The following is a 72,089-nucleotide window of genomic DNA, read 5'->3' as shown; positions in this document are numbered from 1 at the left end:
GAACTTGTGTTAGTGGTGGCAACTTCCAGCTATTGATGCAGGCAATATTAGAGTAGTGTTATACCTTGGATGGCACAGTGTAATGTAAAGGACATAGAAGATTTCGTGCTAAACTGAGCTGATACTGTTCCCAGCTCTGTTGCCTACTGGCTGTGTAATCTTTGTTACACATTGATATACTTTCCCCTGTCCCCTGATAATTTCCTCATCTGTAAAATGAGACAGTAATATCTAAGTTGTAAAGGCATGTCAAGAATTAAATAAAATGTCATATACCTCACGTAGTTTCTAATACATAATTAGTGTTCAGTAGTGGTAGCTACTAAAATCATTACTATTATGGCTTTATAGAGGACAGAACTTAAAACTGATCCATGCCCCGTAGAGAAAGTGCAGAGAGAAGGGTTAGCAGCAATACATGTTGTAACAAGTCTAGAGTTACCATATGTCAATTTTTACCATGTCCTCCAGGGAATATATTCTGTGTATTCACAACCCATTTTTAAAAATTGTATTTCCTTTTAGCGGTAAACCATTCTATTTTATTACTCATGTTTTTAAAGTTACATGCTAATGCTTGTTTTAAGGAAAGGTTAGTAAGGGCAATATTAATCTCTCTCTTTTTTTCATTCCTAGCCATTTGTGGAATGGCTGTTTATTTTGTGAGAGGATGTGTGTATTCCACTGTTGCTATAGTAAATCCAAAACTACCTTGAGACAGTCGTACTTGTAATATCTCAGTAACATTTAGTTTTATTTTTAAAATGAACAAAGTTTCTTTCTAATAAATGGCAGTTTATTCTCAGGTTCTCTATTGATCGGTCCATTGTGTTAGGGGTGCATTCTTTCTCTTTGCTTAAAAAAATAAACATGGACCATGAAGCAACAACTCTTGGTTTGTATACAAAAATTTACAAATTTACTTTGGATATAAATTTCACTCTTTTTATTGAAGTGTAAATGACATACATTATGTTAGTTTCAGTTATACACCATAATGATTCAATATTTATGTACATTGTGAAATGATCACCATAAGACTCTATTTCTATTTTAGGGAAATATATTACATAATTTTTTTGGCCTGTGCAAATCTCCCAATGAATTCTAGTTGTTATATGAATAGCTTTTCCCATTGCCCATGAGAATTCCTTTCTTTTCTCTCTATAGGAAAAAGTTCAAACACCTTAGCATGTCACATGAAGCTCATCACAATCTGATGCTAACCTATCTCATTCATCTTCAGCTACTCTACAACGTCCCCACCCACCAATCCATGTGTTAGCAACCCTAGAATACTGACTGTCTTATTATTCTTAGCACTAATATTATATCTGTAACAAATGAGAACACCTGTAGTATTTCCTTTCTCCCCACACCCATTCTTCACCACTACAATGATCTTTCCATTTATTGTGTTTTCTCAGTTCTTCTAATGTTATTCTTATACTTCTTAAATATTCTTATACCCTCACTACTTAATTTCAGCCTTAAGTAATTGTGTGTGTGTGTGTGTGTGTGTGTGTGTGTGTGTGTGTGTGTAGTATGCCATGTAAAGCTACAAGCAAACTCAACCCGCCCATGGATAACAACAATAGCTGGAAATTTTTTTTACTGGTGTGAAGCCCTGGAGAGAAAATAAAATGGACAGATTTTAGTAATAAGTTGACCTTTGGAAGATGGAAATGGCATATGGAGATTTTGCCATTTTTATGACTTTTAGCCTGAAAGCAAGCTGAAGTTGATTATTTATGAGGTGGCTACAATTCTACTAAGAACCCTGCCAGCTTTCAGGCCTAGATAACCAGAATACAGAGTTGAAGGCAACCAAAGTCACTAAATAGTGAGGGAGAGAGAATCCTAGAAAGGAGAAAGTCAGACAGGAGGAATCCCAAATGCTGCATAAAACTTTACTCAAGTCTTTGTCTGAACCAGGCACAGGACAAAATCCAGGTAAGGATCAAAGGCCGACATGAGATTTGAGCAGCTCAGAGGACAAAGTTCACTTTTTGAGTCCAACCAAATTAATTATTTCCTAAAAATAATAGATTCTTCAGAAGAATATAACAGAATCTAGACTCTTTACAAGATAACATTGACAAAGCCCAGCATAAAATTCAAAATTACCTGACATACAAAGAACTAGAAAATGTGACCCATTCTCAAGAGAAAAAACAAGATAATGGGGACCAACTCTGAGATAACCCAGATGTTGGAATTTCCAAACGAGAATTTTAAAGCAGCTATTCCTTCGATGTTCAAGGATATAAAGGATAGTATGTTCACAGTGAGTAAAAAGATAGAAAATATTAGCAGAGAAATAGAAAATAGAAAAGAACCAGATGGAAATTCTAGAACTGTGATTTCAGAGAGCTAACAAGGAGCAGGCAAACATTTACTCCATCTTTATTTTTCACTCTTTACTACGAAAAATTTAAAAGCTATACAAAAGTAAAAAGTATATGAGCACCCATGTACCCATCACCCAATTTCAGAAAAAAAGATCAACAATAGCTATTTTTTTTCATCTGTTCTCTGCCTCCTACATCTTTAACTGGAGTATTTTAAAGTAAATTGTAGTCATCATGTCATGTCATCCATTAGTACTTCAGTATGCATCTCTGATAAGCAATTTGAAAATTGTATCTATGTTTATACCTAAGAGAATTCCTAATGGTAATGATATATTCAAATTTCCTTAATTGCCTCAAAGAAAGCTTTTTCCAGTTGATTTGTTTTACTTTAGCTCCACATATTATATTTGGCTGTTGTGCATCTTTATGCATTTTTTTGTAAAATTCTCCCTCCTTCCCTTGTTTGGAGAAATCTGTTTTTGTCCTGTAGAATGTCTACTCCCTGGTTTGGGGTTATTGTATTTTCACGTGCTTTAACTTGCTCTTTAATCCTTCATGTATTTCCTATAACCTGGCAGTTAAATCTAGAGGTTTGATTAAAATACAGTGGTTCCTGTTTTTGTAGGTACTAAAATTTAGATGATAGTATTCACTTCCTGTTGCATATCATCTCATAATGTCTAATTTCCCCAGTTTTATCCTTTACTTTTAAACTGGAAACTCGTCAGCCTTCTCTTACATATGTTTTCTCTTCTTGGCATCTTTAAGGTTTTGTTCAAAGACTACATTTGTGAAGTCTTTTCCTAGTACCACTCACCTATTTTCCGAATTAGCAACTCTTTTCTCATAACACTTCAAACATAACTTCCAACCAAATGTTGTGGGCCGTTTTGAACTACTCAACTAAGCTCAAGCCCAATCTCAAATGTAGATGCATCTGGAGAAGCACACAAGTCCTTCTAAAAAAAGCATTGAAGGGCAACCTTCATTTTTACAGAAGGACTTTCGATATCACAGAGGAGGAATTTCACCACATACAACCCAACCATACTTCCTAACAGTCTGAGTAGATTTCCTCTTTCTTTACCAGTTAATGATCCACTCTTTCTAACAACTTCTTCATCTCCTAGTCTTTGTAATTCTCTATTGTATTGCAATTTGACTATTCTTTTCTAATGTCTCCCTTCCATCATTGTCACCAAGTCTCCAAACTTCTTACCAATTCTTAAATATTTTTCCCAGGTACTTGCATCTTAACTCCAAAGCTAGTGAATGCCTCTTTGGGCTCACCAATTTTTCAGCTCCAGCCATGACTCTTCTTAGAAAAACAGTACCCATGTAATCAGGGTTTGCTTGTAAATATACTCTTCAAAAGGTGGAGAAAAAGACAAATATCTGTGTTTTTTAGTACTATGATTTCTGCCACATTCATTATAGTGTTTATTGTACTTTGTCATTGTTCTTCATGTGACTGTGAACTATTTAAAATCAAATCATGGCTTTTTCCTTTTAACTTCACCTCTAACAGAGCATCCACTTCAGTTAGAGCACATCGTAAATGTATTTGTTGAGTGAATGACCACTTGAAAAATTAGATTTGTCTTCATAAAAACTGTTTCTCACCTTCCCACATTATTTTGCTATTCTTCTAAACATGTAAATGTAGATCCAGAATAGATTAGTTGCATGTTCTATGTTTTGTCGAAATCTTAAAATAGTGTAACGTTTTAATTCATAAAACCACACAGATTAGCTTCCTATAGTTCCTTTTATCTGTATGTAAACATATTTTTCTGTCCATAAATTCTAGGAATTCTGCTAGGCTTTCGGGGTTAAAATGAGGTTTTCAGTTCTTTTGTGAGAATTTGATTCAGACTAAATCTGAGTCTAAACCAGAAACTAAAATGGCAGTTAAGTTGGTAAGTTAAGTTGAGAGAGGAAAGAAAGCATGCATAAACAGTTGGATATAGACACTCTTAACTGACTGCAATTTCAGTGAGAGCCATGTTACTCAGAGTTTAATTATGAAACCAAGCAGAGCTACACATGAATAATGTGCAAATCAGGAAGGTAATCGTGCCAGTCTGAGAAGTACAAAGCATTATTACAAAATCACATTATAAAAATCAAATTATACACTTGTTTTGAAACTAACTAAACAACATTAAAAGGCTTTCTGGAAAATGACTAATTAGTGTGATATTTTTCTGGTATTAATTATATAATACATACTTATTGAGCATCTACAGTGTATTTGGCACTAAGTTAAACAGATTGAACATTCTTAGTGCTGATAGAAAAACAGTTCTTAGTGCTGATAGCTTTTGACTAGTTTTTTAAAAGTTTTTTCAAGGATAGAGATCACATATCTTTTTGTGACAATCTCAGAGCATGAAACCAAAACACATCAACGTTAGGTTTCAGTAATAGCCGGTCATCTTATCTAGTTTTTCTGGAACTATGGTATTTTCAAGGCAGTCTTGCTTTATAGAATATTTCATTTAAAGGACTTTCAAATAAATCGTGAATAAACATCATAATCACTAAACAATAATAAATAATTGATAAGAGCTTCCTTATATAGCTGCCTTTTATGGAATACTACAGAACCATATTATAAGTAAAGCAGGAGGTATGTTCCCTAACATTTGTGGAGGATGCTACAGTTCAATAATACTGTCTAATTTACTTCTCATACAGCCTTCAAAGATAAATTTTGAGTTTAAATAAGATAAAGATAAATTTTGAGTTTTGCATGAGAAAACAGTTTTGCATATAGCTCATAAGTGGAATCTTCAGATTGAAACCCAGTGCTGTTGACTATAAGTCTAAGAACCTCTCACTAGAGCATAGGAACCTCATAATTATAATAAGGTAAATTTGACATTTCCAATAATAAACAACCTAAAACTTAATGCTTAAAATCTAGTCTGTAAAGATAAAATTAAACAATGTATGTGAAAATGCTTTATAAACTATAAAACAATAGAGATATACATTTCTATACATAAACCAATGATCAATGTATCAACATATGACACTAAGAATCTAAGAGTCATCACACTTAAAATAGCCTTTTAAAAAATATAATACATGTTATTTTTGCCTTTAATATAGAAAATCATCTACTTAACTATAAAAAAAATCAATAAAAATGGACAAACAATAAAAAGTCTAGTCGTAGAAGAAAAGTGAATAGTCAATTACGATGAACAGATGTTCAACCTAACTAAATATTAAAGAAATAGAATAAAAAATAACAATAGGGGGCAGACCCTGTGGCATAGTGGTTAAGTTTGGTGTACTCTGCTACAGCGGCCCAGGTTCGTGGGTTCAGATCCCAGGAGTGAACCTACCCCAATCATCAGCCATGCTGTGGTGGTGACCCACATATAAAATGGAGGAAGATTGACACAGATGTTAGCTCAGGATTAATCTTCCTCAATTAAAAAAAAAAAAGAGGAAGATTGGCAACAGATGTTAGCTCAGGGCCAATCTTCCTCAGAAAAAATAAATAAATAAAATAACAACGGGAAATGATTTTTAAACTAAACCAGTATCGTTTAAAAAGTAATGCAATATCTAGAGATGGTAAAGGTGCTGAAGAATGGACTTTTTAATGAATATTGATTAATTGGTACAACCTAGTGAAAGGATAATTTGGTAAGTCTTTTAAAGTTGTGTTTAAAAAATCTAACTGTACTATTTTGTAATACAAATGGAAAAAACACCACAATAGTGAGTATGATAAATTTCACATATTTCTTTATACAGCCATAGTTGTTCTTCATAAAAAGTATGACTGTCATTTTATATTTCATAAAAAATATTTTTATTTTACTGGGTAAACTTCATAATTATCGTTATTAATGGCTGTATTAACAATAGCACTTCCAGTATATATAGTGTTAACGTTTTCCATATTGCTAGATATTCAGGTTATTTCTACCTCACTAGTTTAACTAATGTCAGTAAACATCTTTGTACTTAGGGCTTTCTCTTTCCTTTGGATTATTTCCCCTAGCTTTTGCTTTCAAAAGTTCCAAATTCAGATACTTTCAAATTGTAAAAAATAGTACACATTTACTTGTACATCAGCAATTTATGTGTACCAATATATTTTTGAAAATTTGGGGAATTTAATAAGCAAATTGGAACTTTATTTTTGGTCATTATTTAATTAGTACAAAGGTTACTTTCCTATATTATTTTCTTAATTGAGCTCCTCTTTTTTGCAATTTTCATGTCGTTTATTTATTGGGATGTTGATGTTTTCTTTCTAATTATCTTCTTTTTGTTATTCCATTTTGCTGCAATTATTTTTCCCAACTACTTATCTTTTTCTAAATTTCAGAGTTTTAACTTTTACATATTAAAATTTTCATTGTTTTAATATCAGATTTTTATCCCAATATGTTTAAAATTTAAAACGTTTTGTTCTCTTGCTCCCTTATGGTTATTTTAAAAACGAATACCCTGATACACATGATATTTATTTTGGTTTATAGTGTGAGTTGTAGGTCTAAAACAGATTTTTGTCTTCAAATTCCTAACATGTTATCTCAGTGTCATAGATTAAAAAAACTATTTTTCCTATTGTTTTCAGATCCTTCTCTTATAAATATTAAATCTTTATGTATAATTTTATCTATTCCATTCCAGGAGAGCTCTTTTTTATACCAGCAACATATTGTTTTAATTATTATATCTCTAAAAAGGTTTATTATCTGGTAGGGATTTTTCCATTTATTCTTTATTTACTGAATATAATATTTTATATTTTTGCCCAGTCTTCCCACTAGATGAAATTTAGATCTGATTGTTTTCGTTTGTTTTTTTCTCCTACAGCAATCTATATTACCTTCTTGTTTAGTTCCATAAACATAAATTAATTGGAAAAAATTTATGCATTTACAAGATCTTTCCATTTTTCCAAGTTTTATATTATATATTTGCGAAAAGTTCATAGTTTTGTTTTTTTGCAGATAGCTCAAATCATTTTTCATTAAAATTATTGTTACAGGGGCTAGCCCTGTGGCTGAGTGCTTAAGTTGACGCACTCTGCTTCTGCAGCCCAGGGTTTCGCCAGTTCAGATCCTAGGCACAGACCTAGCACTGCTCATCAAGCCATGCTGAGGCAGCATCCCACACAGAAGAACTAGAAGGACCTACAACTAGAATATACAACTATGTACTGGGGGGCTTTGGGGAAAAGAAGAAAAAAAGATTGGCATCAGATGTTAGCTCAGGGCCAATCTTTACAAAAACCCAAAAATTATTGTTACATACTTTATATAGTTTTTCTTATTGTGAATGGTCTCTCCTGGCACATCTCTCAAAAGATTCTGACATATAACAAAACAATATATTTTTTAAAATAGTGATCAATTCATTCATTTTATTAACTTTATTAATTTAAAATTTTTAATTTGGCGGTTTTGGCTTTTCTAACCACAGTATTATATAACTTCCCATTCTTTCTTTCTTTGATATTTGATACTTTTTATTTCTCTTCTTAAATTTCTTTTTTACCATATATTAAAGATAATTTAAGTAATGGTAATATGTTCATGGTATGAGTACTTTTTTCTGTTGATTTTAATGGCTGTGAAATTACTTTTATTTGATGGGGCTTGAAAATAAATTCAATTAAATTTACTTCTAGAAATATCTGTTGAACATATACTGAGAATGAATATTATGAAATGTATAACATTCTAGGCAATGAGGAGCTAAAAATTTATGGTTCCACCCTCAAATTGCTTATACATACATACACTCATATACACATCTACTCACATTATAGCAAATTCTTAAGTACAAAAGCACGTGGTATGGTCAATGAGGATTACAGGTTTATAGAAAAGCTGGCTGCTACCTGGAGAATACAGACCTTCAAAGATGAACAGATTTGGACAGAGAGAGAGCTAGGGAAAGGCATTCTTGAGCATGGAGAAGGAAAAGCAAAGACATGGATATAGTATTCTCAAGGCATATTCAGAGAATAGACAGATCAGTGTTCAAGGTGAGAACAGGGGACATTTATCTAGCTTGACTCGTTCTTGAGCCATGCTTTTGCTGGTCTTTAGAACTGCCTGATGTTTTGGATAATAGATGAGAGTTTACCCCTTTTCTTCATTTGCACCCAAATCTATTTCGCTGGTTTCCTTTGTTAAGGTTGCACGCTTTTAGCTTTGAATCCTGATTTACTCTCTACTGTGGCCTCTCTCTAATTATCTCCCTGGCCTCTGGACCTTGGCTGTTCAACATGATTTGTGGCTTTGCAATTTTTTGTCATTGGCTTTACTATTGACTTTTATTATTAAGAAAACCTTTAGTAGGGGCTGGCCTAGTGGCGCAGCGATTAAGTGTGCACATTCTGCTTTGGCAGCCCGGGGTTCACGGGTTCAGGTCCCGGGTGCGGACATGGCACCGCTTGGCACACCATGCTGTGGTAGGTGTCCCATATATAAAGTAGAGGAAGATGGGCATGGATGTTAGCTCAGGGCCAGTCTTCCTCAGCAAAAAGAGGAGGATTGGCAGCAGTTAGCTTAGGCCTAATCTTCCTCAAAAAAAAAAAAAGAAAGAAAAGAGAACCTTTAGTAAAGATTTTATTATCTGGTTCATCCATTAGATCTTTATGACATTTCTAGTCTTTTTGCTCCTCCTGTGGTGAAGGGATAGCACTCTTACATTGCGAAGCTAATATTGGGCAGATAAAGCGGCAGGTTTGAATGCTAAGGTAGGGAAATTATTCTGCAATAGAAAGCTCTTAAGGGGAGTATGTTAGAGTATATAACTATAGAAAAACTATGACTGAAGGGTAATTTTATGTAAAAAATATGTTTTATAGTTATTTCTTCAAAATGAATCTATGTGAAATATGAAATAAGGTAGACTTTCATAATTAGGAACACAAGCCTCTGCAAGAATGTGGAAGTATTTGCATCACTAAAAGAAAGAGTGGATCACAGTATTTATTTAAAAGTGAACTGTTTAGCTTAAAACAAAACCAAGCGTTTCCCAGTTACCAAATTGTGATGACCCCAGCAATTAGTAATTCAGATTTTCCTGTAGAACTCTTAAGAGACAATCTCGCGGTGAAAACTACATGCTGTTTTTTTGTTCCCAATTCCTGAGCAAAGCCTTGAAATTGAATTCTTAAGGCCTTCAAAGCCTGTGGGTTCATATATATTCCTCATCAAACATAGGAACCTCAAATAGAAAGAAGAAAGACGTTTTTTTACAGTGATATTTTCATTTTTCTAAAACAGCATTCAATAGACCCAATGTCTTGGGTCTCTTGACCCAAGAACTTTGCAAGTTCTTCAAGAGCCTCAGAGTTTTAACATTTCTTAATTAGTCAGCCATCTTAAAATGCACTGCATGAGATTTCGACTGGAATCTTGCATAGATCTGCCAGTGTTTCATGTGGGGATATTTACATTGTGCCTCTGATTAACTGAAATGAGAGCCTCTAGTCATCAATTTGATGAGGACTTTCACCCTGACTGGTGGCAAATATTTAAGCCTGGAACTATACCAGTGAAAATCCACAACAATTTTAATGTTCCAAAGTTCTATGGATAGTAAAAATTTGAAGAAGATGCAGTCATGATAGATTTGGATCAATCATTTGATAAACTTCTGTTGAATTAAAATGATCTCTATGATAAATGGTATATGTGACTATAAATGGTATCACCAGCCATCATTTGACACCTATTATTTTCTCACTGGTTGATTTGACAAACCTAGTAGGAAAAGTAGGTCAAGTACGGCTACATTTTTAACTCTACTCTTATTTATATTGGCTTTGTTTTTCATTCTGTAATAAATCTACCAAATTACGTCATCATTTATCTGGTATTGTATCTATAAGGGACCTAAAAGAAGAAAGTGACACATTGTATAAATATTTCTTTTCCATTTTTTTAAACACAGCTCCAAGTGAAATTTGAGACAGCAAATTAACAATATTTTAGAGAGTCTTGATGTCCTAAAGAATTCTCTATGCACCTTAGTTGGTTTCCAGAAATTAAGTTTGAGAAAACAAAACCTGAATTTAGCATTTTCTCATCATTCTGAAGACTTGGTTATTACTCTAAAGCATGCACTATAAAAGGCAAAAACTTGTTGTGCTTTTAAAAAAATCCCCAGATTTATTAGCTGTATTATGGTGACCCCAAGGACAGAAGAAAAACAACTGTGTTTAGTTTGTTTAATACACTGCTGGCACTGTGTGTTAACAGTCCTAAAATACAAGTTGCACTTTTAATGCCTTTTCTTACAAAAGTTTTACAACTGGCATAGGAAATAAAGATGCGAGAAGTTCAAAATATTATGAGTTCAGGAATGGTTTATATAAACAGCTCAGAGTAAGCAAAAGTTTTTCCAGAAACCCTTGTCAGATTTCTGCTTACAGCTTATTGGCCAAAATTTCGTCCCATAGCCATGGCTAGTTTCAAGCGTTGCTACAAATGTAACTGTTTAACTTCTGCAGCCTCTATCGAGGAGGTCATCAATACAGAAGTTGGTTAAAAATGATTATTGGATTGGTCATACAACAGTGTATATGCCTAAATTATATGCCCTATGATGGGTCTTCTTAGATATAAACAGATTCCTTTGCTTAATTATTTATTCCAACGATAGTAACATAATTTATTATGCTTTCCCATGTGCTCAATAGTATTCCAAGTATTTTCCAAATATTAATAATCCAGCAATTCTATGAGACAGATTTCTTTATGCCCATTTTACAAGCGAGAAAACCGAGACACTAAAAAGTAAAATTAGGTATTTCAAGTTCATGCATCTAGTAATGAGCAGAACAGAAACACTTGGAAACCAGTGCTTTTACACTTTATACCACTCCTTAACTGTCTGTTAATGACTATGCCAATGTACTCCTTCAAGGACTTTCTTTTTTCTTTTTATATTACATTACTTATATTTTAAATGGAATTCATTATTTTTTTGAATTTTTTTTTTTGCCTCAAAAAGCCTTGAGTCATTCATTCTTTGCAGCAAGTGTGGATCATATCATTTGCTGGAACATAATTTAAAAAGACAACTTGGCCACACTGTCTGTCATATGGTACAAGTTGCCCACGAATGCCTCATTTTTCTTATTTGCAGAATGATGGATTATTCTACACGTCCTCCAGCAGCCCTTCAAGACCTAACACTGCATAATCTCTGAATTTAAGAAAATCAGGTCTTTGAGAGTCCAGCAGAATATAGTCACCTAAGTCCATTTTTTATGATGGACAAAATTTTCAGATTGTTTGAGAGAGTCATGGCTAATAAGTTTGCAAAGAACCTTCAATAAAAAAACCCACAAAGATGATGCTTTGAGGGGAAGGCAAAGTGACAAGAAACTGGAATGCATCAGGATAAAGGAGCAAGAGATCTTCTGACTCCTCACATAGATTCCTTTGCATGAGAGGAAAAAAATGTAGAGTTAGTAGCTAAAACAATGTTTGATTTATAGATGGATTTGGCTGATGTAAAGATAATTGTAGTAAATAACTCTGAGAATAACCTAAAAACATCAAGAATGCAGCATTTTCCTATTGGTACATGATCCCTCATTAGTAAAGAATGAAATAACTCAGGCTCTGACAATTCTTCCTCCCACATTGGACAAACAGGCCCCGTGCACCATGTTAACGACGTGAAAGAATGCCAACTTTGGGCAATGTTTGGAATTTAGCACTCATAAACACAGGTAGATGTGATATGATGCCAGCACAGGCTCTGGTTTGTCTCCACCAGGCCTTAAGTGAAGAGTGCTGCACAATAATCTAGTATGATAGGTGAGAAGACGTGAAAGAGTACATTTAATGGGAATGCTCTCCTAAATAATGAAAACTGCAGTCACATGGAAATAGTGTAAGATTGATGCACCAGTCAATAAAATCCAAATAGAAACTATATCCTGCTGTGCAAGGAATCAAAATTCTGTGCAGATCCAATTCTGTATGTTTCTCTCTCCTTCCATCATACCTCTATCTTATTTCCACACTTACCCTGAGAAATTCTTCTCTGCTTTGCAAAGCTGGATTTAAGTATTCTGGACTAAGTAGATAGTGTGATAGCGGACCATGACAAAAACATGTTGGCTATGAATATAGCTGTATGCAGACAAATCTTATTCTGGTACATCTCAGACTAAGAAAAGACACTTTGAATTCAGTATAATATTTTCATGCTATAATTTGCATGCTGTAAGAAGTTTTGGAGTCTGCAAAGCTTAAGTTAAAACCTTAGATCTGATCATTACTATTTGAATGAACTTGAGTAATTTCTTTAGAGATATACCTAGGATGGAAATAGCATGGATTTGCTGCTGTACCCAAGGTCATCAAACTCCCCCAGGAGAATAGTCTTCTCAATTCCATGTGATGCAGTTTCTCTTATTCAGTATCTGATATTAATCAAGAAAATAGGTATTTTCTTTCCCATTTGTATTTATCCTGATTCTGTTCAATAAATCCATCCCTTGGAACAGGTAACAAGTGTTATGTTAGCAAGGAATCTATTGACAAATTCTAAACCACCAAGTGATTAGCATTGTCTTAAATAGTTCTTTTGGAAAATGGTCCAGAATTAAAACACAATTTAATAGCAGAGAGTAAGATTTATGCAGAGATAATTTAGTTATACTATGTCTCTTACTAGTGAAATAATGAATAAAATAAATCTCCATAAGATAGGCTTTTGATATTTCCCAAGGATATGTTACTGATTTTACATTAATTCAACAATACTTCTTTCCACATTAGACCAAAGTTCTTATTCAGCAACTATCATACTGTATTGTTATTGGCTGTCTTCATTCCTCCTTAGATTATAAGCTCCATATGGACAAGAAATATGTCTTTTCAACATAAATAACTGAAAATATTTTAGAAAATTTTTGATTTTTTGGCTGTTGTTCAGGCAGTATTTAAAAGATGGAGAAAAGGAGGCAGTATTACTGGGTACAAATGCATTTTACTGAAACTAATAATTATAAGGACTTTCATGATATCTATTTTGCCAGTACAGAAAATGTACTTGCAGCTCAATGGCTCTTCAAACAAATGGCCATCAAATGGTAAACTGTCAGGATGAAGGATAACTCTGACTGAGTCATAAGAATCACTGAAGAAATAAGCACATGAAAATTTATTATCTTGTGGAGATTTAAATACCCACTTTTAAAAGATGGCTGACCTCCCTGTAAACCAGTGTGCTGGGGAGGAGATTGCAGAGCACACAACTGATCGGTCCGTGTGATAGGTTCGGCTTAGCTTCCTAAGTGTACTGTGTGCTTTTCAGGAAGATACGACTTTCAGGGCTTCCTCGCAGAGTGGAGGCATGGAGGCTGCTAGTGGTGTCACTTTAGGTATTAGGAGCCCAGGCATATTCATTGTATTCATCATGTTTACTCATAAAGTCAGAAGGAATCGGAGTTTGGTTCTACATGAATTGCCTTAAAACATGATTTGTGAAAATTGTGGGCAGCTGGCCAAATCCTAATGTACCTTCTCTCTTATGATTTAGCCTAGAACTCCTTCTTGTCCAGGTATCTACTTTCTTCTCTGGTAGTGAAAAAAACAGAACTAAAGCAGAGAAAGACTTAGGTAGAGAGAGGCATTGTATTAATAAGGGAACATATTCACAGGTTTTGAAGATGAAGAGGGTCATTACACTGGATACCAAAGTTCAGTCTCTGATCCCCCAAAATGCATGTCCATCTCATAGGAAAATTACATTCACCTCATTCCAACATTCCCAAATGTCTCAACTCAATACAGCATCAACTTTAAGTCCAAAAATCACATTTAAATCTCATCACTTCAGAAGTCCCATATTTCTCTGTCTAAATCAGGTGTGGGTGAGGCTCTGGGTACAATCCATCCTGAAGCACAATTCCTCTCCATGTGCAAACCTGTGAATCTCAAGAGACAAGTTATTCACTCCCAAAATACAATGGTGGGACAGGTAGAGGCTAACAGTTATAGACATTTCAATTCAAAGGGAGAAAAGGGAAATAAACAAAAGGGTTACCAATCCCCCGAAATTTTAAAATGCAGCCAAGACATCAACATTTCAAGGCCTGGAATAAACCTCTGTGGTTTTCAGCTCTGTCCTCTGGGCTTAGCGCTCTTCCCTCTGGGGTCGAGTCTCCAGCTCTAGAGTCATCCTCCCTTTTTCTTCAGGGGTAGCATGTGTTTGCAGCTAAGGAGTTTTATCAGCTTGTTTCCTGCCTATGGAATTTTGAGGGTCCTGTAGCATTTTTTCATTTTGACCTCTCTATCCCTTTCAGTCCAAGCTGGCAAAGTTTCTACTGGTATAAAATTATCAAGAATCTTATGAGTCTCCTGTGTATGTCACAGGATTCACTCCATTAGACAAGAAGCCCCTTCACAGGCCTTTTCTTAGATAATCTCATCTCTATTTTTGGCTTCCACTGATGTGATTGAGGGGCAGCCATGAGTGTATGCCTGATCTCTTCAAAGAGACCTCTCTCTGACTGAATACTCTGATCTTTTGACCTTTCTGAAGAATTATAAAAATGTTGTCCAGCCACACTCTTGGCTTTCTCTCCAGAACCCTCTTTCTTGACAGTGAATCTCCTAATTTTAGTGTCTTTTGCAATCTGGATAGCTAAGAATCACCTATTTCAACAAGTCCTGGTTTCTTTTTGATTAAGTTCTTCCCTCTTCCTTATCTCTTTCCTCTTGCATTTTACTATAAGCAGCAAGAAGAAATCAAGTCACCTCTTCAACACTTTGCCTGAGAATCTCCTCAGACAAATATTCAAGTTCATCACTTACAAGTTCTGCTTTTCATATAACTGTAGGACACAGTTCTGCTAAACTTTTTGCCACTATATAACAAGAATTCTCTTTCTTCCGGTTTCCTATAACATGTTTCTCATTTTCTCCTGAGCCCCTTACCAAGAGTGCTTTTACTATCCTTTCTACCAATAGTCAGCGTATGATGATTTAAGTATTCTCTAAGACAAGATAGGTTTTTTTACCGTGCTTCTCACTTCCTTCTGAGTCTTTACTAACAGAGTCATTAAAATCCACATTTTTACTAACAGTCTGTTCAAAGCAATCTAGGCTTTTTCTATCATCCTCCTCAGTACCTACCCTTTACTCAATTCCAAAGTTACTTCCACATTTTTAGGTATTTGTTACAGTAGCATCCACTTCCATTTACCAAAATCTGTATTAGTTTTCTATTGCTGCTTTAACAAATTGCTATAAACTTAGTAGCTTAAAACAACACTAATTTATTATCTAACAATTCTGGACATCAGAAATCCAAAATGGGTCTGTCTTGGCTAAAATCAAAAGTGTTAATAGGGCTCTAGAAGATATCTATCCTTTTGCCTTTTTCAGCTTCTAAAAGCTTCTTGCATTTCTTTACTGATGGCTCTTTCTTCTGCTCTCAGATCCAGCAGTATCACCTATTCTCACCTCTCTCTCTCTGATGCTACTGCCTCTCTCTTATGAGGACCCTTATAATTACATTGGACCTACCCAGATAATCCAGGGTCATCTTCCAATCTCAAAATCCTTAATCACATCTACAAAGTCCCTTTTGCCAAGTAAGGCATTCCAGGTTCCAGGGATTAGGACATGGACATCTTTAGGAGGGTGGGGCATTATTTTTCCTACCAGAGAAACATGCCATACAAATGAGTCCCTTAGGAGCAGGGTTCATATCTTCTTACTTTTTCCCTCACCAGATCCTAGCATGGTCATTGCCTGGCACCTAGAAAGCACTCAGCAAATGTTTAATAATTCCTTTGGTAAAGAAAAAAAAAAAAATGTGCATGATATCTGCTATGTGACATATACTCTTCTAGGTGCTGGGAGATAGGGGAGTGAAAAAACACAGTTCTTGTTCTCATGGACCTTACATTCCAGTGTGAGGAAGCAGAGAATACAAACAAAAATTATGTAGTAGGTGATGATATGAAGAAAAATAAACCAGGGTAAGGACAGACTTGTGGCAGGTGCTATGTAAGAAGTCCTCTCAGGTAAGGTGCCATTGGATTGGAGACCAAAACGAACTGGGGAATCAAGACTTATTTAGGAGAAGAACATTTCAGAAAAAAGAAATAAGATTCTGAGGTAGAAACATGCATGGATTTTGAGATTTTTAAGGAAGAGTAAGGATGCAAATGAGGCTCACAATGAGAAAGCAGGGGAGAATGGTATAAGATGAGGTCAGATAGGTAGAAAGGTGACAGATTGCATAGGATTTTGGAGTCCATGGTAAAGATTTGGATTATACTCAGAGGGAGATGGAAGTACATTATGGGACTGGAACAGAGCCTGGAAAAATTCTGATCTGCATCTTAAAAAATTACTCTGGTTGCTCTGTTGAATACTAAATGCAGGAAAGGGAAGGTGGAAGCAAGGAGACAAGACAGGGCTATTGCAGTAGTCCTGGGAAAAGTGATGCTGACTTGGATTAGAGTGGTAGCAGTGGTAGTGTGAGAATTTATAGCTCATTCTGGATATATTTTTAGGTAGAGCTCATGATTTGCGTGACAAATTGGATGTGGTGTGAGAGAAAGAGAGCAATTAAGAATGACTTCAAGGATTTAGGCTTAGCATTTGATGAGTGGAGGCACTGTTTACAGAACTGGGGAAGATTACAGAACAAGAGCAAAATTTCAGTTTTGGATATGTTTAGATGGAGATGCTTATCAGGCATCAAGTAGAGATGCGGTGGGGTCAGATGGACATGAGAGACTGGAGTTTAGGCGAGAGATTGGGGCTAGAGATATACTTTCAGGAATCTCAGCACATAGGTAATATTTAAAGCTGTGAAATGGCATGAAATCCTCAGGGGAGCCATTTTAGAAGAGAAGTGGTGCCAGAATTGAGAGGTGCTCTTTTATTTAGGTGTCAGGAATACGAAGAGAAACCAGCAAGAGTAGGCTAACAGCAGGCAGTGGGTAACGTGGGTATCCAAGAGAGAGTGATGTCCTGGAAGTCAAATGAAGACAGTCTTTGAAGAAAGGAATGATCGAATTTGTCAACTGCTGCTGAAATGTCAGTTAGATGAGGACCTCAAAATAACCATTTATTTTGGCATTATCGAGGTGATTGTGTTTTGAGAGAGTTGAGGATACAAATGCCTGATTGAAGTTATTCGTGGAGCTCCAAGTGCCTTTATAATCCACTCAACAGCAAAGAATCCTTACTGCATTTCTAAACAATGATGAATACTTAAAACTTGATGCTATGCAATTTGGGGGGACTGGTAGTATAAATATTGGGGTTTCTTTGAAGTTTAGTTACGACTTCTAGTTTGGTCATCTAGAATTGCTTTATTTGCAAAACCCCCAAAATGTACTAGCTTTAAATTGTCTAAATTCCTTACCTCCAATTCTCTCCTTCCACGTATACGATAGACAAACCCATAAAAATGGAGAGATTAATGTAATTGAGGAAAATTCCGTTTCTCTGGGAGAATACAACTCAGGGCAGTTAGAATAGTTTGAAAGGCACTTTTGCTTTAACTTTTTACCCCGTTTCCTCATGATGCTCACAGAGATCAAATATGAAAAGCTCCAGGTCAGAGATTAGTTATGGGGATTCTTTAGTTGAAAATGCATTCATTCTCTTGAGACCAATGAACATGTTAGTAATTAGTGTTGTTTACATATTCCCATCCTCTTAGTAAAATCGACTATCAAAACATTGTTGGCTTATATGTGACTCCATATATCTAAATCACAGACTCTATATTTGGTATCTTTCACAAAAAAAAAAAATACAAAAGCATAACTGTAAAGCACGTAAAATATTGAAACTTGTAGAGCCAAAAAATGTCTCCTCAAGTATTCTGCCAATGTTCGTTACAGGTCTCTTAAAATGAAATGTATAAATGAATACTATTCCACACACTTCTCTCATGATGCTCTTAGGCTTTTTCATTTTCTTTCTACAGAGGGGAAATTGATAGAGGGCATGGGATAGACAAATTGCAAGGGAAGCTGATTGGAAAAAGGATGTAAAAAAGAAATTTGCCAGGTTGAATCACAGTCTGAAACTGTGACCTGAGGACAGAAATCATCTATCACGTGCTGGCTTGTTCTAGACATATGTTGGGTTTTGAAGGAGTTAGAATTTGCCCTTGATGTCTCTTATACTCCTGCTGTCTGCCCACTTCCCTCTTCTTGGGGTCCTTCTCCTTGCAATGTTACAGACATATGGTTACATATTTCATTACCCTCTGAAATTCATCAATCTTGGTTCTAAGGATGTTTTCCCTGCTAGGTCATAATGCATGCTCTTGGATTTCAATCTGATAAACAATCTATGCTAAAAATTGCTTGGTTTAATTCTAGATTAAAACCAAACAAAATAGCCAACCAAACAGCCTTTACTAAGTTGAAGGTAAAAGTAAGCAGAAAGGCAGAAATATATGAGGAATGGTTAGCATGTGGCCAACTCCCGGATTCCCCTATAAAAGCACAATCCTGACTCCGGACATATGATTTTAGGAAAGGGCTGGGAAAGCTCAGTATTGGAAAATGCAGGTCCCACTTATTGGAAGGAAAATAGTCACATTTTTTTTGTCATGGGCTTATATTTGCTTTCTCATCTACACTTTATTATTTAATTTCATTAGGTAGCAAAGGTACTGAGTGTTGTTGTTAAGAATAAGACAGACCCAAGTTCAGATCCCAGCTTTGCCACTTACTGGGAGATTTGACCCAGTTACCTACCTTCTACGTGCCTCAGTTTCCTGAAACACAGAAGGGAGACAATCCCCACATCATGAAATTCATGTGGTGGTAATGACTATGTCAAGCAATTTATGAAAAAGGACTAGTGTAAAATATAGACCTTGTAGATTTTAATTGGAAATTGAATGATATATGTCTTAGAAACAAACAATACATTTGACAAGTGTGTAATAGGTATATAATAACAATGGAAATTTTGGGGAAACTATTTCTTGAGTATGGATATTTTTGTTATGAATAGGAAAACTTTTTGACTCATATTATAAAATGTTTAGTGCTGAAACATTTCATTACAAAGAATAGTTTGAAATCTCACTGACTTCACTCACTGGGAATCATCAAGGTAAAAGAAATGTGGAGGATTAATGACATCACATCAAAACTAAATGTTCACTACATGAGTTATATTTTCAGATGTCATTTCAGAAAACTAAGAGATTATTTATCTCAGGATGAAAGGATATTATATTAAATTTCATAAATATGTAGTAATTCTGCTTCCCATTATCTGTCTATTCATATGTATGCATCTATGTTTTTATGCATCCTATCAGAATTGCAAAATGCACACAAGTAAATGTCAACAAAATCTCAAAATACAATTTCATTTAGGACGCCTTAACCTCTAATCACCTTGATACCTAATCTCAATGACTCTTTGAAATTTGGGAGACTCATAGATCTTATCACATAACTTAGTCTACAGTTTGAGTTAGAATCACTGATGACAAAATGCTGATCTACAATATGAACACAAAGTTGAAGTGAATAGATTGCAGATAGTTGGGGCTTCCAAATGATTGTCATATGAATTATGTGACTAACAGTATTGTTGATTTTACACTAGGAATCTGTGGGCTAGAAATAATCCCTAACTTTGTCCCAAGCATTTTGTTCAACGTAATATACAACCAGTAATAAACCTCAACATGTTCTGGAAGAAGAAACTTTGAATCATTTAAGAATATAAGCAACAAAATTGTTATCAGACTTTGGTTTATTGTAAAATTTAGCAAAGTTTTTCTTGTAATCCCTGACCCCTTGCTCTGAAAACAAAAGCAAAAACATTATTATTGCTTAGTCTTTTCCCCCTACTTTATTTGTGCCACTGTAAAATAAGGGAGAAAAATCATTGTAATAAATAAAAACAGAGATGTAAGAAAGAAAGATAAATCAGTCCAGATGAGAAATATTAGAAGCAACAGAAATACCATTGAGCAGTTTCAAAATAAGCTTCTTTTAAAAAGGTTGTCATAAAAAAAAAAAAAATCACACCAAAAATATAGCAGCAGAGAAGAAGGATAAATACAAGTTAATTGCACACCAGTCCCATTCAAAAAACTGGGTCATTAGCCAAAGCAGTAGTATTCAGAATCCAATTTGGGACGCTTGTGCAGTGCCTGTGAGTCCTCTATTATGGAGCTGTCACTGAGTCGGTCCAAGTCTGAGGGGGTCTGATGGCCCGGGACATCATCTGCCAGTGTGTCCAGATAGCTCCCCACGGAGATGCCGTCCAGCCCATCACTGCCATCGTGTAGGCTATTGTAGCTGCCACGTAAGGAGGTGCTCTGACTCTCCAATAAACTGCACAGGCTGCCACTGAGACTGCTGCCTCGGCTGGTGATGGTAGCTTTCTCTTCAATCATCCACTTGATGGACTCAATGCTCTCGTTGATAACGAGCAACTGGCGCATGAGCCTCACGTCTGTGGCTCTGAGGGTAACCTATGGAGAAGGGGGAGAAAGGAAAGACAGGCCAGTTATTCTGCATTCTTGAAAGACCCCAAATTCATTTGGACTCTATCTTCTGTAATCCATAATTTTAAATTCACAGAATAAAATATAATTCACTTGATCTCAGGATATTTTTTGATAACTGCTGACCAATGGTAGGAGGAGTCATAATCAAAGAACTCACTTCCTGCCAGATGTATCAGGCTCCAAAACTGGTAATAAAACTCCCACTGCATTCCTGACTCTAACCAAGCTGGCTGGGACTATCATATTGAATGTCAGGTTCCCTGCTAAGAAACTTATTCTCTCTCTGGCCAGATTAATAGTTTATCCATGTTTACTTTGGAATATGTGTGTGGATACTGAGAGGTGGGGAGAAGAGGAATGTGTAGAAATTAAGGCATCAGCATCGTCATCATTGTAGCAGCTCCCTATTTTTGAGCGATAATGTGCCAGGAATCATTATAGAAGTTCAACATTCATTATAGTAGCAACCCTGTAACACACATATTATCTTTATCCCAATTTTACAGATAAAGAAACCGAAATCTTCAGAAAAGAGACCAAAAAGGTCTGCACTCTTTATGACTATATTGACATAAACAATACCGAACAATGCTTTTATTTTTGTTATTTATTTATTTATTTGTGGTGAGGGCGATTGGCCCTGAGCTAACATCTGTTGCCAATCTTCTTCATTTTGCTTGAGGAAGATGGTCCCTCAGCTAACATGTGTGGCAATCTTCCTCCATTTTGTATGTGGGATTCTACCACAGCATGGCTTGATGAATGGTGTGCAGGTCCATGCCTGGGATCCGAACCCACAAACTGAGGGCTGCCAAAACAGAGCATGCGAAACCAACCACTATGCCATGGAGCCAGCCCATGCTTTTATTTTTAAGAAACCTAAATTGCTTTAATATTCCCTGAATCCAAAAGGGGCTCATCCATTTTACAAGATGAAGTATACAGATATTTTCTGTAAATCTAATTATTTGCTTCAGATATGTCAGGGTGGCTCCAATCAAAATTGGGATATGAGACTCTGAGAAGGTTCTAGAACTCCCCCAAGTGCCTTCTGATAGTTCTAAGTTACTTCAGAGAAATCTGTCTTCACAGCCACAAAGCAGAATTTCTTTGGAGTCCCTACAGTTCAATGGAAACATTTGCTACGTCAAGGGTGTGGTGGTTCTGGGGAAGGTAGGGAGAGGGAGGTTGTAAGAACTCACGATTGGCCCGGCCCTGTTCTTGTTGGAACTGAAGGGATGTGGCTCCTCTAAAGAGTCCAGTGCCCGGACTGGGAGGCAGGGACATGTTTGGCCACTAGAGGTCCTAGTCACATTCATTATGGTTTGGATGGGATTCCTGTTCATTCATTTGGGGTCTTTAACCCAAGAGGGTGGCCTTGCTAATTCTTTTTTTAAGATCCAGGGCGAATTCAGATTTGTGGGTTTCTAGAATTATCAAAGGCACTCAGTTGTGAGTGACTCAAGCCATAAGGGAGAAAGGAGCCTATTATCTTCAAACGTATGTATTCATATTGCAAAAATATTTCCTGGTTAGGAGTTAATCCATAACTGAAGGCAAACTTTGGATTGACTGAATGTGATCAGCAAGCATTAGGAGAGATGGAATTTCTACCAATGACTTCAAAGATGTGAGATTACAGGTTTTAAAAAATACACATGCATATATATATATATATATATAGCATAAAGTACAATTTAAAAATTCAGTTTGCTAGAATATTAAATAAAGTGACTTGGGTGACTTCCTTATCTTCCATGAGAAAAGCACTGAAAATAAATTGCATAGAGGCTAACAATGAAAATCATTTCTCTCTGATGGTGTTCAGACAGAGAGATGCGAACTTAGTAAGTCTTGAGATGCTTTTCTATTGTGGTGCGGTCTCAGTGACCTTGCAATGACGTTATGTTGGAGAAGGAGGCTTTCTGGCAGTCTTTATGCTCAAATTCACTCACACACCCCATGAGGCATCAAGATACTATTTAAGTTACAAGTAACACAGCAAATATTTACAAATTACCAACAATTTGCGTAGGTCCACTGAGGAGTGTAGAAAATCAATATGAGCCAAAGTCTGAAATTCTTCGGTTAGGCATCTGTAGCTGATAAAACTTGCTGTGCCCATTGAAGGCATGGTGCAATACAAACGTGACCGTTCCCAAGAGCTCCTGAAATGACCCACAGCTGCCTTTGTTCACATCCCCACCCTGTCCCGTGAAAGTGTTCCAGCCCATGCCCAGCTCTGGGTGTGTTGCCTGTTATTCCCCTCCCTTGAAATACTTTACTCTCTTCCTCTCAAATCCTCCCATTCTTGAAGTCCTCCTTCTTTCATCAAGCAGTACTTACTGATTCCAGTCTCCTCTGCTGACCCGCTTAACCTCCACAGTCCTTTTAGTTTGCATCTCAACAGGATAGATTCATTTCGTACCATCTTACATTGCTACCTATTACTGTGTCTTTTAGCTGTTTCTTCAACTAAGCTTTAAGTTCCTTAAAGAGAGAAGGCATGTCTTACATTTCTTCCATCTCTTAAGATGTGTCCTAAGCACTAATTTATTTTTTTAGAAATAGTCATAATTTTAGGATCTGTGAAAGTTCAGCTCTTGAGACAATAATAATTTACATTCCCAGCAACTGTGTCACTTGGGGGTTAAAACACTTAGGATAAATTTTTTTCAGCAGTTTTTGTCTGAGCTACTCAGTGGCTGCATCAAATACAGATTTTTCAATTTTATTGAGCAATATGAATAAGTAGGAAGCAGACTATGAAGTAACAAAGGATTCCTTTCACCATGAAATGATTTATTTAAATAAGAAAATCCTTGTCTTCTGAAGGCAAACATTCACAGGCCATTGAACCACTCTGTTGGGGAAAAAAAAATGAGGAAAGCAAGTCAGTTAGAACGTGTTGATCCGGCAGATAATGATTACGGATTTAACTGTGTCTAACTCTGTGTTCTCCCGTGAGAGAGTAAACAGCTTCCCACTGTGGGAGCGCTGGGCCAGCCGGTTCACACGGCTGCCTGTCCATTACCTGGAGCTCCAGGCTGCTCCACACTGTTTTCTCGTAGAACCAAGGTGCGGTTACAGAGCTACTCATGAACCTGGAAAGTATGAGCAATCCACCACCGAAGGAAATCACAATGTTGCTTCTGTCTCCAGTAGCTGCCCCACCTTTCTTCACTGTTATTCCTGTCAGTCCTTAGAAGTCTGGTAATGACGAACAAGAGAGTACACTTGCCCACTGCAGGAAACTGTGCACTTCTTTCACTTGAGGTGTTAGACGGTCCCATGACTTTAATCTGAGGATATTGAGAATTGGGAGGCCCTGGCAGGGTCTGATTTTGTGTCCTTCTCCTTGGAGAGCCCATTTCTGATCAGTCACGTTTCCAATACCCATGCCTAGTTTTACGCTACATTTCTATGTTGTTTTTGTTCCCTTCGTAATATTTATGACTAGTTGAAATCATTCTGCTTATTATTTGTTTACTTGTTTTCAGTCGCCTCATGAGCGTGTAATCACCAGAGTACAGGGAACTGGGTCTGTCCTGTTCACCACTCTGTGCCCAAGACCCGCATGAGTGCTTGGTACACAGTAGGTGCTCAAAAAGTATTTAGTCAAGTACTGAACGACTGCTTCAGACTGGACCATCTGTCAGGAACACCCCTCCCCTTGGGTCAGCGACATGTGACTTAAGAGGAAGGAAAGAGGCAGCTTCAGTTCTGAAGCATTCTCAGCAGGCAATCCCATTCCTATTCATTCACAGGATGCAAACACTGAGTAACTGGTACAAGGTTATTCCTAGCTTCAGTGTACAGATCACGAGATAGTATCTCGGGAAGGAAGTGGACTTCAAGGTGTGATTCACACTCCAAACATTACTCTGTTTGTCCTGAGGTGATAACTGGTACCAGCACAGCTCAGGTGTTCTGTAAACACTTGGTGCAATGAGTTGAACAAAGGGAGCAAATAAACAAATAGGACGTTCACCAAAAAATAAACCAGGTTTGCCCTGATCGATCCAAAGAGATGTGGATGTCCTTTCCTCTTCCCTCTCCCCGACTCTGGCCCTTACAGTTATTGCAATGTGTTTCATCTTCATTCTTGAGTCTCTTGTGCTTCAGGACTGTAGTATAAAGGTCCTTGTACTCTAGACTGAATGAACGCTGAAATTTCACGTCATGTTCAACGAGCGATGAACTGGTATATGGTGGAACTTGAAATGAGGGATCTTGAAAGAGAAAATATTCTTAATAATAAACTTTTCCAGATCTCTCATTTTAATAATGGAAGAATACAAAGGTTATGAATTGGCTCAGTGGAATCCAAGAAAGCAGGAATGGAGTCAAATTTTCAATGAATCAGGGAGTTGCTAAACAAGCTGACTTCTTTTGTGCTGCTGTGTGAGGAACACAGCACAGGGTTCTGGCCCCCCACTGGTCTGTCTACCTATGTGACTTTGGGCAAAGAGGCTCAGCTCAGGGCCTCAGCTTCCGTATACCTGAAAAAAAATCAGAGGGTTTTCTTCTGAGCTCCAGGCAGCCACAGGCCTCAGTGGAGGCAGTAAAGCAGTCTTTACAAAAGGAAGATTTAATTCAACTGAGGAACCCACCTATCACTTGTGTCTGCAATTTGTGTCGAGGTTTCATTTAAGATGCTATATGATAAGAAGATTCTGTAGATCAGGTCATCTCAGGATTTCCCTCCATTCTGACAATGGTTTCTGAGTCTTTGTCATTCCTGCGGCCTTTTGATTACTAAATTGTTGCTGCTGTGAGACAATTAGGCAAGCTTTAGAGAGACAGATCAATTTTGCTGCTCAATATCTCCAGTAAAAGATTTAGCTAGCAAAACTCATAGCTAAAGCCAGAAGTCTGAGCTCTATGTGAATTTTAATCACCTTATCAGAAACTGTAAGGTAATAGTAATTTTAACCCTTGCTATTTAGGTTTAAATAAAAATCATATCTGTGATCTGCTCCAACCTAAACATACATATCATCTTTAATATGACTACATGTTAACAGAAGGGTGCACATGAGCAGCAGGGAGATTGTCCACTCTACCTTGTCATACTGCAGGCTTGTACTCATATCTCTCATAAAGCTGTCTTTCACTATTTTGGTCCTTTTGTATATAAGAATTGACTAATCAGATAAAAGCAAGCCACCCCCTAGTTATGCATTCCTACTGTAACATCCACAGTAGTATCCATGACCTAAATCCCAGATGTCCAGGAAACTGTAATAACAATTAGAAGGGAGAAAGACTACTTTAAAAGCAAGTCCTTAATCACGTACACGAAGAAAGGAAGACAGAGTAGATTTGCCTTTTAATGCGATGCTCTAATCCTAGTTTCTAATTGGAGGAAGCCAAGCAGCATTTTCTTCAGATTAGTAATTGGTGGAAGGCTTCTTTTCTAGCCATATTTATTTCCAAATATACAAAAAAAAAAATTTGCAAAAGCATCAGTATGTACTACATTAAAGAGCTGTTGTAAAGGTGCTTGGAATACTGTTTTCCAGCAGTTTATCTGCGTGTTCCCTTTACAGAAGCTTCTCACGTCCAAATTTGCTCCCTCTCCAAATTCACAACAGCCTTAATTCGATGATCGCAGAAGATATGCTGCCTACCCATCCTTAAAATTTCCAGCAGTTTTATTAATAGCTGTATTTCTCAAGCACTCCTCTGTTTTCTCAGAGGATCCATAAGGATAGTAAGGTCTCTTTCCAGTCTGAGAAGACACTGTACAATAGGTCCAGCGCTGCTTTCGGTGTGGAATGCTTCGGGAGAAAAGCCTGTGGCCTTCTACAAGTGGGCGCTGTTCTGCCAACGCTTTTCTCCACTTTCTCGGCCAGTTCAAAATTTATAATAAAATTTGCTTCTAATTGGGCAACAGAGGATTCCATTTTATAGCAGTCAGCTCTGTCTTCCTCCATTTGTGGTGTTTATATGTGGAACTGAGCAATAGCTAAAAGAGTTCACTCTTTTCCCAAAACCTTATAGAAGAATAATTTCCCCAAGGACTAAATTACATACATAAAAACACTGTCATCAGCACAGCTGACGGACTGATGTTGTTTTGATAAACTGGAAAGCCGCATCTGGTTTATTTGGAGGGGGCACATGTGACTCCCTGAATCTTAAACATAAATTCCTGCCACCAGGCCTGCTCAAGAGATCTGTAGAGTTTCTGCTAGTCAGTCCTCCTCTTACCAAAGTAATACAGGGAGCTTTTCAGTCTTATTCCGTCAGGTTCTAGGTCCAGTGGATTCTTGGGTGCCTGTGATGTCAGTTCCTTTCCCATATCCTAATACAGTGAAAAGTGTTTTCCTGAGTACTTTCAATACGTATGTGCAAAATGCAATTTTGGCTAATGCAGGAGTTTGCAAATCACCTGAGCTGAAATTCACTTGTAATGGTGTAACAAACACATGGACTCCCCACATTTGTAGCCGAGAAGCTCACACACAGAACACAGACCCGACAAGAAGTGTTTCCACTAATTTATAATGAACGTTCTTTCTGCATGTGCATTTTTCTAACTTGGAACTTAAAATAGTACTTTTGCACGGAAGACTAGGACACAGGACATGGTAATGGTCTCCCCTGTGATATGTAGTGGGCCTGTTTACACTGGGAGCGGAGGAGGAGGCAGCGAGGTGTGCTGGTAAATGTTTTAACAGCTGGCTCCCTGGGAAAACTATACACACACACATACATGTAACAGAAATTGTGCCGATATAAAAGACGTGTAGCACACTTTACAAATAATACTAAAACATACAGTACCTTTTATTGTAAATTCCACATAACTAATTGAATCTCGGAATGCTTTTGTTCATTTCTGCTGAAGTCTTTTACGTACAGCAACCAGCGGTTGCAGTTCAACCACAATTAACAAATAAAATTGATCCCAATCCACTCTTTTCTCAGTAATTTTCTTTCATTACATCTGATACATGATCTACCGTTAAACTATTTTGCACCCTAGCACAAATTATATTCATTAATCTGAAACCTGTTTCAGCCTCAGCACTAGTTATGTCTGAACTTTTTACAGGTTTGTCAGTGATGTGAGCAACTTTGCTGAATTGGATAATAGTTTTTAAATACGTGGAGAATATTTCCCAATTTTTCTTGTGCTATTGATAATGTAATAGCTAAGGATATGACAAACTTCTAAGTTTAAGCTGCAGTATTCACATTTTCCCCATCACGATCTTAAGACAATCAATAAAATAAAAGTCAAATTCTGATTTATAGTGTTTTCCAATTTGTGTGCTGTAAATATTCTTATCATGGCCAATTTCAGGCTACCAGTGTGATGTCACTAAACATAGGGTTGATAAGAGATGCTCAGTAGCATAGCATTACATAGTATTTTCACCCTGTGGGTACAATAAATATTTTAAATGACCTCAAGAAAATAATTAATAGTAAAATAATTACAAATTGATGAGTAATTATTACCTTTGTTTTTCATATAACATAATTTGTAGGTTTATATACATACTTTAAGATTTGTAGGTTTATATACATACTTTAAGTGTTAATAATGACTATAATTAAAAACTAGTTCATAAAACTCCTAAACATTTAAGAAACAGCTCACACACCCCAGTAAGAGTTGGCTCCAGTATCCCATTGAAGAGACAGAATAAAGGCTTTACCTAATCTACTGCATTTGGTAACAAGTAGATTAGAGACTTTCATTTTCTCCCTTAGGGCATTTATTTTTCTATACAGGGTTAAAAGCTCAATATAATTTTATCTGTTCCGCTAAGTAGAATTTGAGCAAAATGCAAAATATTTATACCAAAGTTATTAGTGTTTTTTTATGGCAAGACTTCAAATATTGAATATAGATTATTCTTTAAGCCTCATTGAGACATGAAACATACTTAGAAAGGGAATAATTGAGATAGCTGAAACTCACTTAAGCATTTGCATTTTTATATTATAATTTTTGATGGACAGATTTCTAAAATGTGCTGCAGTCTTCTCTGTCTTGGTAAACAGAAGCAAGTAGAACCAAGCAAAATCAAGTAGGAAGGGGCCACCGTTGGAGCCTTCCTAATGCAGAGTTATTCAGCAGTGCACTTAGGGCTCTTGAGGAAATAGCACTGTAGCCCTTTCTTCATATGGTTCCAGACATCCCTCCCCCACCCAAATGCTTAATTGCCTCTCTCAGTAACTTCTTAATGTTGGTATTAGGCCTCTTTGTCACAGTCCTTCTGCCCCCTTTTCTCCCAGTCCCCCATTCTATTTCTAATCTTCAATTTGCATCCCAATGGTACTTCAGTAATTCTAAGTTGTTTCTGTCATTGAGTAGTGGAGAACTGAGTTGCAAGGAAAACTGATCTTTGCACTTCTTAGAAAGCAGCCTTAACTAGTGAGTGAATGAAGTGAGGGAGTAGCCTCTGCACCAGAATCAAGTGCAGGGGCCTTGCTCCCTCGAGCAGCGCTTCTCAGCATTACTATCCATCCGGATCACCTTGGGATCTTGTTAGAATTCAGATTCTCTTCACTAATTCTGTGATCCAGCATTTCTAACAAATTCCCAGCTGCTGTCAGTAAAGGTAGGCAGCCTCTGAAACATCTCCCAATCACCCCTTTCTACTGGTCGTCTACACCCTTGTGTAGTTTCCTGTCCTTAAGTGTGGACTGGGCCTATTGACCTATTTCTAAGGAATGGAATATGGCAAAAATGATGGGATGTCATTCTGAGAGAAGGCTACGAAAAGACTGGTTTCTGTCTTAGGTACAGTCTCTTACTTGCTCTGAGGAGAGCCATCTGCCTATTATGAGATCTACATGAAAAGGAACTGATACCTCTGGATAACAGCTAGCAAGGAGCTAGGCCTGCCAACTGCTACTGGCCACATGAGTGAGCTTGGAAGCTGATCCTTGCTAAATCCAGTCTTCAGGTGACTGCAGCCCCAACTGACATTTTGATTGCATACTTGTAAAGAGACCCTAAGCCAGAGTCACTCAGTTAATCTGTGCCCAGACTTCTGACTCACGGAAGCTGGGAGATAACACGTTTGTTGTTCACCTTGCTAAGTTTTAGAGTATTTGTTATGCAGCATGAATAACTAATACATCAATGCTGTTAGTATATGGACTACACTTTGAGTAGCAAAGGCCTAGAGATCTTTCTACTTATGGATAATATTGGGTGATGGATGCTGGACCACTGTGTCTATGAAATGCTGCTCTGATACATTGTTTCATAGTTTAAAAAAAGTGAAAAATAGAGTAAGTAGTTAAAGATTTCTTGATGGGGACAAAAATGTTCAAGGGAAGTCAAAGTCTTCATTGAGGGGCCCATCAGCATCTCCCACAGGACCACCTCTCTTCTCCCTAAAAAAGGTAGTTTATTACCCTGAAGGAGAAATGGCAGATGCTATTTCTGGTATCTAGTAACACACAAGATGCTTTCAATGGAGGTCACTTATAAATAATACTCCCTATGATTTGAGGGTCATAAAATGTAGGGTATATAATGATAAGATAATAAACTAAACAGTTAACATTCAGATGTAATTTTAAGTTTAGAATACACTAAGATTGGGGCTGGCCCCGTGGCCGAGTGGTTAAGTTCGCGCACTCCGCTGCAGGCGGCCCAGTGTTTCGTTGGTTCGAATCCTGGGCGCGGACATGGCACTGCTCATCAAACCACGCTGAGGCAGCGTCCCACATGCCACAACTAGAAGGACCCACAACGAAGAATACACAACTATGTACCGGGGGGCTTTGGGGAGAAAAAGGAAAAAAATAAAAAAAATTAAAAAAAAAATACACTAAGATTATACTGACATCATTGGATTTTCAACATTGGCAAATTTACTAAATTGGACTATTGCTTCTCAGAATTCTTCATGTAATTTGAAGAATTCGCTTTAATTTGGCCTCCGTAGGGGAAAGTGGGGAGCAGATTAGGATAGGGATAAAAGTTGCATTTATTGAGTGCCTCCTATGAGCCAGATTTTGTTTGTTAACAAAAATGTTAACCCATTTTCTTTAGAAAGGGATTTCTGTAGAACCGTCCTTTTGCATAGGAAATGTAACTGAAGCACTGGCATTTTGTTGCAATCATTCATTTTTACCAAATCTTGGTAATTTAGCAAAATTTGAAATGTTTCACTTCATGATGCCAAAGATCAGTTTTGTTTTGTTTTTCGTATGATGCCTAAACAGTGACTAAATCTTTTCACTTGGGAAACTTCGGGTGGGGCTCTCTAGATGACACGAGTAGGAGCAGTGATCTCACACCCTGGAGAGTGGCCAATGAGGAACACCTGCTCTATTCCAACACTCACTGCTAATACATTAACTTTCTTGTCTAGTGATTTTCTCATTTTTTAAAAAAACAGCTTTAGGAATATTAATAAACGTATCTGCCATTTATCCAAATACTTCCTATGTGCCATGTCTTAAATATTAATTTATCTAATAAATTTAACGTCATCATCACAACAAATCTGTGATGAAGCTAATTATTATTCTAATTATGGTTCCAGGTTGACATGTAAAAGGCTTGGAAGTTATTACTCCTACGTTCACAACAAGAAAAGAGCTGAACAGACGGAAAATCAGCATCTCTTCTTAGAGACCTCAGAAAATTGAGGTGACAGGGCAAACGGCTGCCCCTGAGAGACAAACAGGTAGATACAGAGAATCATAGCTTACCAAGAACGGAAGCCCAGAAGCAGAAGGCTCCAGCTGGAGCCAGTATAAGCAGGAACACTTTAAACTGTAACTGATGAATTGCTGAACTAGCTTGAGAGTTAGAAACTCTAAGAGGGCCCAGTTTCAAGGGAACTCCCACACTTTCATGAGTTTTACCTCCAGGAGCCCTACTGGGTTCTCACCATCCCCTGTGCTTCTAGGAGGATAGAAAAGTAACCATTGTCAAATCTCCCAGAGCTCTCTGTTCTACTAACAAGGCTTGCCATCAAGGGAAACTATTTCACCAGCGCCTAACCAAACTGGGGAGGAAGGGAAATACACAACTCAGGCTCAATAAAAGACTGAGACCTGTTCATGGACTATTGAATGCTTCTCTTTCTCTGTACCTTAGCACCACACCAATGGGGCTCCTGTGTAATAACAGGGGATTACACCTAAAAGTACTACAGGCCTCAGACTCTGTTTAAGGAGTCTCTAGGAAAGCCCAAAGATAACAGAATAGACAAAAACAAGGATACTACAGGAAATTTTAGTCTCTGACACCTACAGCTACAGCAAACAGTAAACGTAATCTAAGTCCTAGTCAGATAAATACAAAACCTCATGCTAGAGGCTTATCTATCCTAGTTCCGTTTACATCATATCCAGCTTTCAACAAAGAATGACAAGTCACGCTAAAGAGCAAAACCAAAGTCTGAAGAAACAAAGCAAGCATCAGAACCAGGCTCAGATAGGGCACAGATTTTGGAATTATTAGACTGGGAATTTAAAATAACTATGATGAATGTGCTAAAGAATCTAATGAAAAATGGACAACATGCAAGAAAGGTGGGTCACGAGCAGAGATATGCAGATTTGAAGAAAGAATCAAAAGAAAATGCTGTACATCAAAACACTGTCATATAAATGAAGAATGCCTTTGATAAATACATCAGTAGACTGGACACAGCCAAGGAAAGGATCAGTGAGCTTAAAGATGTGTAAATAGTTTGAATGTCTCTTCAATGATATGCTGAAGCATAGCCTGAGAGGCCCATCAAAGCACTAATTAATTATCTATGGGGATATACTTTCGTGTGACCTGCTCTTTACTAGTAATTTGGCCCAGACTTATGAAGTTATAAGTTGACTTGCAGATTTGTATCTGGAAGACATGAAAATGACTTCTGTCCAGTTAAAAAACAATAATCTCAAAGGTTATGGTTGTATTGTCCTGCTGGACATTAAACAATTTTGCCTCTAACTTAAAATGATTTCGTATGTCTTTCCTGAGAAAATATACAAAGCATCCCTCTAATTCTCTTTTGAACCAGCTATGCCATCTTGCTGGTTCCCTCATTAAATGAGTTAACAAATCTTGAACATGTGCTCCCTTTGTTTGTATGAGAGTCATGTTTTCAGCTTCTTGAAAATTATGCTTTGATCAATTTGGAGGTTGCCCTCAAGATGCCCAGTGTGCTCACCTGCTAGAACTAGTTAAACCGAGTTGCCCAAGGAATGGCTTCCAGAGTGGATCACAAATAGCAAGCGAACTTTACCTTTTCTGACTCTCAATTTTCTTCTTCTGATCCAGTGCTTTTTGTTCTGGTTTGTCTGCTTTGTCGTTGTGGGGGCCTGGAATTGGCCACCTCAAGATATGTCTCTTTGGCATGGGGATTGTTTGGGGCTGGTTACTTTTAATAAACTGCAGACAGGAAAGCAACTGAAAAGTAGATTTACTTACCCTTTGTTAAGAGACATTTACATCTGTAAGGGAAATCTCCATCTGTAAAGGTGTCTCCCTCTCTGTACCAGGAAGAATGGGGGATGACCTTATCTCTAGAAATTCTTATCAATGCAGAAGGCAAGGACTTAAATCTGCATTATAATCTTATTCCTGTTTACTGTGCTTGTCTGGTAACCTCCTGTAACTGACTCCCCCCACTGCCAACATCCTCCTTTGTCTTTAGGTGAGAAGGATATTTAAGGTGGGGGATTCAGCCATTTTGGCAAGTTGCTCAGGCTGCCTGAGCCTCTCCCATGTATACATGTGATAAAGCTTTGTTTGATTTTCTCCTGTTATTCTGTCTCATGTTAATTTAATTCGTTCTCCGGCCAGAAGAACCCACAGTGGGCAGAGGAAATGTCTTCCTCCCCTACATCATTGTTTCAGATTCTTGGCCAATAGTTACATGTTTTGTTTAACTCATTGTTTAGGTCATGTCCATTTCCACAGCTGAATACTGAACCTTCATGTATGAAACGTGTGTAAAACAGCCAACTCTGGGGGCTTGTGGGTACTGAATCACTAAGCCAGTCAAATTCACATACCCTATGAGTTACTCCCCATTTGGGGTAGCAGTAGTTGGCAATCTGGTTTCATGATGTGATCACTTGGTGATCTCTATTAGAATGATGGAAATCTATTCTCTATTGGGTGAGAGATGACACAGAATATGGTTAGTTGGTCTGTATTGTTTCTCTTTTAGTGTGCTCAAATCCAGGTGGAAAATATTCTATTTCCACTGAGTAAGAGAATAACCCTTCGAGAATGTGTGTTCTGTGTTTTCTAATGCTCTGTGCCTGAGATGGTAGAATTGAAGTTGCAAGTCCTGTTGGTGGTTGTGCATTTAATTGAGAAAAAACTTTTACTGCTCATTGATAAGAAAATGAAATATTTTCCTACTTCGAATGTCTTAATAAATTAAATTATAAAGTCTTTTAAGGAAAAGGAAACTTTTCTAATAATAGAGGCTACTTGTAAAAATACTTGTAAAAATTTAACAATCCCAGAATTTCAAGAAAATAAACTGAACTCTCATACACTGAATGTACTGACTTTTTTAAGGAAAAAAAAAAAGCCATTCTTCACAGTCAATGCTAGCTCAGAAGCATTTCTATAGAAGAATAAAAGGGAATCTTTAGACATATATTGGTTTGGTAGTTTTAGGTTATGACTAGCTATGTATCTTTTCATTGCTTTTTTCCAGGATAGAGAATAAACATAAAATTTAATTTTATTTTTTAAGATTTGGATTTATTTTCTAATGAAAAGACTAGTTAATATTAACTTCATAAATTTTTTATACTGATTTACTGATGATATAAGCTAATGTTTCTTCCATATATTTAATATTTAAGAAAATATACAATTATGTATTCAACTACACTGAATTATAATTCTTAATTTTTTTAACTCAACTAATTATGTTCTGTACTGTGGCAGCTTAAACATAATTTGTAAGATATTTATTAATTTTAGAACTTAGACATATTAAGTCAAGTTAATAAATAAAAATCTTCAACTTCTAAGGAAGATAGAATATTGAAACACTGATCACCAGTGTTATGGATCTCTTTAATAGTAATAAAGTGGCTGCATCTTTGGGTCATTTTAATGAACATAGTAATTTTGCCATTTACAAAGGTGTGTATTTGGCTGTGGAGATCTTATAGTTGTGTAAGCTTTGCTGGTTTGCTAAAATGCTTGGATGTGACAGACAATAATTACTCTCTTTTCAGTGTCTCTCTGAAAGATTAGTAAATTTGATTAAAAATTACGGCTTATATGCATGGTTGAGACTACACTAGGAATAATCATGGCAAAGAACTATAACTAAAATGTGTTTTGTTTATCAAAGAGGAGAGTATTTTTGTTCTCAATTAAAATTGTTCCATAATGTGAAAGAAGACAGTTATGGATAGAACTGACTTGATATTGAAAACTGAGTAAAGATACAAAAAAAAGAAACTTTATTTGCTTTGAATTATAATATCTCCAAAGATTGATTCTGAAAAAAAAGCAATAAAATGTGTAAAAATGTTGGTAAAATTTGCTGTTTTGAGGGATTAACTAGGAGATAAATTTTTGAAGGAGCTTGTGAATAAATTACTGCTAAATATATTAATGCAAAACTAGAACTAGTTTTTTTTTTTTCCTTTGTTGGAATGAAAAATTGGTATAGAAAAATTTAGATTGTTGTTAACAAGAGATAGTAAAAGGTTATTCTTCTCTGTAAACTGCCCAGATAGCAGAGATTCCTTATCTAACCTGATAACTTTCTGCACTTTGTGCTGACTTCGCCATCCTTGATTACCAAAAAAAAGGTTACTTAAAATTGTGTTGCATTCTCACTCCAAACTATAACTATTGTTTCCAGGCACATATGATAGTGTTTTAATCAAATAAGTAGATCTACTCTAATAATACTGTAACCCTTTTAATTCTGCCTTCCCAAGCTAAGACCCTAAATTCAGGGGGAAAAATTTTAAAATGTCTTTTACACCCAACTATTCTTCGAGGTCACTGCAAGGGGCCCTGGGCAATTACCTTAGATGAAGCCTGCTAGACAGCAGCCACAGCAGCCACAGTAAATGACTGGGCCTGCCTGGGTTCCAATAAGAGTATTTACGAAAACAGGCTAGCTGGATTTAGGCATTGGGTTGCCAGGGTCTCAATCTTACAGGTATTTAAAAAAGCGAAAAAAAACAAGACACTCCCTGGTGAATTTCACTCAGTATACCTTTCCTAAGGGACTATGTGACCTCTGCTCCTCTGTTTCTTCCTTATCCACCTTTTCCATCCTGACAGTTCACCCCATTAAAGAGTTAAATAAATCTTTAGCATACGCTTGTTTTAAATTTGTATGAGTCATGTTTTTTGGAAAATGTACTTTGATAGAATCAAATAACAGAGCCACAGACAGAAATCTTGTTAGAACTGGTGCAAATGCAGATGGGCCCGGAACAGCCCAGATAATGCAAATGAGACCAAGGAACTTAAAAGTGGGACTCTGCTGTGATGAAAGTTTCTGTTAATTCTTTGTCCCTAGATCTTTAACTCCTTTTTACCTTTATTTAATCACTTCTTATTTCCTATTTATTAGAAAAAAGTTACCCTTATTGCATAAGAGAACATTCATACCATGAATTAATACTTCAAATAAGACTAAATAAATTTTGTCTTTTCAATGTGAACCAAGGTGAGGTCCATGAGGAAGGAATGGCTTTGCTCTTTATTTCTAATGGATTTGTCTCTCTGATTATCTGTGATTCAGCATATACCAAGCATTGTGATGACTCAGTGCTCATAATGTCACTGAGCTGCTTACATTTTATTTCCCACAAATAGCTGCATGATATCTCTGGCACCACAGATTATCCATGACTCAACTCACGTGCTTCTAAAACACTAAAGTCTTTTAGAAATTAAAGTGTTTAAACTGTCCCTTGGCATGATACTGTTCTGAAAAATTATTGTGTTTATTTTAAATGAAATTAGTTACAGTTATTGAAATAATATTGCCTAAAATATTAGGTTCATTTTCCCCATTTAGTATTCTCCTGGAATTTCACTCTAATTAATGTAGATGGTGATTTCACCTAGATGTGTGAGAGTTTGCCCTCCGTTGAATATGATTTAATTGATTTCCAGAAGAAATAGTATACAAAAAAATTTAAAACAGAGGTGATGGCTGATTTTTTATTTATTTACACCAGTGATGCCCTGTGACCTAACTACCTATCGATGGTGTAGTATAGTGAGAATGGCAAGGAATTCCAGTCTTAGTTCCATTAGTAACTTAACCTGTGACTTGTAACAAGTCACCCAATCTTCCCATGCCTCTATTTTCCCGTCTGTTAGATAAGAATATTAGAGATCATTTTCAAAATTCCTTCCAGCCCTACAGTGTCTTGAATCTCCGAGACTGCACATGAACAGAGTATGATCAGTGTACAGTTTGCAAAGAAAGGTGAAGGTTCCTCCATGAGTCCGATAGAGCATGTTGGAATTACTTCGGAGTTTGACTCTGGGAGATGACTGCATTGGTAGAAGGAGTTTACATGTGAACAAGGGGGTTTTTCGAGATAGTTTTTTTCAAGATACGGGAGAAATAAGCATACTGGTGACAATCAAATACAGAGACAAATGACAAAGAAGTGGTAAGCATGAATTCCTCTAGTGCTGTGGGTCTATCCTATCCATTAATCCTATCCTAACTAAGATTATTAGTGCACGGCAAATCAAGAAACATGATGAAAGAAGAAATGGATGGGAGAGGAAAATACAGGTCCATATATATGTGGCAATGTAGCAGAGAATGAATATGGATTAATTTTCTTTGGGAAAAGAAGATATATGTCACTTGAATAGTGAAGAATAAGATAGTTTTGGACAGAGAGAAATGGGTATGTGTGGCCTATCCTAAGAAGGACATTATAATTTTATCGTGGAATAAGGAAAATAGGTAAAGGCCTATAGATGCAAAAGTTCATTTCACGCTCAGGAAGAGGCAAGCCACCAGAGGGGCCGAGGATCTAGAATGTGGAGGAAGGTGAAGGTGGAGAGGTAATTTAGAGACACAGCATGGAAACCCTGGAGTGCTGAGCAAGGCTTTCTCTGAGAAATGCTGTGACAGTCCATTCCAAATAAAAGCTAACCACATTGTCTTAAACAGAAGCTCTCCATCAGATTATTACCTCACTGCTGTGCTGTAGGTTACTGACTTTGAGCTGCCTTCAAAGGAGCATAAGGGGGTTTCATTAGCATCTCAAGCCTGTTCTTTAGCAGGGGCAAATATGGGCTAATTGCGACAACAAAGGATATTAAAGAAAAAGTAATTTTGCTGTGAAAGGAAGTTAGATAAGGACTACAGCTTAGATTGACACCAACTTTGTCATGTACATCTCTTTCTGGAATGGGTGCTAATTTTTCTTTTTCAGGACTAATTTTTCTTTTCTTTTCTTTTTTTGGTGAGGAAGATTGGCCCTGAACTAACATCTGTTGTCAATCTTCCTCTTTTTTTCTCCCCAAAGCCCCAGTACATAGTTGTATATCCTAGTTGTAGGTCATTCTAGTTCTTCCATGTGGGATGCTGCCACAGCATGACTTGATGAGTGGTGCGCAGGTCTGCTCCCAGGATCCAAACTGGTGAACCTCAGGCTGCCGAAGTGGATGGCACAAACTTAACCACTCAGCCACAGGGCTGGCCCCCATTCCAGGACTAATTTTGCTAAACTGTAAGTAACCTGAATCCAAAGTGATAGATTCACTCTTAGGAGGAATCAGGCTGAGAATTCAAAAAGAGTCCATTTGCATATGTGAAGCAAAGCTGTTTTCCATTTTTCAATCGGTGAGGGGAAGTGCTTTTCAAGTATATGACATAGAAAGGCCCAGAGGTCTTGACTCCAAATTCTTATTCTGATCACCCATTTCCTCCCCATAAACCCAGTCTTATTGTTCTTAAAGTTCTCACGACAAATATTTTCTTCCTCTTGGGTTTTGACTTCTCCCATTTTGGGGACATACTTCTCTGAAGTCTGTGTTTATACTGCCTTTTTTGTAAAGGACATAAAGGAAGTTTGTCACATGCCTTTCAAATGCAGTAACATTAATTGTTCCTAACTTAATTGCTAAACACACTTTATGTTTTTTATGAGTGAATTTAAAAATGTTCTTAAAGCAAGATTTGCTTATTAAATTGTATCCTTATAGCAGTTTAATGAAGTTAATGTAGTAAAAATTTCCCAAAATGAATGATGATTTAAGATTCCCTTGTTTTCCTTTAGAAAAAAATAAAATGTCCTGGTGCTCTATTATAAGGAACAAGGATACAAAGTCCTAAGATATACAGGTGGCCTTCCGTATCTGCGGGTTCCATGTCTGTGGATTCAACCAACCTCAGATCGAAAGGCCTGCAATGGTTGGGTCTGTGATAAATGTGTACAGACTTCTTTTCTTCTCATCATTCCCTAAACAATACAGTATAACAACTTTTTACATACCATCGACATTGTATTAGAAATAATCTGGAGATGATTTAAAGTATATAAAAGCATACGCATAGGTTATATGCAAATATTACAACATTTTATATACGGAACTTAAGCATCCATGGATTTTGGCTTCCGGGGGTCTTGGAACCAATCCCTGGCAGACACTGAGAGATGACTGCACTTCCAGTTACTCCTAATTCTCTTCACCATGAGCAAGTTTTTTAACACCTTTAGCCATCTTTAATATACTTAACCACCTTCAAAATTATATTCTGATGTAACTTCAAAGAGGTGCTGCTAGACTCAATCAGTTATAGCTTGTGAAGTGGTTAGACGTTCCTGGATGAAAGGTGCTGTGTGCAACTGCAATATGATTATTATAATTAGGCAATCATATTTTCAGCTTATGCAGCTCACTGGGAAAATATTTTTGTACCAAGGAGAAGAGCTTGATCCTTATCGTTATGTAAAAGCCCTAAATATTTTTCAGTTGCTTTTACATGTTAAGTATCACAATTAACTATGCCTAGTCAAAGTTAAGACAAGAAGTATCAGTTTCTACATGAGCTTGTCAAGACAGACTACCCTCCAGATACTAATTATTTTCCATCGTGAAAATTACAAAGATATCAGACAGTCAGATGATCTGAACAGATTTTTTTTCTCACACACTGATCATATCACTTTACAGGAAGAGTTCACCTAAGCATTTTCTCTAAATCAATTAAGGAACAATAGTTTTTTATTTAGTGTTTTATTTTTTCCTTTTGGATTCAGTATGTTTGGGCATTTCTTTGCTATATCCTTAGGAAGTTCCAAATGCAAACAGTGTAGGAAAATGATATCCCAGACACATTGGTACCCTAGAAAGAACATGGGTTTTGATCTTGAAAGACCAGGGATAAAATGCAATTCCTCCACTAATTACGTCTTGGATTTTGGTCAGTTGGACATGTTACTTAATATTTTCTCTACACCAATGTTCTAATCCATAAAATTGTATACATTACCTAACTCGATTACTATGTTAGTATGGTTGGAAGAACCACATGAAATAAGGTATACATATAGCATAGAGCCTGGCCCAATGGTGCTCAACAAAATTTAGTTAACTCCTAAAATTTATAGCAGTAAACACCTACATTAGGGCAAAAAAATCTCAAATCAACAACCTAACTTTACATCTTAAGGAACCAGAAAAGGAAGAGCAAACTAAAATTAGCAGAAAGAAGGAAATAAAAAAAGAGAACAGAAATAAACAAAATAGAGAATAGAAAAAAAAGCAATGAAATTACAAGTTGGTTTTTTGAAAAGATCAACAAAACTGACATACCCTTAATTAGACTAACTAAGAAAAAAAGGAGAGAAGGCTTAAATAACAAAAATCAGAAATGAAGGAGGAGATGTGAAAACGGATGCCACAGAAATAAAAAGGATTATGAGACTACTATGGATAATTATATGCCAACAAATTGGATAGCCTAGATGAAATGAGTAAATTTCTAGAAACATAAAACCTACCAAGACTGAATCATAAAGAGATAAGAAGTCTAAACACACCTATGATGACACTCAGGACAGGCTACCCCCCAAAAATAGTATGTCGGTATATTGAATATTTTAAGCTGAAAGAGTATGAGAAAACAGCAGAAGCAAGAAGGTCACTCTGACCACCTTCCTTCCCCTACTCTTCTCCTGAAACAGGTCATAAAACTCTTACATGACAGGTGCCCTCCCCAGCCCCAGAGGAAAGAAACATCCTTATCTCCAAAGACAAGATGCTGCTGAAAAGAATCTGAACAAACAGGCCTTGCTAAGTTTCCCCCACTGACCTATCATATTTCTCCCTGACTGTCTACTCTTCATCAAACCTAACATGAAAATAATCAATTTTAACCATTCTTAAGGTCTTCATGTCCTTATGCAGGCTCCTGTGTCATGCAAAACTTATATTAAATAAATTTGTATGATTTTTCTCTTGTTAATATGTCTTTCTCAGCTTAATTTTCAGACCAAGCCAGGGATCCTAAGAGGGTCAAGGAAAACATTTTTCCTCCCTTACACCTATAACTAATAGGGTGACTGATTCTGTAATCAGAAACCTTTCTACAAAGAAAATCCCAGGACTAGATGGCTTCACTGGAGAATTCTACCAAACATTCAAAGAGGAATTAACAGTAATCTTTCTTAAACTCTATTAAAAAAAAAAAAAAATGATGAGGAGGGAACACTTCCAAAGTCATTTTATGAGGTGGCATTACTCTAACACCAAAATCAAAGTTACTATAAGAAAACTATAGACTAATAGTGCTGATTAATACTGATGGAAAAATCCTCAGTAATATACTGGCAGATAGAATTCAAAAGTAAATTAAGGGGCTGGCCCCGTGGCGGAGGGGTTAAGTTCGTGCGCTCCGCTGCAGGCGGCCCAGTGTTTCGTCGGTTCGAATCCTGGGTGCGGACATGGCACTGCTCGTCAGACCACGCTGAGGCAGCGTCCCACATGCCACAACTAGAGGAACCCACAACGAAGAATACACAACTATGTACGGGGGGCTTTGGGGAGAAAAAGGAAAAAATAAAATCTTTAAAAATAAAAAAATAAAAAAATAAAAAAAAAAAAGTAAATTAAAAGGATTATACACAATAACCAAGTAGGATTTATTCCTGGAATGCAAGCATGATTCAATATAGGAAAATCAATTAAATACACCACATTAACAGACTGAAGAACAAAATCCACTGGACTGATGCAGAAAAAGCATTTGACAAAATTCAACACCCCTTCATGATAAAAACACAAACTAGGAATAGAAAGAAATTACCTTGATATAAGAAAGACTATACATGAAAAACCCACAGCTAACATCATACTTAGTGGTGAAAATCTGAAAACTTTGTCTTTAAGATCAAGAAGAAGGCAAGGATGCCTTGTCTCGCCACTTCTATTCAACACAGTACAGGAAGTACCGGCCAGAGCAATTAGATAAGAAAAAGAAAGAAAAGGCATCTAAACTGTAAAGGAAGAACTAGGTCTGATCACAGATGACACACATGAAGAAAGCTCTAAATATTCCACAAAAAAAGCCCTGTTAGAACTAATAAGAAAATTCAGCAAAGTTACAATATATAAAATAAACAGGCAAAAATGTTTCATTTCTATACAATAACAATGAACAATCTGAAAAGGAAATTAAGAAAACAACTCCATTAATAATAGCATCAAAAAGAATAAAATACTTAGGAATAAACTTAACCAAGGAGGTGAAAGACTTGTACACTGAAAACTAAAAAGTGTTGCTAAAAGAAATGAAAGAGGAAACATAAATGGAAAGACATTCTGTGTTTATGGATTGAAAGACTTAATAAGGTTAAAATGTCCATACAGACCCAAAGCAATCTACAGATCCAATGTAATCCCTATCAAAATTCTAAAGGCATTTTTTGCAAAAATAGAAAAAAAAGGTTTAAATTCCTATGGAATCTCAAAGGGCCCCAAATAGCCAAAACAATCTTGGGAAGGAAAACAAAGCTGAAGTCCTCACTTTTCCTGATTTCAAAACATATTACAAAGCTACACTAGTCAAAATAGTATGGTACTGGCATAAAGACAGGTATATAGTCAAACAGAATTGAATAGAGAGCCCAGAAATAAACCCTTACATATAGGTCAAATTATCTTTGACAAGGGTGCCAAGGCTACACATTGCAGGAAGGATAAACTCTTCAACAAAAGGTGTTGGTAAAACAGGATATGTGCATGAAAATAATGAAGCTGGACTCTTACCTTATACTATACACAAAAATTAACTCAAAACAGATTAAAGACTTAAATGTAAGACCTGAAAGTATAAAACTCCTAGAAGAAAACCTAGGGGAAAAGCTTCATGGCTTTGGATTTGGCAGTGTATTTTGGGATATGACACCAAAAGCTCAGGCAACAAAAGCAGAAAATAGACAAATGGGGCCACGTCAAACTTTGAAACTTCCGCACAGCAAAGGAAACAATCAACAGAATGAAAAGGAAACCTATGGGGTGGGAGTAAATATTTGCAAACTAGATATCTGAAAATGGGTAATATCCATAAAGAACTCCTCCAACTTAACAACAAAAAAGCAAATAATCGGATTTAAAATGGATAAAGGATTTGAACAGACGTTTTTCCAAAGAAAATATACAAATGGCAAACAAGCATAGGAAAAGATGCCCAACGTTATTAATCCTCAGGGAAATGTTAATGAAAACCACAATGAAATATCACCTCACACTTGTTAGGATGGCCACTATTTGAAAGAAACACAAAATAGCAACTGTTGATGAGGATGTGGAGAAATTGTAACCCTTGTGTGCTATTGGTAGGAATGTAAAATGGTGCAGCCACTATGGAAAACAGTATGGAGGTTCCTTAAAAAATTAAAAATAGAGTTACCATATGACCCAGCAATGCCACTTCTGGGTATATATCCATAAGAATTGAAAACAGAATCTCGAAGAACAATCATGTTCATTGCATCATTATTCACAATAGCCAAGAGGTGGAAGCAACCTACACGTCCATCAAGGGATGAATGGATAAAGAATGTGGTATATACATACAATGGAATATTATTTAGCCTTAAAAAAAAGAAGGAAATTCTGTCATTTGCTACAACATGGATAAATCTTGAGGACGTTATGCTAAGTAAAACATGCAAGGCACAAAAATACAAATACTGCATAGTTCCACTTACGTGGGGTACTTAAAGTAGTCAAACTCTTAGAAGCAGAAAGTAGAATGGTGGTTGCCAGGGGCTGAGGGGAGTGGGGAAAAGGGGAGTTGTTCAATGAGTATAGAGTTTCAGTTTTGCAAGATGAAAAAGTTCTAGAGCACAACAAGGTACATATAGTTACCAACACTGTGCTTTACACTTAAAAATGATTAAGATGGTAAATCCTATGTTTTTTTACCATACAGAATAAAAAAAAATTAGTTATCTGTTTTACTTTTAAAATGACCTAAATTAAACCAAGAATGCCTTCTAATTTGAGGATACTGAAATTCAGTGTAATTAAGCAGATCAATGAAACAGACTGAATTTATTTCCAATAAAAATCTGGTTGTTCCCTTGGTCAAAAAGATTATTTATATGTTGGCTTCGGCATAGAAAATCTGCACAATACACATTAGTTAAGTCACTTTTATTTTCAGTTTTAAAGACAATGTTATTTCAATCTAAATATCTAATATTGATATCGTATCTATTGCACTTCAGAATTACATGCATTCGTTGAGAAACTAGATTGATGAATGCATGTGTGATTAATTCCATACAACAACAAAAAATATACCCTAAAGACATGCCTAAGCACCTCATATTGCTGGTGCTCATAGAAACCATAGTTAATAATCGAGTCAGGCTTCCTCATTTTATAAGACATATGCAGACTCAAGAGACAGATGCCTTCCCAAAATTGTATCAACACTTTGTGGTAGAAACAGGACTGACATTGTGATCTTCTCATGCAAACTCACTGATGTATCCACAATACTAAAGAATTGAGAATTATTATATTATGGTCTGATCGGTGTGGTATTAGCCTTTACTATTCCATTAACACTTTCGGATGACAGTTTAGGATTGGATAAAAATGAATCATCTGTTTTAAAGAAAGAAACATTTCCACAACTTGGATTAAAGAGGTGCTTACCTGCATGAGCATTTATGAGCAATTCTACCCTACAATGTTTGATGTCATATTTACTTTGATATAAATTCAGTAAATATTTTATAACCAAGAATCTCTCTTCACGTTATGCTGTTAAAGAAATGGAGCCACAGAGGTATTACAATTACCTAAAAGTTATACATCTCTTCAGAAAGGGTAGCTGGGAATAAAAATACATTGCTGATTTCTATTCTTATCCTCTTGTATTGCCTTACATCTGAAAATCCCTGCTGGCAGATTAAATGGTTTGCAAATAGCTGTTCTCTTGCAGTGAAAATTAGCATAAATTCAATGTTAATTCATCAATTCTAGCTTTGAAGGACCACAAATGAGGGTGATAAAAGCAGATGCCTGGCATATGGCAACAGATGGGTCACCACATTTAAAAAGAGCTACTGGGAATAGGATGGCTCACTTTTCTCAATTCTTCTCACATAAGGTGAAAAGGATGGAAAAGGAAACAATCAAGACAATGCAGACTTGATTGGGTCCTAGTTTTTTGATAGTTTTTAAGTGTCCTATTAAAATATAGGACTTGTAGTTTGCTAGTATGTTTCGTGTCATGGTTCTGTCCATAACCATGTAGAAAAATCCATAATAGAGTCAAGCAAATATAGGTAGGAACCTACAATGCCCACTGGCAAAGCATGGCTGCTGGTGGCAAGAATTCTTGGAGCAGATGGCACATGATGAATTCATCAGGACATGTCCAGACACCCAGCTTCATCATAATACCAAGTTTTACTATTTTTGCTCAGATGATGCCTTATCCTAACATTACACTGAAAATTTCATCTATGAAGCATTTACCATCTTATATTATAATTACACATGCTTTTTGAAAATAAATTAGAGACAAGAATGATGCTTATGATAAAGCTTTGACTCAATACCCATAAAACACTACAGAGATACCCTAACATGGGATGCTTGCCCAATGAACTGGCACCTGAATTTACTGTTCATTTTTAAGGAATATTCCATTATCCATTTGGAGTTGGTTCCATAAATACAATTCATAAACTCAGGTGATAAAAAAGAAACCAAAGTGTTTATATTCACACATGTGACACTAAATAATAGCTGGATTTTAGATAAGATTTTGCCATATAATTAGCAAAGATGATGCCAAATCAAACGTTTTCCTTTGTGTGTGAATTTTCTAAATAAAGGCTCTATTTGGGTTGATTTGATATCTCTCTATTAAAGAAAATATAATTCCTACTCAAAATCCTTAAAGAATTTTCTGAAGTTAAAACAAAACTTAAAAGCTTATCCTAAATTATAATACAGAAAAAAGACAAAGTTACCACAATAAAAGCTCGAACTTTCAATTAAATTATCACTAGAATTTGAGATTCTTTTCTACTGATTAAAATCCTGCGGGATGCAGCTTAAAAAATATAATCTGTGTTGTACCTAGGCTTCTCTAAAAATAAAGCCTATTTTTCTTCCCCACTATCTATCTCCTATTCAGAGATGTAATTCATGCAATCAATGAAAACTCAGCATTGGTCCCTCCTAAAACTCTGTAATTTTTGCTTTTATCAGTTAATCAAAGGTGGATTCCCATCACGACTTTCAGTAACAGCAATAGCATCTTTCTAGGCTGGTTTTGCAAGGATCAGAATTCACTGCTCAGAAGTAGGGCAAGGAGCAACTGGGGGTGGTGTACTGAATTCTGGGAAATAAGCATAGTTCCCATAAGTAAAGCCCTCTGATGGTTGACGGCAGAAACAGGAGGCGTCCTAAAGCAATCCTTTTTAAAGGGAGTGGAAGTTTTCGTTCTTGATAATGTATTTGCTGTTATGATTCTTTTCTTACTGTTTTTGTAATCTCACACAGAAATTTTTAACTAACCCAAGTTAACTTCCATAGTGACAGCAAAGAATTTCAACAACAATAATAATAGCATAAACAATAATAGCTAGACTTTAAGTCTAGCTACTAGTTTCAGGCGCTATGCTAAGTATTATATATATATTTTGCCTAGTCTTCATAAAATCTCTAACTGGTAGGAATTATTATTATCTTCAAATTACAACTCAGAGAGGATCTGTAACTTGCCAATATCACACAACTAGAAAGTGATGGAGCCAGCATTCAGACCTAGATCTATCTGGCTCTGAAGCCCATGTGCTGACCTGCTTCCTTTGCCCTATGCAAGAGCTCAGAAAACACAGCATTTATGCACCCCTTTACAAAAACAAACTGCTTGATATTTAGTCTGACAAAAGAAAAAGAAATCAAGAGTTGGAAAAGCATGTTGCAAAAAGAAGGACATTTATTCTCCCTGCCCTGGAACTATTCAGGAAATAACCTGAAATGTGACATCATCATAACAAAAATAAGAAACAAGTTAACTATCTAATATTAGGGAAATGCACATCCAGTGGAATATTTTTCAGGCAATACAAATTAGATTTAGGAAAATTATAGAGGAAAAGGTTTACAGTTCAAGGTCAAGCAAAAAAATAAGCTCTACAAGAAGATATAAGGTATAACTTCAACAATGCAAAGGGAAAATTACAGAAGAAAAATATTTGAATAAAATAAGACAAAAATGTTATAACAACAGACTCAGAGTAATGTAATCATGGTTTTTTGGGCCCTCTCTCCCTTCCTGATATTTTATGTACTTTAAAAATTATGTATCAGGAATGCATATTACATTTTAATCAGAAAAATTAATTACAAAATAAATCAAACAATCATAAATACAGAGAATTATATAAATAGCTATTCATGGATAAATGTCATTTGGATGATCAAAACATACTTAACTTTTTTGTTTAGAAAACGTTAACATACTAATAAAGGCAAGTGAAATTTATTGAGGGCATATTGTGTAGTCATAAAATTTGTAATTATGGAATTTTATCTGATAGGAAGAAAACAAACATTTTTGAAATATTTATATCTTGTACAAGTATAATCGTCTCTTTCCTTGTTCCAAAAATATTGTTGTCAGTTTTTATTTTATTGCATACTTTCATTCCTCAGTAATCAACAGTGTAGTTTCTTGTTTATGAGTGTTTCAAAAGTACAACATACTTTAAGGATCCCATAATATAAAACACATGTTTAGTCCTCAAGAAGAGAATTGTAAGAAAAAAATAAAGTATTAAAAAATATAACACAGGGGCCGGCCCTGTGGCCGAGTGGTTAAATTCATGTGCTCTGCTGCAGCAGCCCAGGGTTTCACCGGTTTGGATCCTGGGTGCGGACACAGCACCCCTCGTCAGGCCATGTTGAGAAGGCATCCCACATGCCACAACTAGAAGGACCCACAACTAAGATATCCAACTATGTGCCAAGGGGACTTGGGGAGATAAAGCAGGAAAAAAAAGATATATATATGACACAGGTTTCATTATGTAACATCTCTAAAATAACTACAATTGGTCCTTAATGCCTATCAAATCATATTGAAACTTCTTAGCTTAGTATTGTCTATCAATTGGGATTATTTTACCTTTTCAATCTTATTTTCACTAATTTCAACATAACCTTCCCATCTATCTCAATCATTCTCATTATAATTTCCTAGGCAATCACTGCTTACACTTCCCCCAAATTTGCTCAACTATTACCTCTACCTACGTTACCCTCCACTCTTTCAAGTTCCCTTTATAGATAGCTTTATTAATTTATTCCTCCAATACTGAGCTCTTACTCTCTGTTTAAGTTGTAGAGATGAAATAATTGGTTATGGTTCTAGCAGTGAGAGAACTTACAGTCTAATGAGGGACATAAAAAAGTAAAAAACAGAAAATAAAAGCAAAATGCAATGTTATCAGTGGTAAGACTTGAAGCATAAGAAGCCAGAATTAACTGGATGAGGTGTGAGGAATTAGGGTGAGAGGAAGAAAGATCCAGGCAAAAAGAACAGCATGTACAAATGTCAAGAGACAAGAGTACAGACAGCATATCTGAGGAACGGAGGTAGGGCTGGAGTTGTACATTAAGATGTAAATGATCAGTTCCTAGGCAAAGTATTAAATGGCTATGATATAATTTGTTTCTTATAAAAATTACATTTTTGGGGGCAGCTTTGGTGGCCCAGGTTCAGTTCCCAGTGTGGACCTACACCACTCAGCAGCAGCCATGCTGTGCTGGGGACCCACACACAAAACAGAGAAAGATTGGCACAGATGTTAGCTCAGGGTGAATCTTCCTCAGCAAAGACAACAACACAAGAGATTGAAAAACAATTACATTTTATTACAGATCATGGACCTTTGGGATTAGACTGGAATTTTCAATACCGTGGAGATTAAATATTGCCATTGTTTTAGCAGTTGCCACATGCCTCACCTATTTGATTGATTTGCAAGTGACATGAAATCCAGGTCTTCAACTTCATTTGTATTTCTTCTGGGGCTTATACAGGAGTGCGATATAGTAGATGCTTAAAAATATGTGTTGTATTTACTTGATTCCTATTATGGAAACATTTTTAGAAACAGAGATGGGGAACAATGTCCAGGGTGAATATTTTCGTAGTTAAATAGTGTGCCACTGAGAGTTTCCATCTGTCTCTAAGGCCTAAGAAATAGTAAGGAATTGGAAATATGTATACTTACTACAGATATGCATCATCAGTGTTTAACTGGAACAACCAAAATTTGTGGCTGGGACAAAATTGATTTCATGTGTAAGATCAAGAGATGGCAAATAGATTCTTGTTAGACTCATTTCTAAGTGTGTGAATCAACCTGAAGTTCTTAGTATGTACTTAATTTATTTGTTCTCAGAGGAGTTAGGGCACTTGAGGAGCACGAAATTCTGCTTACAAAGGGCACTGGGCTATTTTCATGTAGAGGATAAGTTTCCTCAAGTTATCTGATCCTATTGACACGAAATCAACTCGATGTGAAAAAATAAAAAAGTAAAAGTGCATTTCTTTTTAAAGAATTTTGAGTGAAATCCAAAGAGAATCAATTTATCTTAAGACTGAAAGCAAACAAAAATAAAACAACAGCTAACGTTTTGAAATTACTGAGCATTCCCAGTAATGATGTCTGGACTTTTGGAATTAAAGTGTAAATGGAAACGCATTTCCTCTGTTTATATTGGCCGCTCCATGGCACTTTGAACAACCAGTTTGGAAAGTGGGAAGTCTGGCCTTGTCTTAATCTACTGTAAATCACTCAGTCTCCACATCTCCATTTCCAGCTCAGCAATGTGAGCATTTGATAGTGCTCCTAGGATACTTAATGAATGATTAGTGGCTTTGACAGTATTACAGGCTCTAACAATAATCATTTCAACCCACTTGCTTGTTAATGCCGACAGGGCAAGATGGTTGTGCTATGATTATTTAAAAGTATCCAAAACACAAAGTAGCATCCAGTTGAGAGTTCAGCCTTATTTATTCATCGATTGCTAATGGCCATATTCTGAACTCATTTCGTTTATTAATTAAATCAAAATGGGCAGTTCCATTTGTGCCGGCACTGTTCTTCACAGCATGTTGATTTTCCATGTCTGTTGCTAAGTAAAGTTATGGTTCACTAAAAAGATTCTTTGTATCATGACTGGAAGGAATATTGTTTGAAGAAGCTTTTTCACTGTGTCTTTTTAACCTTAAAGTGATAGTATACATCAACATAATACGTGACAACCATTAAGATCTCAAAATTTCTGATCTTATCATATATGAATCCATTTAAGATTTCAACTTCAACAGAATGGAGGTAGTCAATTGCTTCGCTGAATAAGTTTCCCATCTTCTATGAAATCAGTCTCTTAATCCCACTTATAAATGCAAATTGTAATGTGGTTGGAAAGGTGGGCAATTAAAAATTACTGCCATTGAGTAACCAAGCAAGTCCAAATAATGTTTAGCAGGACATACAGAATGCTCATCAGTCTAACTCTACTCCAGTACAGATCAAGGTCACGGACAACAAATATCTTTGTTGATAAAAATCAACTTGATTAAATGATAACCCATAGAAATCATACCAATATGGTTACCTAAGAAACAGTTCCATTTTACATTAAGCATACTGGTGTGGAGAACCTAGATTTCATTTCCCTATGGTACCAGATTACCTTGAGGCAGCACAAATGTTGGCAGACACGGTGGTATTTTGATAGTTTTCCAGGCTACTAAGGATGGTGGTCAGAGGGAGAGACAGAGTGGTGGACAGAGTGGGGAACATTTCAAGATCCATTTCTAAGTCCTTAAATAAGTTTGGTCCCTATTAAAAAAACATGTAATCTGGGTTCACCCTCAGAGTCCAATGTCTATGAAAATAATCTTTGTCATATTCTAGTTCATTTTCCCCACTGACAAAAACACACATATGGAGACCATAAATCTCTTCATTATCCTGATTTTCTTTTCATGTATTTATTCTGGCATTTCCAAACTAATTTTTAAAAACTTCCAAATAAGGAATAGTTGGAATAAGTATTCATCACAAAACAAACACAAAAACAAATTTTAAAAATAAAGAAATAAAGTCAAAGTTAAGCAGATTATAAAAGTTAAAATTCTATTTCATTTCATCAGGGTTGTCAGAGCCATAGTTCCTGGCAAACTGAACATAGCCAGATTAGAAGAAAGACAAGTGGCTATTTTTCAAGAGTGAACTTCAATTATTTAATTACTTTAAATAATATAAACCCCAAAAACTAAATTTAATATCGCACATGGTGATAGTCACGGTATAGCTTGATTTGTTACTTCCTTGGCCAAGCAAGTATAATATCAGGCAGAAGGCTAGTATTAATAGTCACTTTTATTAAACAAATACTATATTCTAGAAAGTGCATGCTGCAGTGTATTGAAACATATGCTGCAAATGTTATATTCATTGTCTAATCATCGTAACCTCATAACCCCAGGACTGAGGAAAGAAAACAGCATATGTGCAAATGCTTTGTAAACTATGTTATACAGTGTGAAATAAGCACTTACAGGAGAAATCTTTTCTTAGACAAAGATTCTACAAGATTCTTTCCTTTTCCTGTGTCCTTTCTCTCTTTTTCCTTACTCAACAAAACTGGCTCTCAGAATCCTTGCTCCCATACAGTTTAAATAGTAGAAGGCGATGGTGTCGTTAGTGTATCCCACATTCAAAATATCTTTACTGAATACTACCTATGGTCCAAAATCTTCCAGTTACTATTTCATATACGGATCACAAGCTCTGGCTGAAAAGATGATTTGGGGAGTATAGAATTTCTGGCACTAAGTCCACAGAAGGGGAGAAATTGAGGGCGTGTTCTTATTGCCTTTACTCTGCTTCACATGGACCCACTGGTATTATCTGTGGGAATGCCGGCCTCGGGTAGGTTTCTGATGGAGGTAAGGTGGCCACTTGTAGTGCTCTGTTGAAAGATATTCCTAGGGCAGGTCTGAACTCGGCAGGAAAAAGTGATGTAAGTCATTAATTATGACTGCAGTGTAGATGGGAGGAAGGAAGGACAACATTTATGCCCAATAACTGTTCTTGATTTTGAGAAATGCTCATTAAATATTTAGAGATAAAGTAATACCATGTCTGCAACTTTTAACTTGAAGAAGGTTTAAGGATAAGTAAATGTGTGTGTGTAGAGAAAGAGAGACAGAGCAAAAGAGGGGTGGGGGAGGCAGAGAGAATGAGAAGGTAAATGTAAAATGTTAACGTGTAGGAGAATCTGGATGAGAGATATATAGTGATTTTTCGCACTATTTTTGTAGTTTTATGTAAAGTCTAAAATTATTTTAAAATGAAGGGTTTTTTGTTTTGTTTTTTGGTGCGTGTGAGGAGGATTGGACCTGAGCTAACATCTGTTGCCAATCTCCCTCTTTTTGCCTGAGGGAGATTGTCCCTGACCTAACATCTGTGCCAATCTGCGTTCATTTTGCATGTGGGATGCCACCACTGCATGGCTTGATGAGCAGTGTGCAGGTCCGTGCCTGGGATCCAAACTTGCAAACCCCAGGCTGCCAAAGTGCAGTGTGCAAACCCAAGCATCACACCACTGGGCTGGCCCCCAAAATAAAGGTTTTTTAAAATTTTGCAACATATGTGGAACTCCTCTTATGGATGATACAAATAAAGATGGAGATTAAAAACAGCAAAAGCCCATGTAGTGTAGCTTCTTGGAAGGTAGTAAAACTAACACCTTTGGGAAAGGGGTTTTATTGTTTGTTTGTTTTTGATGAGGAAGATTGGCCCTGAGCTAATAGCCATTGCCAATCTTCTTGTTTTTGCTTGAGGAAGATTTTCCTGAGCTAACATTTGTGCCACTCCTCCTCCATTTTGTATGTGGGATGCCACCACAGCATGGCTTGACAAGCGGTGTGTAGGTCCACGCCCAAGATCCAAACCTGTGAACCCCAGGCCGCCGAAGCAGAGCATGCGAACTTAACTATTACACCACTGGGCCAGTCCAGGAAAGTATTTTTAAAAGTTCATGTAGGGACAAAAAAATCCAAAAGGAAACACGTGCAGTTGCTTGTTTAGTAGCAATAGTAGAATATTTGGTAGCATTTTTCATCTTTTGAATCTAGTTCCAAATTAAAAACAGAAAAATGGGTTGATTCCTTGAAACTCCTTCCAATTCTAATATCTTATAATGAATACTCAAGAAATCTAGCTTTTCTCATTCTGTCCATCCAACTTACTCATCTGGGCTTGTGCCCAACTCACATTGTACTCATAAGTCCCCAAGTCTATACTAGGGGCCGTGCCAAGGATAGTCAGAGAATTAATGCCCTACCATTAACACTACCTAAGTACTAAATTAGGCTGCCAAAAGAAATGATTATTTATTTTCAACCAAAACCACATTCACTGGACGATTTATCATATGTATGCTATAAAAATACTATAAATAGGGGCTGTCCCAGTGGCACAGCAGTTACATTCTCACATTCTGCTTCGGCTGCCCGGGGTCCACCAGTTTGGATCCTGGGCGTGGACCTACACCCCACTTGTCAAGCCATGCTGTGGCAGGTGTCCCACATATAAAATAGAGGAAGATGGGCACAATGTTAGCTCATGGCCAATTTTCCTCAGCAAAAAGAGGAGGATTGACGGCAGATATTAGCTCAGGGCTAATCTTCCTCAAAAAAAAAAAAAAAACCCTATAAAAAATGTCTTTTTTTCCTTCTAAATTCTTTCTTTTCACTCTAAAATTTCAAAACCTCATTCCAGAGTAGAAAGAGGGATGGCAAAAACTAAAATGTGCATTTTCTTTGTACACTATCAGAGAAGAAAAGCAACTCTTTCGTTTCTATGTTCTGCCAGTACCCCTGAGAACAGTGGTTCCCAAGGCTGACAATATCTGAGGACAGAGTGGGTCCTGCCACCAAGAAGAAATCCTGCTTTATGACTTCAAAGCAGGCAGAAAAGTTCCCTTTTTTCTTTCTTTCTTTTTTTTTTTAAGTCAAGTGTCACAGTAACAGATATTACAAAGGTGTTCTACTCTTTCTTTAACTAAGAACCTGAATTCCAGGTGATCAGCTTGTGGGAGGCAAAGGGGGGACTGGGGCTCTATATTCCAGTCCAAAAAGAGAATGTTGCTAATATACTCCAAACATAAAAGTTAGAAGCAGGACTAAGATGTACGTTAATTTACACAGTAAACAGTGGCTGAGTCCCTAAATAACTGGTGGGGCATTAGGGGAATACAAGCATTACTTAGTGCTAGCCCCTATCCTCAAGGTGTTTACTTTGAGGGAGAAAACAACAGTGAGCAACATTATTAACTGAGTTGAAATAGCCTAAAATTTGGCACAATAGGAAAGTGACAAATAAAGTTATGTACATAGAATTTTCTCAGACTTTCACCCTGCGGAAATCTTTAGCCTCAGAGACTTACAAGTATATTTTAAATATAGGGGCCGGCCTGGTGGCCCAGCGGTTAAGTTTGCACGTTCCGCTTCAGTGGCCTGGGGTTCGCCAGTTTGGATCCCAGGTGCGGACATGGCACCGCTTGGCAAGCTATGCTGTGGCAGGCATCCCACATATAAAGTGGAGGAAGATGGGCACGGATGTTAGCTCAGGGCCAGCCTTCCTCAGCAAAAAGAGGAAGATTGGCAGATGTTAGCTCAGGGCTAGTCTTCCTCCAAAAAAAAAAATATATATATATATTTTAAATAATAATGTGCTTCGATTACAGAAAGATTTTTATCAATGAATAATATTTAATCCACCATTAAATTGTTAAGTTATAGTGTAACTAAAATCACTGATCTAAGTGTTTAAATGAAGTTATACTTGGTGGCTCCTTGCGTATTATTTCTTTGCAATACAATTTTATCATCACCTTTTAAAATGGTAGAAGACTAGAGGATGGTTTCTGATCCTTGCCCATGAAATCCTAAAAAGGGCTTTGTCTGAGTCAGTTATTTTTTATCCTTTTCTGCATTCTGAGCAGTGACTTTCTCTCTAAAAACCTATATGAACATCTATCCGAATCCTAATATTTTCTACTCACTCAGTTTCTGTCAAGAAGCATAAGGCTCATGTAAAGAGACTGTGGAATGCTTCGTAAATATTTCTGAGAGGAGTTGTCAGCTCCATTCCCTTTTTGTGGTGAACTTGTTCATAATTAGCATCAGCCACTACGACTAAAATCCTGAGGGGCCAGTTGGCCTTTAATTCACTTTTTTCTACAGAGAGGACATTCCAGAGTTGAAGTGGCCAGTTCTTACTTGGGCACTAATCATGCCAGGAGTTGCTTCTGTGCAGGGATGCGCAATGCCAAATTTAGCAACTCCGAAATAGAATAGAAGAAAGAAAGAGAAAGATAAACAGGAGGAAAAAAATCCAGTCTCATCTTTTCCTATAAGGATGAAAGAGTTAGGCCATTCATCAAATGGGAAGGACAAAAAAATAAAAAAGATGCTTAATGAGTGCTTATTATTTAACAGGCAGAATCCCGGCTACTTTACACATGTTAAACTATTATGTGCTTACAGACACACAGCTGGTAAAAGGCAGGACCATGATTCCTTGAATTCAGCTCTACCTTATTCTACAGCCCATATTCTTTTACTTTTATTTTTTTAAATATCTATGTATTTTTTTCTTATCAAAATACAATATGTACTCAGTGCAGAGAAACTGGATAAAACAAAAGATCTCAACAGAAAAACAAAAAGAGTCCCCATAACCCCACCATCCAATGATACCACTGTTAACATTATATAGTATTTTATTCCAGCCTTTTGTTCTAAGCATGTAAATATCCATCACCATGTTCTCTCTTCCATAAGTAATTTTACAACATAATTTTAATAGCTGCACAAATTTCTATCATATGCACATAACCTACATTATTAGTCATTTAGATTATTCTAATTTTTTGCAATCATATATAATACCAAAGGTACACACTTAAACTATATTTTTGTACAAATTCATTATTATTTCCTTAGGATAAATTTCTATGTTTATCCTAAGTATTACTGGCACCAGAATTGCTATATCAAGGAGTATCTTTTTTAATACAGTGTCAAGTTTACCTCTGAAGATGCCTTGAACATGCACTTCGAGCAACAGTACAGGAAAGGGCCCACTTCTCCATCCTTGCCAATACACGGCATTGCCATGCTTTTCCCATTTTGCACAAAAAGCAAGAAAGTCTTTTATTTTAGTCATATACATATAAACTAGGAGAAACTCATTGAGCTTTCATTGTATTTTATACCTGATATAACTTCCATCTTCAGTTATAAATCCATAGCTTGTAGGCACACATGCTGGAGCATTTTCTTTCCCCCAGGGTGAATGATTATAGTTTGTCTTTTGATGAACCACTGGAATTGCCAGTTAACCAATATTATGAATAGAGGTGTCTGAAAAGGAAAGGTCTGGCTTGGGAGCCAGTGAAGTCCCCATCACTCAAGAAGTTCAAGCAAAAGATAGCTGGCCAATTGATGAGGATGCCAGTGGGAAATTGGTCTAGATGACCTCTGAAGTTTCTCCCCACCCTAGGGTTCTCTGGTTCTCTTTTCCACTTCTAGAGATTATTGAGTCTGTTTTTGCCTCATCAACTGCAATGTATTTTTTTTTTAAAGATTTTTTTTTTCCTTTTTCTCCCCAAAGCCCCCCGGGGACATAGTTGTATGTTCTTCGTTGTGGGTCCTTCTAGTTGTGGTATGTGGGACACTGCCTCAGCGTGGTTTGATGAGCAGTGCCATGTCCGCACCCAGGATTCGAACCAAGGAAACACTGGGCCGCCTGCAGCAGAGTGCGCGAACTTAACCATTCGGCCACCGGGCCAGCCCCTGCAATATTTTTTATACAAATAGAAAGGCTCTCTCTGACCGCTGTCCTTTGCCAATAATCCATCCAAAGTGGCAGCACTGTAAGTTGTGCTTTGAAAGCAATATATAATTTGCTGAAGCTAGAAAAATAGCTGCAACATGAGTTCCTAAGAGTTTCAACTTTAAAATTATACACACCTATATACATCCACAAATACTTTCACAAATACATGTCTATAATTATAGCTAAAATTATATAAGAAACTAAAGGCGTGCTTGCAAATATTCAGAAAATTTCTAGGAGGATACATAAAATATTCATAGCAGTTATCTCTAGGGAGTGGAAATTGGGAAAAGGGAAGTGGGGAACTTTCATTTTCCACTTTAGATCCTTTTATACTGTTTGCATGTTTTAGTAACAGCATGTATCATTTTAATAATAATGCTTGTAAAATGTTATGAAATTAAGAGAAAACTTGGAAACAAAGTACGCTTCACACTAATAAAAAGCCAACAGTAACTATGTATGTTTAAATTCTCAGTAAAGGAACTACAAGCAGTCCTGTGAATTGAGTAGCTTTGAAAGTTGGACTTATGGCCATGAGGAGGGGCTTTCCATCTCAATTTTGGTCTCAACCTTTGGTTGGCACTAAAACAACATATCAGTGTAGACAAGTTTAGTTAAACTTCTTTTGAAAAATTAAAAAAAAAAAATCAGGGAAACTGTTAGATAATAGCCTGGGCTAGCAATCACTGAGTTATAACAGACCTATCTCACTGTTTTGGACGGTGGTGTTAAAACCTTTTTTATGAGTTCATTGAGGTGGCTATTAATATATCACCAATTTTATTCTGCTCAATAAATATATGAAAAGTTAAAGATTTAAATCTGGCTCACTTCAGATATCCTAATTTAAAATACAGAGAGAAAAAGAACATTTCACAATTTTAATTACAAATAGATAATCCTGATCATTTTTAGTTTACATAAAAATAAGACAGATTATCCAGCAAATGTTTTTTAAAAATTATTTTACAAAAGCAACCTGATGCTGATAGTAGAGGGGGGCATGCAGGTGAATGTGATGTACCCCTAGAACTTAGAAATCAGGGAAATGGTTAGCCTCTAAAAATCTGAAATCAATTATAAGACATCAGAGATCATTCAATATGACCAACTTCTGATTTATGGGATTAACACTGTCAAGAATAAAATGTGTCAGAATATAGGCTGAACTGCAGTGGAGGCCGGCTGACCCAACCAAGACAGTTAAGGGAAATGGCTGCCGTGAAGCGGCCAAATGAAGCCCTGGGTCCAACAATGCCAGGACACCATCAAATTCCTGCCTCGCTCTCCCCCTAATCCCTTGCTTCACCAGTTTTCCAGCTCTCCACGTGACGTGGACCTTCAGAGACAGCGCTTATCCCTCAGTAATATATTATAGATCTACTTTTACACATCCCTTTCTTGTAAGACCCAATTTGAAGGATACTAATTATTTCTGCAATTGAAGAGTCAAATGTGTTCCAAAGTCTGAACAAACCTAAGATGTTTTTGCGCCATGAGGACTGAAGGCGCACAAGTCTTGGGTGGCCATTCTGCCTTCTCCATGTGGCATGGATCACCTTGTGTCGTGTTAGCCTTTTGGTCCAAGTTTGAGAGGTTTTATTAATATTATTATTACCAGAAGAAAACTCAACAAGAAGGTTAGGTTAAAATGGTCAGTCATTGAGAATTACATTCCAATTTGAAGACTTAGTTATTTCTTCAATTGAAGAATGAGGTGTTCTGATTAGTTCATATTTCTATGGATGGAATTTACTTTCTAAAAGAACTATTAGGGGCCAGCCCTGTGGCCAAGTGGTTAAGTTCGCACTCTCTGCTTTGGCAGCCCAGGGCTTCGCTTGTTCGGATCCTAGGCGAGGACAGGGCACTGCTCATCAGGCCATGCTGAGGCGGAGTCCCACATGCCACAGCTGGAAGGACCCATAACTAAGATATACAATTGTGTACTTGGAGGATTTGGGGAGAAACAGCAGGAAAAAAAAAAGAACTATTAAATATTTGGATAATCACATCAAAAAAGCAAAGTAATTACCTCTGCTTTTTAATTAGTGACTAGTTGAGTTTCATGTAAGAGAAGTGACAGAATAAGATAAAATGGACTAGATAAACATTTCTAGAGCTCTATCAGGAATCTGTCTACAGTACCTAACACCCCACAGTGCCTACCTCATAAGTGGGTGAAGCATGAGAATGAAATGACATAATCCATGGGAATGGTTTGCAGGACTAACTGGCTTGTTGTCATCATCCAGTAAATCTCAGGTAACACGGTAAAATATTGCTACATAAAATAAGGAAAATGAAATCCAAACACACCAAAATTATGTAGGATATATGTGCATATATATGCAGGCAAAGACACAGAAAAAGACCTGAGGGGATTCACACCAAACTGTCAGCAGCGGTTTCCTTTGGGGTCTAGAGTAATATGGGGGAGGTGTAGTATCAGGGGTAGGTGATGAGGGAACTTTCGTTTTTCTTTTTGCAATATGTCTGTGTTTCTGGAAGTTTTATGATGAGAAAGCATACATTTAATTTTTAAAATGGAACAATATTTTTAAAGGAATACCAAAAGAGCCATCGGTAGACGTGTGATGATATTACTATAAAAATGTTCATTAATAACAAATGGGCACACTTCATGGTGCTTAGAAAAAGCATGGTTGGGGAGTGATTTGGATCCAGCACATAGCCAGCTCACAGCGGTTCTTGTTTGAATGAATGGCTGGGAAACCACTGACAGTGACTTAGTCAAATTCCTTAACCCTTGTAAGCCCTAGTTGCCTTATCTGTAAAATGAACATAATAATAGCCATATATAAAGACCCAGTATAATATGTAGCCCCTTTTTAAATAGATGAATTACTTAGGTTTCATTTTGAAGTCTAAGACTGAGACTTTTGAAATGTATGTTTGAAAACATAACCTTCTTTTTTCCTTGTGAATTCTATAAATATAGTTTACATAGAGCACAATTTGGATCAATGTGTTGCAAACATACATTTAAGAAGTCATGGCAGGTGTCAGGATTCTCAGTTTCTAGTTCCTTCAAGTGAGTTATCTAAGGTCCAAGCTTTATCCTGAACAGAATCTCTCAAGGAACTAAAATGCTACCAAGGGTAAGCTACTAAAACTCTAAGTCGTGAACATAATTGAGCTCCACCACTGAGCTCTGAGCCCGGAACCGGTCAGGGCAGGGAATTCTTCACTAGCAGCTTTTGTGGTGCAGGAAGAAGTATTTGTGAAGATCTTGGTGATAGTGGAAAAAAAAAGAAAGGGTATAATTGCTGGACACCAGGCGATTTTTGAATATGTTCATCCAAATCTTGAGTCTTCCTAAGACAGAGACTGTCTTTAATTCTTGTTCCTCCTAGGAGGGCTTATGGTAAATAAGCATACGGTTTAAGATGTTTAATGTTTTGAAATTTGGAAGAAGAGCAGATATATCCATTTAATCCTGGGTGTCAACATGAGCATTGAGGTACTCTAAAACATGACATGCAATAGCATAGTCATGGTTTAAAGTTCAGATTGTGACCTCAGCCTAGCTCATCCCCTTACTATCTCGGTAGTCTTGAGCATTAACAATAAACCTCAATGCTTTATCTATAAGAGAGTTGTGAAAATTATGTTTAGTTAAGATTATTGTAAGGTTTCAGTGGGATAATACATATAAAATGTTTAATACAGTGCCTTGCACATAGAAAGCTCTCACTATAAGTAAATATATACCAGTCTCTGTTCCTTAGACTTCCTAGGCTACCGGAAATTAGGTTGTACAATTCTTTTTTTCTTTTTTTTTTTGAGGAAGATTAGCCCTGAGCTAACTGCTGCCAATCCTCCTCATTTTACTGAGCAAGACTGGCCCTGAGCTAACATCCATGCCCATCTTCCTCTACTTTATATGCGGGACGCCTACCACAGCATGGCATGCCAAGTGGTGCCATGTCCGCACCCGGGATCCGAACTGGCGAAGCCCAGGCCGCTGAAGCGGACGTGCACACTTAACCACTGCGCCACCAGACCGGCCCCATGTACAATTCCTTAATCTATGCTACTGTACTCTGCTCGCACTGAAGCTGGGGAAAGGCTATGCATATTTCTTTTTTGCTTTTGTGTAGAAGCATGGTCTCTATGGAAGAGCTGATGACATGGGAGGTGCTATGATAGTCTCGTGGAGGAGGAGCTTATACTTTCATCAGTCCCAAAGCCACACTGCCCACCCAAGTCTACTTGTGTAACATTGACAGAACAGGCATGTAATTGACATAATACCTATTACTGTCATCATCCTTACTGTTTTTGAATGTCTATGTAATCATTGATTTTTTTATATTATTTCACTGAATTCTTACAATGTCTTAATAGAGATGATTTATCCCTTTGTTAACAAGAAAGCTGAGTCCTAGAGTGGTTATATGACTTTCTCAATGCCACATACCAGTGAGTGCAAGAGCCAAGACTAGAATGAGGGCCACTGAGAGCTAAACAGGCCCTCGCTCGAGGGACGATGAGCTGAAAGTCCCTGCAGGATTAGGGTGTAGGGCCTTGGCAGCCTGTGAGGCCTGTTGGTTTGTGCACTGACTTGCTTTAGATTTGACTGGAATCCCAGCTTATCTGATTCCAAACCCACGAAGGGCCCACCAAACCAGAGGTCTACCCCTTGGGCAGTGAATGGACAAGCTTTAAAGAAAACCAACAAGGAACGCCCTTCAAAGAAAAACCAAAAAAAGGAACAAATTCTCAGCGACCCTAGAGACTCCAGCTATGAATTCCAGTTTCAGAAGTAGTATCTTAAAAAACTGAAGTCTTAATGTGCGAAAAAGTCTTTTAATTGTGACTCATCACTATAAAATGGAAAGTAAAATATATGTTTTTATGCTGTCACAGAAGTGAACATAATCAGTTCAAAAATTTTCATAAAATTTCTGGTCCCTCAAGATCACGGCAGTATGGTTGTGAAACTTGAATGGAATGGAAGATAATTCTTTTTTGTCAGATTATATTCCTCATGTGTGCACCAATCATTCAACATACATTCCTAGGGACAGGGCGGGGCTCATCAGTTTTTAGAAATGTCACTGTTTTCAAGTTATGTATAAATCCTCTAAATTCTATGTATTTCTAGCGAGTTAACATTACTACCTTTGTCTGCACTGTTGTCAATTTTGAGCCACTGTGTAAGGAAACATGTTTCGACAAGATTCATTTATTAGATTAAATAAGTATAATAACATTCCATGTGCAAAATGACAGAAGAAGCCACTGTTAGGAATCAGATTTTCTCATCTCCTTGATGTCTTTATCCCTAATATTAAGCCCTTAATTAGCATAGCTATCAGCACTTTTAATTCCTGGTATGAGGCACATTTGCTGTGAGAAATCTCCTCAGCCTTATCTGTTGGTCTCAGCACTGTCTGAGCTCTGCTGTGGCATCATGCGCCTTGCTGACGTGTTGGTTTGTAATCTTCCTCTGGCCAAATTATATCCCCATTTTATCTTTTCAGTTATCTTGTGAACTCACCAAAGAACATGCCTTCTACTTTATAGCTTCTCAATTATATACCTAAGGGTTTTCCTTAAATTTTGGTCCAACTTCAAAAAATAACTAAATGGTAAAATAGTAAAAATACTATTGAAACTATTTTGTTAAGAATAACTAAATGATAGGAGAAATGATAGAAATCTCCTAGCCTGCTTTATAGCATGTTCCAAGCAATGGTGAAGTTAATTTAATGAAATTATCTTTTTGAAGGAATATAAGATAATTTTTCTTTTTATTACAAAATTAGCAAGCCATTTAACATAGGGAGAAAAACAAGGAAAAAGATCACTAAGACTAAGGATTAGTAAAAACCAAGTATAAATCTACCATTCTCAGAAATTTTGACATTTTGATTTCTGTTCTTCTAGCATCATGGATGTGTCTGTATGTCTGTGTGTGTGCGTCTAGTCCTGGGTATTGCCTAGACAACATTATTAAAGCAAGAGTTAAGGAACTGGGTGGGGTATTTGAATGCTGTAATGGTAAGAAAAGATAAGTAACTAACAAGATTGTTTATACCTTACTATTACACAGCTGCTATGCAAATAATTTCCAAAAATATGGAAATCAGGTCACAATATTTTCAAACTAGTTCTCATAATGGCACTGAATTAACCATCCCAACTTAATACAGAATTGACTAAAATCCAGAATGTGGCATGGACAGGTAGTATAAGCTTCATTCCAAACTATACTTTGATTTTCTGAACAGGGATTATCTAGGAAGGTAAACCTGGGTGGTGGGGGGAGCAGTGCTTTAGACTCCTTCTAATTCCAGGTTTCGATTCTTTAGTCATTGCCCTTATAATCTTATGCATTTCAAATTTCTTACAGAGTATACTGATGAAAATAAGTTTCACTCGCAAACTAGAGGTATGATATGGACGTATTGAGAAAGCACTGAAACCCTTTGAACATCTTGTAAAAGAAAAGTGCGATAAGTGGTAGAACACAGGTATTGACAGAGATTAAGTAAAACTCTGAATAATATTTGATAAGTAATACTTAAAGTCCCATTCTTAAGAAAATTCTGCAGAAGGAGTCTTTGCATAGACAGTAGGATGAAAACCTCAAACATAGGGCAGGACCTCTGAAGACTGACTTTTTAAAGTAGGCATTTTGTTCTACGTTCCCAAGCTGTCAAGGCAGCCCTGGTACACAGTAGGCACTAAATAAATATTTGCTGATTATTAAATGAACCCATATCTGAATGAACCCCTGATGTGCATCCTGAGGGCTTCTTTTTGTTGGTCCCTTAGTACCCTAGGGAGTGCCGAAATATCACAGATTTATAAAAACTATACTGTATTTTGAAGAGAAATTATTGGGATGCAGACCGGAATTGGGGGGAAAGCACAGTACATGGAGTCAGATGATATGAGGTCAAGTTGTGATTCTGTTCATGAATTAGCTGTGTGACCTTGGCCTGCTTTCTCAACCACCTCTAAACCATAATGATCTTATTGGTAAAATGTGGATGACTTCCTCTTTCCCAGCATGCCCTTAGGCTCAAACGATGTGACAGATATTAAAACACTCTGTGAACTGAAAAGTAGTGAGCAAGTGGTATTGGGCAAACTTCATCCAAGAGGTTTGGCCTCTTTTTCCAATTGCATTATGAATTTCCTATGCCTATCTCTGCATTTGCTTATTGTATTGTCAAATTTCCTCATCTCTAAATTCAAAATAAAAATACACATTGGGAAAATTTGCTCCCTCCCCCCAAAACATCCTGATGGTTAGCTTGAATTGACCTATTGTACCAAATATATGCCTGCGGATTTTCTTTTCCAATATTTTCCTTCCAACACCTGTTATTATATGTATGATGCTATTTATGTCAATAAGGTTTTCAACATTAAGAAGTTTGGTCACAGAAACACTTTCTCTCCCCTCTTCAACCTCTTTCAACTTGCTTCCTTTACAACTGCATCTCAGACCTCTAAGAGCATAGGTTGTAACATTTACAGATAAGAGTTAAGGAAATTATTCATAAAAGCATAAAAGGAGATGAGAGAGACAATGATAACATCTCGTATGTGTAAAGAACTTTAAGCATTGAGATGATTACTTCCCTGCAAGGCTGTGCTGTATTGTGTCAATGTATACACACATCCATTCTAATAGGAAAAGAAGGGAGGCTCAATTCCTGGAAGTCTCTAGAAAGGCTTGTGCATGGCTAAGGTGTTTCTTAGGAGGGAATTCTGAAGGCAGGACCCAAGCCTGATAATTCCAGACCATCCAGAAGAAAAATGTGTGAATAACTCAAAATAATAAGCATGACATGGGGATCATGAATAATAGCAAGGAGGTTAACTCTGCTCCTAATAGAGGATGGAAAAGAACATAAAAATCCCCACTAAGACATCATAGCCCAACTTCTCTGTATGGGGATGCGAGGAGGAGACAGGGAGAACTGCAGAACTGCATCTGTTTGGTGTTTATAACAAAACTGCCAAGTCTACATAAAAACAAATCTGTTGCTTTGCAATTATGCTGAAGCTGGGGTTTTTAGCACCCACAAGACTTATGTAAAATGGGGGAAAACTGTCTCACTGGCAAGGGAATATACCTGTTTTCAGTCCCTCCCCTCCAAACTCCCAGAGCCAATGTCATCATTTGCTCAGTGGAGACCTTTCGTTGACTACAAAGTTGAACCCAAAACACCTGTTCTGGCATAAGTTCTCCTAGGTCCACAGATGCTGACGCTTCACAGTGAAAATACAAGGAATGATCAACTTAGCAGTTGCCGCTGCTGTTGTTGCTCTTTCTGTTTGCTTTTAAAAAATGTATTTATTAATATACCATAACTACTATACATAGCAAAATCTGGTTTGGGGAAACAGATTTTTATTAACTCTATGACATTTTCATTAAGAAAAATAGGCAAGTCTAGAACTTGTGTTTAGTTGAAAATAACCAGATTATTTTTATGCTACAGAGTTCATCAACACACTTGGCTTGATATCCTACAAATAATAAGTGGCAAATGAGTGCAAGAGATCTGATAGCCCTGACTAGGCTACTTGACTTTTATTTTGTATTCCCAGCATCCAGTTAATTACCAGGTATAGTAAATGCTTAATAAATACTTGTCCAATAACTAGGATGCATAACCTGTGTGTGTGTATTTAGACAGTGAAATATGAATATCATAATAAAATCATTTGCATTATATGTTGTATATGAATATATATGCACACAAAAACACCTATACATATATAGGTGCCTGTATATATATATTCGCTTTCAACATCTGGAACATTCCAAGAGGGAAGAAAATGGATACTTGAGACATAAAACCTAAAGTCCTTAGGTGGAGCAGCTTTAAAGATCTTGAGAGAGGTTTTCAGAGAGAAATCCTACAGCCTTTGTGTAGACAGTGTGGTGAAAATCCTAAACATAGGCCATGATCTCTGGAGACTGGCTTTTTGCACAAATATATTTGCCAAGATTACTTTCTGCTGTGGAATTTATTCCCCCCGGGAGTGTTCCAACTGCAGAAAGAGAGAACCTAGGGCAACACCTCTGGTTACTTCTTTTTAATGCAAAGCCCCAGTAGACAGGGTTGTTTACACAGAAAATTCTTCTCACCATCCTCTGGGTGACTGAGACGCTCTGTTGCAACTTTGCTCCTCTCCAGACTGGTAGAAAATGTTGTTGTTTTGTGGTCATTTTCTTCAAAGGATTTAGGAAGGAATCATTTCCTCCAACCAGTTCATTGTACAAATAAACTGAGATCCACAGAGGCGAAGTGACTTGCCAAGAGCTCATGGTAGGTAAATGTGTCTCCGTCTGAGTACATCCGGAATAGCAAGTATTCTCAGACCTGGTACTAGCCCCATTGTCCTATTCTTAGGCTAACGTTTACAAACAGCACCGAAAACAATTGCAGATTAAGGACTGAGGGCGAGGGGTAGGAAGTGGTCATTAGCAAATCCCTGGGCCTGGGGATCACCTGCTCTCTCGGATCAAAACAGTGAAACAAGCTATTCAAAAGGCCATCAAGGACGAGTGGGCCATTGTTTTCTGAACCAGCTGTGGAAAACCAGCTCAACCGTGGCCTTGGACCAGCGGCTGCACCAAGGGGCGGGGGCGGCAGTGGTGGAAGAGGAGGGGGCTCCTGAGTGAAGGAGCGCTGCAGGGACCCCGCCGCGCCACCTCTCGGCAAACCAGGAAGTATTTTTGCAGTAAGAGCAACGGACGGAGCCACCCTTGAACCGAAAGTGTGAACGGCGCACAGCAGGCCCCAGATGGGTGCAGGAACTGCAAACCCTCCGCAGGCTAGTGCCCGGGAGGCTGCGGACTGGCAGCTAAATGGTCGGAGGCCGAAGCACCCAGTGGGTGCTATCAGAAAGTACACAGAGCTAAGCAGGCTCTGCTGTCAGCAGACCCGGGACGAGCAAAGTCCGGGGTAAACAAACCTCGCTGCGGCTGCCTCCAGACGCGCGCCCGCTGCGCGCTCCTCCACCCCGCATTTCCCACGCGCCCAGCCCTCAGCTCTGCAGCCCCGGCCGCCCTCTTTCCCCAGTCCCAACTTCCCACCGTCCCCTCTTTCGACCCGGACCCCCTCTCCCACAACTGGCGCACCACACTCACCATCTCTTGCCTGAGGAGGTGAAGCTTGGTTTCCAGCCTCTCCAGGGCGCTGGAGTGGCTACGTCGCGGGGAGCCAGAGGTTGGGGAGGACGAAGAGGAGGACGACAAGGAGGGAGGGAAGCTGCAGCTGCTGCTGCTGCTACTGCAGCCGCCGCCACCGCCGCCGCCGCTCCCCCCGCAGGGGTCCCTGTCCCTTTCCAGGGGAACCGGCTCCTCCCCACGGAGCGAGCGCACTAGGCTCTCGGGTACTTTGCGCCCCAGCTTTAGCTCGATGTCTCTGAGGTCTGGCAGCGGGCCGTCTTCCATGACTTTTCAAGAAAGAGGACAATGTTAATAAAAGGCAGAGGATGAGAGGCAGCAGCGGCCTCCAAGGCTGCCGCGAGATGAGCGGACCCCTCCCGGCGCCCGGGTCTCTATCCACGGCGGACCCAGCGCACCGTCCGCTCCATAAACATCTGCGTTGTATCAACCCTGAAATCCGCGCAGGACGCGGCGGGTCGCAGCCGCAGTTTCCCGGGCGCTGCGGCTCCTCCGACACTTCCTAAGATTATAGAGATGGCTTCATCCTCTTCATTTTTAGCCACCCCACCGCAAAGTTGAGTTAACTGATATTGCAGAGAGGGGGAAAATGCAAGTACTACAGACCAAAAGAAAAGAGGGGGAAATCAAGTCAGTTTTAGTCTTACGGGGGAAAAATTCACATTACAAAACTGTCCATTCACATCCCTGCACCGTTCACTGGCTGCCCATCTGGTACCGCGCGACACAAAATAATGATGTGGCCACACTCCAGGGTCGTTTCATTTTCCAGCCATATGTCTCCAAGCTTTCGGAATATCCTGGATTGTCAGAAATAATCTCTGGTCAGTGATAGAGGTCAGTCGTGTGCATGGACGCATAAAAAAGAGACAGTTAGCTTAGCAGCAGTTTAACGGCTTCCTTGATGCAGCAGAAATACCCTTCTTCCCATTTAGGCTGTTTGATCCAAGTCATTGTGTTCTTCCGAGCCTCGGAAACTTTAAACTCCGCTGGCAGGTGGACCAAATCAGGGCCAACCCTTGTACCGTATATCACAGGCAAGAAGAGCAGCAGAAATTTTCGCAACCCCGCTGCTAGTAGCAGGTTCAGCGTACTGCTTTAGCGGGGAGTACCTAATACAGGGTATTAGATTTTCAGGTTTCCAGGCGAAATTGCTTGGCAGCTACAACCTGTAAAACACTTAACAAAAATTAGAGGCAGAAGAATGACTTTAAATGCAGTGTCATTTCCCATCCCTGCATTTTCCTAGTCTGCAGAAATCTAGCTTTAGAAGCCTTTCCTGATAATTTTATACTAATAAAATGAGCGATACTATTTCACCAATAATTCAGTGAGAATGTACAACCAAAATTAATTGTCTTACCAAATGTTACAGTGTGTCACCGCAAGAAGTGAAGAATTAAATAGCCAGAATAATTTATATGACTACTGAGATGGATTTGAAAGGGGGGAAGTTGCTGAGATACTTTAATTATGGAGGAAAAAATATTGAGCATAGCTAGTGAAAAAGTCATCCTCTGTGATAATTTCTCTGTAGTTTTCAACTATTTAGAAGAAACTCAAAGCGTGCAATCTGTTGATGAGATACTTCTGCCAAGTAAGTTACTATGAGCTATGTGGATTATAGGTTTGATTCAACAGTGACTTTGTGTTAATAATCCTCAAGTAGAGGATACTATTTTCTACCCAGTAAAGTCTAATTTGGGGCTTCCATTAGAATTCTTCAATATATGGGCCCTTCTATTTTGGGGACAGATAAGTACTTGTGTTCTTGGTCCTTCCTGGGCTCCATTCCCAAGACATCACTCAGGTTTTACACTTGTGGGCACACAGGCAGGTGCATCTGAGTCTATTTAGCATGGCCTCACCTAGGCCATCTATAGACAGGAAGCATAGGCCTTCGGGTTGAAATATTTCACATCAGGGAGAAGACTGCTGAAGTTCTCTTGTCAACATACCAGATATTTGTATATTATTTCTCTCTTAAAAGAAATGGAGAAAATAGTTGTAAGTTAAGTGGCTCATTTTAAAGGCGGAACAAGCATTTATGGAATCAAAGGAGAACAAGACTAAATCTCAACTCGATAATCAAATGACGTGCTTTGTCCTAAATTTGGAAAACCACAAGCTCATTGGATAAGATTTGCCCTGTGACGCGTAATTATGGAAGCCTTGCATTTCAGTCAAGAACAGTTTTTTATTATAAAACCATTACAGGGGCCAGCCCGGTGGTGCAGTAGGTTAAGTGCGCACTTTCTGCCTGGGCGGCCTGGGATTCGCTGGTTCCGGTCCCCAGTGTGGACATGGCACCACTTGGCATGCCATGCTGTGGTAGGCGTCCCACATATAAAGTAGAGGAAGATGGGCACAGACGTTAGCTCAGGGCCAGGCTTCCTCAGCAAAAAAGAGGAGAACTGGCAGTAGTTAGCTCAGGGCTAATCATCCTCAAATAAATAAATAAATAAATAAATAAATAAAACCATTACAAAGTTCAGCACAGGGCTGGCTGAGAAGAGCAGCTTACGTATCTAACTTGAACTTGGTCAATGAAAAAGTGTGTTGTCAAATTATCATCAACGTACTGTACAGAAAAGGAACACCTCCTTTGCTGTGAGGCAGAAAAATTAGTATTTGATACCTGAAGACAATAACTCAAAACTAGAAAACTTTTTTTTGCATTTTAAATGTCTGCAGAGAAAATTTCACTGAAGGTAAAAATATAATCTATATGTAAAGTAATACTTTGTGCCAGTGCAGTATAAAACAAATGTAAACTTGTGAGGTCCTCAACAAGTAGAAAAGGGCAATAGGGAGAATTGAGAAAGAAATAGAGAAAACCTCTTCAGAGCAATCTTTGTATATTTTACTGCGCCCTCACTCTTAGCAGCTCTCCCTTCCTGTTCCTACCTTTCTTGTCCCCTTCCAACCACTTCTTCTTTCCTTAATTACTAACATCTGCCAGCAACAACCTAAACTCAGAGTGTTTCCCCAAGCCTAATATATTGAAAAGTAAAATTAAAGAAATAGTATATTATTTGTGTTGGTGATATAATTTTTTAGATCCATATTGCTTTATGATATGCTTTCTTTTCTGTCTGCCTTATGTATGAGCTGGGCGGGCCCTTTTTTCTGTTTAGAAGGCCTAAGGAATCTAAGAATGGGTGTCAAACTATGGAGAACTTTAAGAGACTGAGTTTCTTCCCCAGTTGGATTGTGTTCACAAAGAAAGAAAGGGAGCTTCTTATTCATCATTTTAAAAAGCCCTAGTAGCTAATTAAATAGGAACCTTTTTGGGCTCAGATGACAGGTTTTAAAAGAATGCCTCAGTCACAAAAACAGAGAGGTGATGCAGGCTCCACACATTCCAAGCTTAGAACACTTCCTGTTAAGAGACACATACTTAAAGCAAAAGTAGACTCAGCAGGACTTCGGACAGTGTGAGTAATGCCACTCCTTAAGCTGCTCCCAGCATTGTGGTTACAAGAAAAAAGGCCTTCCACCTTCTCTCTGGCGCTGATTGAAAGTTTGCAGCATTCACAACTCCTGCTGGCACAGAGTTCAAGGACTCAGGCAGAGTCTAACCTGGGACTCCACTCCCCACAGTGTGGGAGAATATCAAGCAGCTAACAGCCTCAAATTGCCCTTAAGAATTTTAGGAAGTAAGTACTTAATTGGTATCACGTTCTTTGAATCTTTGTTTTAAATGCACAGAGGTGCTGTTCCTATAAATATTTTTGTTCAGCTGATGATTGGCTTAAGGAAGATGTCACAACAAAACTAAAGAATGTTGATCCTCTCCATACACAGTGGAATTACATATCTGCTCAAGCTGTGAAGGATTTTTAATTTTTTTGCTGAGGAAGAGTCACCCTGAGCTAACATCTGTGGCAGTCTTCCTCTATTTTGTATGTAGGTCACTGCCACAGCATGGCCACTGATGAGTGGTGTAGGTCCACACTCAGGAACCAAACCCGGGCCACTGAAATGGAGAGCACCAAACTTAACCACTAGGCCATGGGGCCGGCCCCTAAAGCTGTGAAGATTTAATCCTGCCTGTTTATAGACTCATGTAATTCATCTATAATTTTGTAGCTGGCTTGGATCTGTTTTACCAAGTAAACTTATCTAGTTTATTTCCAACTTGAACAATTTATGCATGTTATTTATGTATATATGCATAGCCATTTATATCACTATATCTCTATGTCTGTCTATCTATCTGAAAATGTCTCTTCCTAGGAGCACAAGATCCTTTAAGTAATGCTCTGATTGGAATCTAATTAATATTTATAATCAGAGCTAAAGGCTTCCCTGAGAGATTTAGCAGACAATACTAAAAGTAGGTCACCAGCATCTAAGGCTGCCTTATCCCCTCTTCACAATCCCTGTCAAATCTCTCTGCCTTCACTATTTGGAATAGTCCCTTATTTGCTTTTTCTTGCTTTCCTAAGCTCTGAATTCCTGCTGAAAGGTTCAGTGCAGGGCCTAGAAAAGAGATCTCTTCAGTGATGACAATCTTGGTCTGTTCCTCCATAGCCATCCTAATTTGGCTTATGGAATGGATTTATAGGTTACGT

The 72,089-nt window shown here is 37.5% G+C and overlaps 1 protein-coding gene across 1 annotated transcript; it reads right to left on the bottom strand.

The window, feature by feature from the left end:
* Window positions 1–20,107: 20,107 nt before the first annotated feature.
* LURAP1L (leucine rich adaptor protein 1 like) lies at window positions 20,108–68,691 on the bottom strand. The gene is made up of 2 exons (XM_008534487.2): window positions 67,474–68,691; window positions 20,108–20,852 (listed from the first exon to the last, which is right to left on the bottom strand). Exons 1-2 carry the CDS (start codon window positions 67,777–67,779, stop codon window positions 20,478–20,480), a joined length of 681 nt encoding a protein of 226 aa, XP_008532709.1. The 5' UTR covers window positions 67,780–68,691; the 3' UTR covers window positions 20,108–20,477.
* Between the last annotated feature and the right edge of the window lie 3,398 nt (window positions 68,692–72,089).

Source organism: Equus przewalskii, chromosome 22 (genome assembly GCF_037783145.1).
Source record: "Equus przewalskii isolate Varuska chromosome 22, EquPr2, whole genome shotgun sequence".
NCBI lineage: Eukaryota > Metazoa > Chordata > Mammalia > Perissodactyla > Equidae > Equus > Equus przewalskii.
This window is presented reverse-complemented; position numbering and strand designations above follow the sequence as displayed.

What these genes read in the sequence shown, in the direction of transcription:
- LURAP1L (XM_008534487.2), bottom strand. Translation starts at nt 67,779, where the DNA reads ATGGAAGACGGCCCGCTGCCAGACCTCAGAGACATCGAGCTAAAGCTG. An exon ending in ACCTCCTCAGGCAAGAGATG is followed by an intron (nt 20,853 to 67,473) that starts GTGAGTGTGGTG and finishes CCTTCTCCATAG; the next exon opens with GTTACCCTCAGAGCCACAGA.